At 34.3% G+C, this 60,948-nt stretch overlaps 4 protein-coding genes and 1 long non-coding RNA gene across 8 annotated transcripts; 4 read left to right on the top strand and 1 right to left on the bottom strand.

Annotated features, from left to right (window-relative positions):
- Nucleotides 1–5,650: 5,650 nt before the first annotated feature.
- LOC131010502 (uncharacterized) lies at nt 5,651–8,162 on the top strand. Of its 2 annotated transcripts, XR_009096576.1 has the most exons (4): nt 5,651–6,070; nt 6,988–7,146; nt 7,646–7,781; nt 7,891–8,162. It is a non-coding gene; the product is annotated as an uncharacterized LOC131010502 (long non-coding RNA). The 2 variants fall into 2 exon arrangements; XR_009096575.1 differs by having other exon boundaries at nt 5,662–6,070; nt 7,646–8,160.
- Nucleotides 8,163–15,744: 7,582 nt separating this feature from the next.
- LOC131010503 (auxilin-like protein 1) lies at nt 15,745–22,906 on the top strand. 2 transcript variants are annotated; one of them, XM_057938036.1, is made up of 7 exons: nt 15,745–16,297; nt 17,990–21,545; nt 21,627–21,710; nt 21,792–21,857; nt 21,965–22,054; nt 22,360–22,536; nt 22,657–22,906. In XM_057938036.1, the coding sequence occupies exons 1-7, from the start codon at nt 15,957–15,959 to the stop codon at nt 22,690–22,692; spliced, it is 4,350 nt and encodes a 1,449-aa protein (XP_057794019.1). In that variant the 5' UTR covers nt 15,745–15,956; the 3' UTR covers nt 22,693–22,906. The 2 variants fall into 2 exon arrangements, with proteins under 2 accessions (XP_057794019.1, XP_057794020.1); XM_057938037.1 differs by lacking the exons at nt 22,360–22,536; nt 22,657–22,906 and adding an exon at nt 22,147–22,342 and having other exon boundaries at nt 15,828–16,297.
- Nucleotides 22,907–25,672: 2,766 nt separating this feature from the next.
- On the top strand, nt 25,673–27,655 carry LOC131010505 (mannan endo-1,4-beta-mannosidase 7-like). Its single transcript, XM_057938040.1, has 5 exons — nt 25,673–26,159; nt 26,228–26,422; nt 26,496–26,618; nt 26,749–26,942; nt 27,030–27,655. Exons 1-5 carry the CDS (start codon nt 25,854–25,856, stop codon nt 27,418–27,420), a joined length of 1,209 nt encoding a protein of 402 aa, XP_057794023.1. The 5' UTR covers nt 25,673–25,853; the 3' UTR covers nt 27,421–27,655.
- Nucleotides 27,656–28,555: 900 nt separating this feature from the next.
- On the bottom strand, nt 28,556–32,388 carry LOC131010504 (glucose-1-phosphate adenylyltransferase large subunit 1-like). 2 transcript variants are annotated; one of them, XM_057938039.1, is made up of 15 exons: nt 31,989–32,388; nt 31,618–31,876; nt 31,399–31,527; nt 30,960–31,133; nt 30,785–30,877; nt 30,623–30,706; nt 30,482–30,537; nt 30,194–30,287; nt 29,853–30,038; nt 29,696–29,776; nt 29,388–29,474; nt 29,211–29,315; nt 29,030–29,136; nt 28,902–28,962; nt 28,556–28,823 (listed from the first exon to the last, which is right to left on the bottom strand). In XM_057938039.1, exons 2-15 carry the CDS (start codon nt 31,822–31,824, stop codon nt 28,722–28,724), a joined length of 1,566 nt encoding a protein of 521 aa, XP_057794022.1. In that variant the 5' UTR covers nt 31,825–31,876; nt 31,989–32,388; the 3' UTR covers nt 28,556–28,721. The 2 variants fall into 2 exon arrangements, with proteins under 2 accessions (XP_057794022.1, XP_057794021.1); XM_057938038.1 differs by having other exon boundaries at nt 31,618–31,863; nt 31,989–32,198.
- A 3,886-nt stretch (nt 32,389–36,274) lies between these two features.
- On the top strand, nt 36,275–36,970 carry LOC131010506 (50S ribosomal protein L31, chloroplastic-like). The gene is made up of 2 exons (XM_057938041.1): nt 36,275–36,451; nt 36,527–36,970. Exons 1-2 carry the CDS (start codon nt 36,380–36,382, stop codon nt 36,851–36,853), a joined length of 399 nt encoding a protein of 132 aa, XP_057794024.1. The 5' UTR covers nt 36,275–36,379; the 3' UTR covers nt 36,854–36,970.
- The last annotated feature ends 23,978 nt before the right edge of the window (nt 36,971–60,948 follow it).

The following is a 60,948-nucleotide window of genomic DNA, read 5'->3' on the forward strand; positions in this document are numbered from 1 at the left end:
GCAATAACTTTCGTATTCATGCTATGAGACTGCAAAATAATTAATTAGAATTAGCAAATCAATTAGATTACACGTTTTCGATCAAATCTAACGTCGATTAAACTATGGTCCAACAATAAATTCATCTCTTGATCTCATTCATTGTTTACAAAGATTAATCAATGGCCAATTGATAATCATAACAAGAACAATTTAATCAACTAGCACAAATCAATCACAAATAATTAAAACTCATCAATTTGAATATCCCAAACCCTAGAAAAGGAAATTACTTCATTATTGATGTAGAAATCAAAGTAGGAGAAAAACTAAACCATGGAATTAAAGAAAAGAAGAAAGATAAAGAAATAATTGTGAAATTGAAAGTGCAAATTTGTTCCAATGCGTAAAGAAAGTGAAATTAAATGATAATCTAATGTTTTCCTATTGTTCTTGCTTCGAAAGAGAGAAAAGATGGAAGTTCAAAGTGAAAGAGTTATGTTTGAATATCTAAAAACTGCCTTTCATATGAAAAATCCCGTCAGAAAACTGTCAGGGTCAGCCCGGTTGATTAGTGCGTCGCGGCTCACTTCATATTCTGCCTATTTTTCTTCAAGCAGTCAACCCGGTTGATAGTGCGCCGCGGCTCACTGCCTTCTCTTCCCAATCTTCTTCTAATCACCCCCGATTCATTGTGAGCCATGGTTAGCAAGGCTTAAACACTCTCTTTTGCATCGTTGTGAGCTTACTTCACAATCTTCAAATGCTTTAACATCGACATTCTTCATTTAACACCTAAAGCATCACAATTAACCATTAAGCTCAAATTAACACAAAATCACCACTACTCGACACAACTTTTGCAATCAAATATGACTAAACTAATAATAAACAACGACACATACATGACTAAACACCTACTACGCCCGAGCCGCATCCCTAATATGATATACGATTGATGTGTCGCATCTATTGTTAATCGTATATCGATAATATTTACTCTCTCTGTCTCTCAAACATTTTTCTTTTTCTTTTTTTTCTATTTTGGTTCGTCCCCAAAACATCTTACTAACCTATTTTTGGAAACAATTTCATTAATTATTATTCTTACAATTTCACTTTTTGTGGGACTCGTTCTCCACTTTCACTAACTATCACTCTTATAATTTCATTTTTTGTGGGACCCATTCTCAACTTATCATATACATAACTAACTTTTATTAAAACCCGTATGTTTGGGGGACGGAGGGAGTATTAAGTTTGTTCAAATTCTTTAAATTTGACGGATAAGAAATAATTTAACTAAACATATGTCATCTGAGTATCATCTCATATGGACCTAATAAGACCAGATAATCATATGAAGCTCTAGAGACCACATATGACATTTCAACGTCAAAATTTTGAAAACCATATTCTTTGGAGTTTGAAATACCACATCTAAATTTTGAGCATCATCTTGTGAGTATCATTTTATCTAGAATTTGTGAAACTATAATTAAGTAATGAGAATAATATCGTCTCAAACATTAAACAACATCGTCAAATTTGAAATCATATTCAATCATATATATATATAGGGGAGTGCTACAGTGAAAACACTTCTTAAAATATAAATATAAATATAAACGTTTTTTAATGTACAAATTTTATCCAACAGGGTTACGAATTCATCCAACATGGTTACGAATTGTGAAAAATAAATTTTTACTACCTTTGGGATTCGAACCTAGGACCACGAATTCATCCAACAAGGTTACGAATCAACCGTAGATCTTGATGATCTAAGGGCTGAAAATTGTTTATATTTTACTATATTTTAAGAAGTGTTTTTATTTTAGCCCTCCCCTATATATATATATATATATATATATATATAGTTAATTATTTAAGTAAATACATCTATATATAAACGTATTATATATATATATATATACATATTAATTTGTGAGTATGATGTGATAAACTTAAACTAATATTATATAATAAAATAAAATACAAATATAAATCTTTTTTAGATATGGAAATTGATTAAAAATCTGGAAAAAAAATAAGAATGAATGAAAATTGAAGAAAATTAAAATAGAGTGATTATACGGCCCCACGTAGGATATGATTTATTTTGCTATTATATATATAGAGAGAGAGAGATTGGGCATAGACATGTATTTTATTTATTTATAACATTTAGTTGAAGAATATATTTTCTAAAAAATGAATTGACATTTGAATTGATTGATTTTCGTGGATTAATTTATTAGTATACTTTATTTAAGTTTTAGTCACACTTGGAACAATCTCAATTAAGTGGGTATAATGATTCCTACTCTGGATGCCATCATTTTATTAAGTTAAATTTTTCGGGTGAAAAAAATGTGGATTGTGAGGCATGATGAGTTCTTGTTGGTCATTGAGTTTATATATATAAGAAAAGTTGGTATGAGGTTGGGAGGGATTTCAGGCGTTTGAAAACAGACGAATGGACCCTCGAAGTGCTAATTTGTTTTAATTTGGCCGGGTTCCGACAATCAAATGGATATGTATGATTTATAATTAAATGGATATGTTGGATTTATCTAATAGTTTTATATAATTATTTAATAGTACAGACTTTATCTAAGAGTTTTATACGATTATTTAATAGTATGGAATTTATTTATAAGTTTATATGATTATTTAATACTCCCTCCGTCCACGAAAGAACTTCCTATCTTTCCTTTTTGGGATGTCCACAAAAGAACTTCCTACCTATTTTTGGACTATACTCCACCACTTAAAATCTTCTTACTTTTCACTTTTCACAACTCTCAATATTAATTATAACACCTTTTCACCACTCCCAATACACTAAACTATCTTTTATCCACTCTTAATACACTCAATAATATTTTTTCTTAAAACACGTGTTACTCCCTCCTAGGAAGTTCTTTCATGGACGGAGGGAGTAGTTTTTAAATATAAAAATTGATTAGAAATGTATAAATAAATAAGAATGAACGAGAATCGAAGAAAATTAGAATAAAGTGATTATACGATAACACGTAGGATATGATTTATTTTGCTATAATGTAAAAATTGATTATATAACTACCAATCTCTCAAAAAAATTCTAGGGTTTGTCTATCTAGGTAGAGTCTAGCAACATGTTAGATTTCAGTTCTAGATCATCTTTTAAGAAGTTGGTTGTGAATAGGGATGGCAGTGGATCTTGGACCCGGTCCAGATTCGTGGATCCAGATCCGTTTTTACGGATTTGGATCTCAATTTTTTGGACCCGACGGATCTGGATCTGGATTTGGATCTCAGTTTTGAAAACGGATCTGGATCTGAAAATTTTAGATCCGGATCCGGCCCAGATCCGACCCGTGGATCCGTTTTATTTTATATATATTTTTTATATTTTATATTTAGTTTAATAATAATATTAACTAAATTAAAAATAATAAATAAATTATATTCAAAAGAATAAAAACTAAAAGTAATTAGATAAAAGTATTTTGTGTTATATTTTTCATGATGGAAATTAGATGTTGTTGATTTTGTGATTTTTTTTAATTTAATTTAAAAATAGTAGATCCATGGATCTGGACCCGTGGACCCGCGGATCTGACGGATCTGGATCTAGATCCAAAATTTTCAGATCCACGGATCTGGATCTGGATCTGGTATATGAAAACGGATCTGGATCTGGTATTGGCCATACCCGGTCCAGATCCGGCCCGTTGCCATCCCTAGTTGTGAACCTTAAAATATTAAGGTATCATTTGAAGTTTTAAAGGCTTTTTTTAAGTTATAAATCTATGAAGAAGCTTATGCCTCATTTCTACACTTTTATTTATTCAACATTGTTTTTTTGTTTTTAAGAAAATGATGTATTTTTTTTTAAACTATAACAACCGCACGCAGGCGACACTATTCACACAAATGTGGAAACACTATCCATACAAAAGTGAGAAAACTATAACAATTGAGAACACTACCCAAAAAACTACCCGCACGCATGTGTGAATTGAACTCAAGACCTCTCACAAATAAAAGTCTTTGGATGCCTCAGTCTTGCCACTTAAACTAGGTCTCATCAGCTTAAGAAAATGGTGTATATTAGAACAATTTTCTTTTTATTTACAATGATAAATGGTGAATACTACCCAATTGAACGATGATTGAAAATTTTAAAAATTAAAATACTACCCCCACATCCCAGTTATATAGGTTAATTGAGTTTTGCACAAGAATTAAGAAAAGTCATTGAAAAAGAAATGTATACAAGTAATTAAATTTCTAATATAATCATATTTCTTATTTGACAATTTATTAATGCTAGAAATAATCAAAAAATTAAATAGGGGTGATGATGAAAATGAAATTAAGGGTCTCCTTTTTATAAGGAAAACTTAAGTAAGATATGTGAAACCTATCTATGGCCCAAGTATGCAAGTTTATATACAATTATAAATAATATGTTATATTTGTATTATTTTAATATTTTTACAAGTTTAAAACCACGCTTATCGGATATGAAGCAACCGTAAATCCCAACTCAACATAGTTGAGTAATACAATTCTTTTAATAACGTCGACCAATATATTCTCGTTCTTGTAAAATCATATGATTTCATAAATTAGATTCTTATATTTTGTATAATGGAGGAATCAGGAAGTGAATATACCAAGAGTAAAAGAATTTGTTGAGAAAGATCTTTGTGAAGAAGTGAGATCTTGGTTCAAATTGATGAGCATCTTCTGTTAAAGATATGAAAAGAGAAAAAAGAGGATATAGTAAAAGATAGTTATATTTCAGGGGACTTTTTCTTGAAACTAGGCTGCTAGCCTGCTATAATGATTGATGTTTGAAGTTCTTTGTCTCGTTCTCTATGAAAATTTTGGCTAATTTTTTGAATGAATTCACTCATGCTGCGTTTACTTTGATGGATAAATTTATTCATAGAAAATGATGAATAATACCAATTTATGCTTTTAAATGTTTCCTTCCTTTTCTAATATTTGATACAAAAAGAGATGCTCACCATTTTTTCTTCCTTATTTCCACTTCAAGAATGGATAATATTATCACACCAAAATGGAGGGATAATATTATCCATCCTTAAAGTAAAAATAAGGAAGGAAGTTTGCAAACCAAAGATCGAAGATGGGTTGGAAATTCAAGACATTTCAGAGTGAAACAAAGCTTTAATTCGGAACATGCATGCCAAGGCCGACTCGTTATGGATTTAGTAGATTCATGAAGAGTTTATCAAAGGAAAAGATCTAGGGCAAAATCTCCGAGCAAAGTAGCTAGCAATTGTAAATTAATCAAAAATACGTTCAACATTTGGGATTTTATCATCCAAAAGTGAGAAGAAATTTGTTGAAAGTCAAAGACATACTTGAGGAATGGGACAACAATAACATAGTATCAATATATAATACGATTAAGGATTCCTGCGCTCTCCTTAATCCGGGGTCCTACGTGGCATGCCTATGAATTCAAGGTTTAAAATCCCTGCAATTCTAGAGCTTCTAGCTTTAAAATATACTCCTACGTGGCAAAATAATTCTACATAATTATTTTATTTTATTTCAATTTTTAAAAACATCACAAGAATATTTTCTCTATGCTGATTCTCAAATCTCATCCCACCCCATCCCCTTCTCTCCCGTCTCTACTCCCCCACCGCGCCCCGCCCCTCCCACCGCTGCGATCTGCTTCGCCGGACCACTACGTCCCCTTCCCCCGCCGCGATCTGCCCCCCCATTTCCACACCGGTTCTTTCTCCCCCAAAATTCCCAAATCCTAATTTCACAGACTCTCCCTCCCCCGTGTCGATTCGCCGTCCCAAGTCAGCGCCGCCGCCCCTTCTCCTTTCCCCGTTTCAACACCAGAGTCTCCCTCCCTCGCTTCAATTCACCGCAGTCCGGCCCCAAGTCAGTGTCGCCGCCCCTTCCTCCCGTTTCAACACCTAGCTCTCTCTTCCCGAAACAGCCCTACCCCCAAGTCGACGCTGCCGCCAATGGCTGCCTTGCGTTTGGCACCACCGCCGTCAATCCGTCGGACATTACTTGGCTCCGAAACAGTTCTTGATTAGCCATGGTAAGTATTCTATTAGGAAAGATTATATTTGATTATTATGAATATGGAATGATTAGTGTGAATTTTAGAAAGAACAAATTTTGGAAAGAATCATTATGCAATACGATTATATGATTTACCTATCAATCAATAAGCAGCCAATTTTAGATACAAATTAACAATGGAAACTTAATAATCTAGGTTTTAGCTATAAATTCATTAGTTCAAATGATGAGAGTTTTACAGCCAATCAATGGTGATTTGTGGCTTCCACTCTTCGTTCTGGTTCAAAGTAAGCTTAATTTCATTATTTATTTTTTAAAAATATTATTATTTTCCCAAATGTGTTTTGAGATGGCCGCAATTTACCTTTATCTCCGTGTTGCAGATTGGATTTAGTTGTTGTTTCTTTCTTTTTGATTTATTTTCTTGATTGGTTATATAGATTTATTAAGCTTTATTGAATTGTCAGTGGTGTAAATCAATGATAACTTTTGATTATATTTGTTTATGTTATAGTTGGCTTTGTTTATGTTATAGCTGGCTTTTACCATCATTTTTGCCTTGATTTTTGTTGGTGCCGCGTTCTCTTTAGTGCCAACAGGATTGATACTTTCCCCTTTGCATAGAGTGTAGATAATATATAAAGATCAATTTTTTTTTTTGTTTCTTCATGGCCTACATAAGCATCAGAAGACTGATTCAAGTTTCGTGTTTCTCTGCTTTAGCTCATATCCTTATGTTCTAAAACCTGGACATTTTCATACTACAGCTTGTGAATCCGTTGAAAGTCTACAATTGAATTTTGATATGTGTGCAAATGATTGGTGAAATTTATTGGGTAGTATATTTGATGTTAAAGATAGCATCTACATGGATTCTTCTTGCACTAACAACTTCTTTTTTATTTGCATTTTTTTTACTAATACAATTGGTAGGGGCGCTGCTGCTGTACCGAGTCAGGAAAAGGGGGGATTCCTTGGTGTAGTGTGTGTGTTGTTGGCTGAGTAGTCGAATCAGGGGCAGAGGGCGGAGATGGTGGCAGCGTATGGCTGCTGCTATCGGCCAGAGTGAGCAGAGGATAGAGGGAGAAGAAGGTAAGAGGAAGAAAGAGATGTGTGGTTCCAGCATTTTAGGTTTAAGGATTTCAAAGGATTTTGTATATTTTACTTTAGAATAATACTGGAATAATATGGCCTTATATATGGTGCATATTTGTTCTATATTTCAGGTGAGGATTTGATTCCTCCTTATTTCACTTTTTATTTTCTCCAAGTAGGCATCGTCCTGTTAAGTGTTAATGAATGAGATTAAGAGCCCCTGTAAGTCAATTTTGTAATATTGTTTGTGAGAGGAGAGAGATGCAATATGAATCTCCAACTGGATGTCCAACACTTTGATTAGTTAGTTATCTGTGTTGTGCATATCTTAACCTCTGTTAAATTTGGTTGTTGGATACATTTTGCAAATCTTAACCTTTGTTGAATTTTGTTATTGGATACATATAACATTTTGGCATGTTGAATTTGCAGATCAAGTCTCATGGTGATTTATTTGTTGGGTGATTTATTGCATTTGTTGGGTGGTTAATTGCAGGATGCCAACGCCGAGAAGCAGCAATGCCCCTCCCTCTCAAGCCTTGACGGGTATTCGATGGGTAGCGGATGGCGGGTATCCGACGAATAGGAGATTGGTGGATACTCTACGGGTGACGGGTATCCGCGGGTCATGGGTATGGGTGACAAATAGTAGTGCACAAGAATTTGAAATTTTCTTTAAAATTTGCTACAGTTTCGTGGTGATTTATTTGTTGGGTGATTGATTGCAAGATGTCAATGCAGAGAAGCAGCAGTGCCCCTACCTTTCAAATCTCGGCGAGTATCCGACGAGTAGTGGGTGACGGGTATCCGACGGGTAGCGGGTGGTGGATACCCAACGGGTGGCGGGTATCCGCGGGTCACGGGTATGGGTGGCAAATAATAGTGGGTGATAAATAATTTTTTCGAATATACGTTTCCCTGAGCCATGTTAGGGACAAAAGTCTTATTTAATTTATTTTTTTTATTTTAGTTTGATATGTAACGTAGACGTATGTCATGTTAACACTTATTTTATTCAATAATATTTATTATTTATAAATATATTATGAAAAGGGATGTAGACTTTTTAATTTATAATTTATAATATCAAATAATTCCCGTCGAATTTCGACGGGTTACACACTAGTTTATATATATAATACGTTTGCCTAAGATATATATTATTTTCCAGACTATAATTATTTGTTAGATTTAGTCAAATTATTATTTTTGTCTTTATAAAATTAAATTAATTAGTTACTATACTACACATTTGGAAATGAAAAGTTACTTAATTATAAAATGCAATAAATTAAGATATTTTCATGGGTAAGTTCATTTTTTATGTATTTAATCAAAATGGTATTATGTATTTTCGTATTGAACAAAATATTAAGCAATATATCTGATATATCATTTATGTGAATAGAATACTTTGAATGTATCTAAAATTTAAATTGACCAAAGAATTTGATTGCTTCTTTTTACACCATTAATTATCAATGATAAAATATTTGTTTTTTTTATATATATATATTATTAGTTGTTACTTGTTAGGACATTTTTCGCCATGATCCCTATTAGGGTTTAGTAAAACTAATTATTTGATAATATAATATTTAGTAAAATTATTATTCATTTTTCTTTTGATATTAGTTTTATTAGTAATTATTTTATAAATTATTTTGTTATACACGAATTTTTTAAAAAGATATCCACAATTGTATTTGTATGTACTTTCTCTTTGTCTTTATATACAATTGTATTTGTATGTATTTTTATAATTTAATAGCCAATGAGGCCTAGTTCAGGTGGCTGAGGCACCCAAAGACTCTTCTTTGTGAGAGGTATTGGGTTCAATTTCGCTAGCGCACGGGTAATTTTCTTACTTTTGTGTGGATAGTAGTCCCGCCTGCGTGCGGGTAATTTTCACACATTTGTGTGGTGTAGAGGTCTCGCTTGTGTGTGTGTTGCTTATTTGATTATATAATATATACTTTTTCTATTGTAAAAAAAATAATTTTATAATTTAATAACATTGTCTATATACGTAAATTATATATATAAAAAAGAATAAAAAAATAACATCGTCTATATATACAATTGCATTTGTATGTATTCTTATAATTTAATAACATTGGATTAATTAAAAGGAAATTGTATCACAAAATTAAGGATTCTTACATAATACGAATGAAAGTACTACTATTTTCTGTTTTCTCATCCAAATTCCTTAATCCACCTATTATCATTAGAGGCACTCTCCCGTGCAACTGATTTTTGAATGACACTATTTAAATATATAAATGACACTTGAAGTGGTATCATTTTTCGAATGAAGTGGTATCATTTTGAAAATCAATTGCACGGTGCAATCAGTACAGGAGTATTTGTGTTATCATTATGACTTTGAATATGCTTTTTCGTTACTCAAAAAAAAGAAAAAGAAAAAGAAAAACAAAGGGGGGCCGGGGGGCATGTGCTTTTCGTTTCGATGACAAATTATGTAATTAAAAGTTAAAACAAACAAAATTATAGTATGAATCACCAAATTTCATGCATGATTGAATGTTGAGTCTAATTAATGATGACAACACTGGCACTACTTGAATTGGATAACAATAAATGTGCAAATGAAAGAAAATCCATGGCGATGAGTCGGTGGTGTTAGATCTACCTCATAAACTTTTTTAAATAATTTATAAATTAATTAAAAGTTTACATTTTTTGAAAATACTTGATAAATTAAACTCATAAAAATCTTATAAATTATAAAATAAGTTTCCATAACTTATAAGTTCTCAAAAAAAAAAAAAAATCAAGCTCAACTTATTTTTTTATAATCTCATATGTAGTTTTATTATATAAAAATAATTTTACTATAATTTACCCATCGTATTTTCTTCTAATTTCATTTCTCTCAGATGTTCTCTCTCTAATTCACAATTCTTTCATTAGCTTACAAAATGAATTATTCAAATATTTTGATAATTTATTTATAAGCTCTCGAGCCTTGAGATATTCTTTTTTTATAAGCTACAAAAACATTTTATAAATTATTACTGTTAAAATATAAAACTCTTTAAAATAAGTTTAGTCAATTAATTTTTTAGGTCAAAATTTTTAAATTAGTTAACGAAGATCTTTTTATAAGAACCTGTATCAATATCATGTATAGGGATGACAATCGGGTACTACGGGTACGGATAGTGACTATCCATACACATACTCATGCACGAACTAAATGGATAGTGGTTTTTAACCACGAAACTATCCATGGATATCAAATGGTATCCCCCACCACCCGTGGATACCCACTACTCGTCGGGTATCCGCGAACCCGTTACCCGTCGGGTATCCGTCACCCGCTATCCGTCGGATACCCGCCACCCACTATTCATTGGATACTCACGAAATAAAATTTAATCATAAATTTATAACAAATTTAACGGGTATTTCACGGGTAATTGACGGGTATTTTCGCGGGTAAACGAGTTTCGCAGGTATGGATAGTAAGTATCCAAACTCATACCCACAAACTAAATGGATAGTAAATTCCAACCACGAAACTATTCGTGTATATTAAATGCCTCTCAAACTCACCCTAATAGGTTCGAATTTTCACGGATATTCATTACCCGCGAATAAATTGTCATCCATCCATAATCACGTACGTTTACTTAGTGCAGCTAAAATAACGGCTACGGGGGTGGCTGATAGCATGGTCAGCGATACCATTCATTCAATCATTCTACTCCTTTTCAAGCATTGATACGCCAATAATGTCCAAAAATAAAAGGACACTTTCTTTTGGTTTCAACTATTATTCTTAAAAAAAAAAAAAAAAAAGAATTGGCTTTCCACCTTTGCTTTATTTTGTTTTTGTGTGTTTAACATCGGTTGTCTATGTCTAGGATATTGTTTACTAGTTATATAAGACAGTATTATTTATAGAGTTAATTGACCGTAAATATTTAAATCATATACCTAAAATTTGATTTTTAATCAGATTATTTTTTTTGGTAAAAAAATACATAGATTTTTATCTTTTTGGAATTTGACCTGATTCCAAAAGTTCGTTGAACAATTACTTAATTGTTTGAATTTTGATGGCAATCCGAAAGTATTGTTGAAAAGTTCTTGACATTATCTTTCTAATTATACTTATATTGTTGAGCTTGGTTATCAAAAGTTGTCGGAAAAAAAAATACAAATTTCGTGACATCAATTTTCATACTATTTTTTTTTTAGACTTTCGATAATCAAAACCCAACAATATATATAAGTATCATTAGAAAAAATAACGTTAAAATCGGTACGTTTAGATTGCCCATTGGAAATTAGACAAAGTTATTAGTCGGCGAACTTTCGACTAAGGTCAAATTAAAAAAAAAAATATGTATTTTTTGACAAAACAATAGATTGGATTAAAAATCAAAATTTTGATATAACTTGTGTATTTATAGGTAGTTATACTTTATTTTAAATCCAAAAATCAAAAATTTGATATAACTTGTGTATTTATAGGTAGTTATACTTTATTTTAATTATATAAGTTAATGCGTATTGCTATTATTTCGTTGGTGAAATAAACAATTGATATAAATAATGCAATATCCACCTTGGATCGTATATTTTTTTAAAAAAATAAATAAGAAACTTTTAATGTATTTGTTTATTTCATTTGAGCATCAAATTTTACTTGTCCAATACAACATTATCATATGGTAAGCAAATGATCATTTTTAGACTTAGAATTTATATTGAGAATTGGAATAAGAACTAGTATAACGTATACTTATAAGTGTAACTATAAACTTACAAATTAAACATGGTCTTCTGTAATGATCTAATTATAGGAGTCGAAAGAAAATTCTAATTCTAGTATGATAAAGCTCTTCATTAACAGGTATGTCATAGATTTTCATTCTAAAAAAACATGTATGTCATAAACTTATATATGTACATCGTTTGCACACACATTATGTGTGATGCAAGTATTCTAAGAAGGTGTTTGGCTAAGCTTATTTTAAAGAGTTTATAAGATGTTTCAAAAGTTTATAAGATGTAGTTTTTAAGATCTTATAAGTTGTCAAAGTGTTTGGATAATTTTTAGTTAGAGAGAGATTTTTTTTGTTAGAGATAGAAAATCGAAAAGAGATGAAATTAGAATGACATATTTATGAAAATAAAAAATTATAATTGAGTTATTTTTATAAAATGAGTGTTGCTTATAAGAAAATGAGAAAATATCTTATAAACAACACTAATTTTATAAAAATAACTCAATTATATATAATGAGTGTTATTTATAAACTCTTTAGGAGCTTATTTTACTAAACACTTTGAAGAAGCTTATAAGCTCGGTCAAACAATCTCTAAGCTGACTCGATGATGTTCAAGAAGGAAAGGTGAGCCCAAACGTTCGAAGAAGCCACCTGCACTGCTGCACAGCTTAAAGATTTTCACATGCCAAGTAAATAGGAGTAGTTGATTGGTTGGTTGTTATATTATTATTATTTGGATAATTAGTTAATTTTTTTCTTATGAATAAACAAGTAAATTTGAAGATTGTGTAACAATAAATTTGAATTTAAGATATTTGATGTTTTTTCTTTTGGTAAATGAAAATTTTATTCACGCATGAGGAGTGCAACCCAAAAGCGAGAATCAGAGTTACATACAGATAAAAAGAGTCAAATTACAACAACTTAAGACAATAAGATGGATTACAAATCCAATCACTCAAACCATAACAAACAACACTAGGAGATAGATTTGATACCCAAAACTAAAACTTCACTCTAACCATCTCAATAAGGTCCTCTCGACGAGTTATTGAAAACTATCGCATTTCGATGAATCCATAAGTTTCATATAACACAAATCTAAAGAGCTTTCCACAATTTCACCGAACTTTTATTCCTTGCAATTCCCAAATGTTGCAAAAAGTGACAAGACAGAGAGTATCATGCCTGACATAATAAATATTAAATCAACTATAACACTTGACCCAAACTCTACATGCAAACGAGCAGGAGATAAATAAGTATTCAACAGATTCACCCTGTGTCGAGCAGAAAGGGCACCTGCCATCATCAAGCTCGCATATCACACCCCTTTTCAATAGATTTTGCCTTGTTGGAATTCTATTTTGAAGAAGTTTCTAACAAAATGAGCTTGCCTTGATTGGAGCAAACTTGCACCAGATTTTTCAGATTTTCATCTGTCCATCTTCCTTGACTTGCTCTCTTTTCGATCTCCAAATAAGCCGACTTCGAGGGGTAAATTCCATTACTTTCTGCAGCCCACGTCCAGCCATTCTCTTTATTTTTGGTTGGCTTGAACCTGTTAATATGAGAAATTAAACAAGCAAATAATTCTTTTTCCCACTCAAATAAATTCCTCCTCCATTTCCATTCCCACTCCCACATATTATCAATTCATTTTCCTTTATCTTTGAGGCAAATTCCTTATCTACTGCTACTGTGAATAGCCTATTAATATTAATCATGTTATTACTAGACCAATACACGCCTATTTCTTATTTTAATTTGTCATTAAAGTGTTTTTTTATGATGTTAACAAAGTGTGATAATGAAATTATCCGCTTCTTAGAAAAATATAGAATTACATATTTCAATAAAGATTAGACTATTTTTGCAACCAGTGCCATGTAATTTGTCCATTCAAAATTTATAAATTTATTTTTTGAATTTAAAATTCATATTTTCTTCTTTTTTAAAACGAAAATTCATAAAAAAAAGTTAAGAACGTTATTTCTTAACTTCAATTTTATTGTTGGAGAGTATATTCATGTAGCCTTCCATTGGTAGACGACTTGAACCATAAGTCACTTTGAAGAAATCAATTTTATTTGTCTCCGAAGGACATCTAACTAGTATGCAAGCTTTGTTCGTAATCAACCAAGTTTAGAGTTAAAATTTCATCATTCTTGTTATGTTAAGTAAAATAAAATATAAATTAATTTTATTTCTAAATTTTGATTGAATTTTTTGGAATTCCCGTTTAAAAGTAGTATCTACCTTAACAAAACAAAATAAAATCTAACCTTCCATTTAGTCAATTTTTTGTTTGTAAACTAAGTTCATTTAAATGTTCCATGATAAAGATTAGACTATAACTCATTTTCAATTCAAAATTCCGTTAAAATGACTGGCAAACTAGAAATAGGAGACTAGAGAGGACAAAACATATTAATTCCAAAAAAAAAAAAAAATCATATATTTTTGTTAATTTTAAAAATTATTATCTTTGTCTCACGAAAATATGAACAATTTGTCATTTTGGAGCGTCGCACAAAAATATGAACACTTCCATTTATATACACTATAAATTTATTTTTTATCCCTCATTTTCTTACTTATTCACAAAAAACCATTATAATCCATCACTATTTTTTCTCAAATTAACTCGTTATTCTCACGACACTTTATAAAATAAAACATATTTTTCACTCACATTGACTCTCAATTAATATCTCTTAAAATCCGTATATCTCTCAATTATTTATAATTTTACGAGACAAAAGAAGTATTTGCCTAAAAAAATAATAAAAGGGTTGTAAATAAAATTAGCCACCCTTTACCATTCTCCTTTCATGTATTCGATGTAGTCATATGTAAATAATAATAAAAAAATTAATAAAAGTGTGTTCTTTTTTATGAACAAATTCATCATGAGAAAATAAAAGATAATAAAAATTTATATTTTTTAAATATATTTTTTTTTTATAAAAGAGAAATTTATTAGTATTTTTCATTACTTCTTTTCATTTTAAGGAAGAGTAATATTACTCCCTTCGTCCCACGAAACATGACCCAGTTTTCTTTTTAGTTTGTCCCACGAAGTTTGATCTGTTTCTAAAAATGTCAAAAAATTTATCCTTTATTCACCTTTTCACTTTTTCACATATCACACTTAACACACAAAATACCAATTTTTTAATTATCGTGCCAAAAAGAAATGGGTCATGGTTCATGGGACGGATGGAGTATTATTTTAAAAATTGAGTGATAAAACTAGGGGTGAGTAAAATATCCAAAATCCGAATATCCGATCCGAACCAAACCGAAATTTAAAATTTGGTTCGGATTTTTCGAATTTTCGGATCGGATCGGATTGGCACTTTAAAAATCCAAAATATATTTATAATATAATTAATATTATAAATAAATATATATAATTATTAGTTTTTAAATAGTTAAATATTTCTAAATTCTAATCGTATGCTCTTATTTTGGTTGATTATAATTAATAGTTTGTTAATTAGGGCCTTAATTTGATTGTAATTATCTAATAGGTTAGATTGACATCTATTTCGGATTTATCGGATTTTTGTTTTTTAACATTTCGGATTGAATCGAATCGGATAAAAATTAGATCCGAAATCTGAATGCTCACCCCCTAGATAAAACTATTAGAAAGAAAAAAAGGTATTTAAAGACATAAATTTACAAAGAGAGGGTTGTACAGTGTACTAGACTACTCACTAGTCACTACTGTGTAGTGAAGTGGGAGCGCCGCGGCAAAATAATCCCCTGGTGGATCCCACTCTAACGCATAATAAAAACATTTCTCAAATAATAATATTTTCTCTCACATCAATCGTTTTCTCTCTCCTCCCCTTTCTCCTTCGTTTTGTCTGACTCTGCAGAACTTTTTTCCCTCTTCAGACAACTAAAGCCTGTCTCACCGAACAGGAAGAAGCAAACCCCCCCCCCCCCCCCCAAAATTCCAGAAAAAATCGAGTCAAAAACCCTAGGCGAACACAACCTGCTACAAAGTCCCTATCTCTCTCCATTTTCATGGAATCTCTCTCCAAATCTTCGCACAGGAGAAAGCACTCAACTACGACGGCGAATGTCTTCTCCTCATCTTTCTCCTTCAAGAACCCCTACGGAGACGTTTTGCTGCCGAATGGAGCTGAGAGGAAGTCGCTACAAGTTCACGAGTACTCCGAGATTTTCTCCGGCTCCTCTTCCATTCCAGTGCTTGATCTTTCGGCCATGGACGAGCGGGTCGCGTTGGGCGATCTCCGGAGCTCCAAGCTCGATTACACCAACATCTTCTCCGGCTTGACGCATGACGACGTTTTCGTGCCGTACGAGGAGTTGCTTAATGGTTCTGCTAAGAGAGCTAAACCGCGGTGAGTTTCTATTCTTTCATTTCGCAAGGAAATTTTGAATTTTACAGTAAATGTGTGAATGTTGCACTTGCTTGCGCGTGAATGTTATGCTATCGGGTTCTGGAATTAGTAAATGTGTTTTTTCTGTCACATTTTTGAAGAATCTTTGTCAAAATTCTCGCTTAGGAAAGAAATCATTTTTGTTTTGCTTGATTTTATTAAAGAAAAAATTGAAATTAAAATAAAAACCTGCTCGACTGAACTGTGGTACTCTTGTAATGCTAGTAACAGGATGAACTAATTTACAGTGTCAAAGTTGTAGGCGGTGATGCTCATTGTCAATTAAAACTTAACAGTGTCCGAAAATCCATTTGATGCGCAGTTCTAGATATGAATTTCCATTAAATCTCTTCCATTGGCGTGTGTTATATGTCGTAGTCAATACTTGTTCAACTCTACTATAGAAAAATATATGTTGTTAATTGCTTCTGGCAGTGGTAACCCGTATACTCTATGGCAGCGTCTAATGTCATCTTTGGTATAATATGAATATTTTGGATAGTATGTTATTTTGAAGTTGATATTCACATTTAATTTGAAGATATCAACTGTTCCACTGTAGAGCTGTCTTTTTTAAAAGTGCAAAAGCGTATTGGTTTGCATTTTCCCCACGTGGCGTGTGCTCGATTTCTTGTAGTCGGATTGTGGTTAGTGAGTTAGTCTCTGTTTAAAATGACGTAACCATTTGTTTTCTATTTCATTCTTTCAAATGGAAAGCTGATAATAGTTACAATAATAGTCATAGTTGCCAATTCCTATGACTCCTTGCAGCCAGTGTTCCCGGATTTTCTGAGCATTAATTTGTTTGCCCAATTCCCTTCCCAGCTGTAAAGTATCATCTCAAAATAGGAGGAGGTGTCTAGTTACCTGACTTGATGTCAGTAGGAATCCATGTATATATTATTTAATATATTACACTCAAGCTCTAATTTTATGACAAACAATTTAGCATCTGATCTTCTCTGCGTAGCAAACCAAAATATCAAAGGAAAAGAATGCATTCTCTCCTGGCCTTTGAAGAGGAGAAGGCAGAGAAAGAGTTCAAAGAATCTGAGGCTTGTAAATCAATATTGGAAAAACTAAACTGAAATAGTCTTTTATTTTCTATATAGGCAAAACAAGGCTGACCTTAATTTAATCTTGATGTGATAACTCAGAAGGCATATATAAGAACGAATGACATCCATGCATGAAAAAGTAATTTCTTACGCTAGAAATTGGTGAATTATGAAATGAAAATAATTTGTACAGGACATAAAAATTAACTTATCAGATAAATTGAAAAAAGTTGGATATTCTTTCCATTGAGAGGATTAGTCATATTTCCTCTCTAGCTCCTATTTATGCTTTTGTTTATATGTTGAGATAAGTATTAAAGGCTTTTCTCGTACCCCTTTTCTTTTGATTGGAGGGGTTGGTACGAAGGTGTTAGGATGGACAGGTGAGAAATGAGATGTGGGAGATAATTACATATTCTTTAAGTTTTTTGTAATATTTGGCATTTAAATGTGCATGTTGACCTCATTATATCTTGAAATTTGAAACAAAAATGATTTAATGCCTAGTTATATTTTGTGCTTCTATGGTGCATCTCATTTGTCTGAAAATAAATTGATGGAAAGAGTTGTATGCTTGATCCAAATTATTTTGTAGGATTCCAATGGAGGGGCGGCCTCATAGACAAGAATCAGGTTCTCGACATTCTTCAAGAAAGACACAAAGGTCCCCTGGTGTGGCATCTGATCAGTCTATTGATAGAGTTAAGCTGCAAGAATCAGGTTCTCCACCTTCTATAGTAAAGATGGAAAGGCCCTCTGGTGTGGCATCTGATCCATCTTTTGATGAAGGGAAGCTGCAAGAATCTGGTTCTCTACATCCTTCAATAAAAACAGAAAGGCCCTCTGGTGTGGTATCTGAACAGTCTACCGATGGAAGTGAGCAGCAATTTAACTTGTCTTTCAATAGGACCAATCAAATAAATGTTGATGCATCAGATGCGAAGACGCACATAGCAGAGCTCCATGCTGTTCCTGGATTTACTCATTTTGTTGATGGAGGTCGGCCACATAAGGGAAAGAATGACAGGCCACCTTTACTCAAACATGAAGTTAGTCGCACCTGGAGTTTCAGTGCTGAAGTTGAACCTGTCAATGCTGATGGTGGATCAAGCTTGGAGAAATCACGGGTACTGGATGAGTCTCACCATGTGAATGAACTTAATTTCAATTCACCACTGTCAAATGCACCCATGTCGTCAAGTCATCCAACAAATTTAAGTGATAACAAGGAAGTCAGACAGTCAAGGACATCTGGGTTTGCTTCTAAAGAAGATGTTTCGCAGAAGATTGCTGGTGAATCTCCTGAGGATTTTGATGATAACTCTGTTGATGGTGTATCTGCTGCTGCCTTGAAGAAGGCCATAGAACAGGCACAAGAAAGTATAAGAATAGCGAAAATAATAATGGAAAAGAAGAAGGATGGCTATCAAGAGGGATCAAAGCTTAGGCCTATAAGTTGCTTGAAAGTTGCAGATAGGGAAACTAAAATTGACCATGAGGCCTTTGGATCAAAAAACAACAGTACCCGGAAAAAGTACGAAGAAATAGATCCTATATTCTCTGCACCTGCCGGGTTTGATGGAAAATTAACTCCATGTTTTTCTGCTGAACGTTCTGAGGGCAAAAGGGTGTTGGAGAATGTTGAAACAGATAATGAACCAGGAGAGACATTTGCAGGCCGAAATAAGTTATTTGCTTCAAATGACACTCAGAGTGAGACAACACAGGTTGATGAAACTGTTCAAGTAGAAAAGCTTGAAAAAAATGTGGAAGCAGATGAAGTGCTAAGAGAGGGAAAAAGTTCTTCTGGATGTGAAGCTGTTGATTTGGAGCCTGCAAAGGCAGGCAACTTTAATAGCTTAGTACCCCCCATGAGTGAACTTGCATCTGACCTTGGAAGGTTGGAAACAGGCACAGAAACCTTTAAACGGAGAAATGTTACCGCTGCTCTTATAAAAAGATCTGAAGTTGTTCCTGAACTAGTGGAAGGGGCACAGCATACATCCCAAAGGACACAAGGGATAGAGAAGAGTTGGGAAGAAGGTGAAGTATGTCAGACCACTTCTGTTCATGCAGAAGGACCTCAAAATGATGGTGGAAAGGTACTCAGTAGTTCTCAAAGAATTGCTGAGCATGACAAGGCAGTGGATGAAGATTGTGAAAATTTAAGGACCTGCCCAGAGGATGGAGTGAATGATGAGAGAGAAAATGATAGGGATGATAAGAAACAGCATGAGAAGAAACTTGAAGAGTGTGACAAAATGGCTAATGCAAGATCAGAGTCTAATGACATGCTCGATGAATCACATAATCTGGCTAGGAATGAAAGTCTGGACCCACAAGAGATAGACAGAAAAACTGAAAGTGTCTCTGGATTCGAAGTGGATGGCCAGAGACATGCAAAAAATTATGATGAAGAAATTAGGAGGACCGGGCAGACAGAGGGCTGCCTCTGGTTTGACGATAAAGAGCAGCTGAAGGAAGTCTTGCTGGAGGAGGTAATCAATGATGGGAAATCTGATGTGTTCCCAGAAGTAGGGGAGCCAAAAATTAAAGTTGACAAGGCTCATCAACCGCAAATTAATGATAACAAGCAGTATTTTGCTGATACTGGTGAAGAGCCAAAATCAACTGAAGAACTTCTACAGAATCAAGTTGAAGAGGAACATGTTAATACTACTATTAAGTATGAAACTGTGGGGACCAATGTGATGGAGGCAAACCATTGCACCAATGTTCAGAAGAGGGAAACTGAGGAAACAGACAACAGTAAGAGGGGCGCTGGCAAAGGTGAAGGTCAAGAGGCTGCTTGTCAAGAGGATGTCAATGAAGCTGTTAATTTGGGTAGTGGAGAGGCTAGCATCATCTTTTCTGCTCCTCATACTAATGGAACTAGCAATATCGTTGCTGAAACTGAAGAATCCTGTTGTGTTGAGTCAAACAGCAAAGCGGAAGAACATCATAAATCAGTCAAAAATTCTGAAGAGGATGTGCCCAAATCAAAGGGAGCAGTTTCTGCACTTGGTGAGGACCGGATGGAAGAAGGATCGTTCAGTCTTCTGGGTGATGAAATGCTCAGAACTAACTATTTGCATCGGAGTGCCTCTGAAGAGATTTTCGTGAAAAACAAACTGCTTGATACTTTTGAAGGTCTTCCTTCTGATAGCAGAACAGAAGCTGTTGATCTCATGGATGCGGATGCCGAAGAAAACCTGTCACAAGATGAGGATGTATCTAAAACAACTAGTGATATTCATACTGCTGCGCAAGAATATGTTGCTGAAATTAATAGACAAGATATACCTCAGGACCTTGAATCTCATTTTACAGGAGTAGAACTGAACTTCCCAGATGTAGAACAGGTGTTGGAGCAAACTAAGGAGAGTGATGAAGGACCTATATCAGCCTCAAGCTTTGAGAAGAAAGATGAGCTGTCTGCTCAAAAATCTGAAGAATGTCCAGAAAATGTGAAGGCCACGACCTCAAACAAGGAAGAACTAAGTAATGACATGGTTTCTGATGAAAGAAAATGCGCTGAGGAACAAATTGAAGGATTATACTCTCAATTACATGATGAACCCAAAGAAACGGATGGACCCTTGGAAACTGAGGAAGCGGTAGATACAGATGTGAACGTGGAAAAGGATAAGGAAAATCTTGTTGGAACTTCATCTATGGAAGAGATAGATGCCAAAGAATGTGTGCAGAACTTTGAGAGCAATGATCAACAGCAACGAATAGAAGCCATAAAAAGGGGAAGAGAGCGGGAAAAGGATAGGATAGCTGTGGAAAGGGCAATTCGTGAAGCTCGTGAGAGAGCATTTGCTGAAGTTCGAGAAAGGGCAGAAAGAGCTGCTGTGGAGAGAGCAGCTACTGAAGTTCGGCAAAGGGTTATGGCAGAGGCTCGGGAGAAGGTTGAGAAGCCTTCTGTGGTTAAGCAACCACTTGATAAGGCGTCCACAGAAGCCAAACTTAAAGCTGAACGAGCTGCAGTAGAAAGAGCCACAGCAGAGGCTCGTGAGCGTGCTCTAGAGAAAGCAAAGTCTCTAAAAACTTCCGAAGAGTTGAAAACACCAGTTGACAGACACTCCACTGAAAGGTTTTCTAGTTCTTCCAGAAATAATGTACTGAAGCACAGCTTTTCTTCCTCAGTAAGTGTTCGTTGTCTTTTATTGCTTGCCTGAAGGTAATATAAATTGTGTTCCTGAATTTGATGTCAAACTCTCCTACAGGATCTGGAGACTGGAATCAACAGTGAATCAGCACAAAGGCGCAAAGCAAGACTAGAGAGGCATCAGAGGATAATGGAGCGAGCAGTATGCCCTTCTCCATTTTATCTTTGTAGCTATAGTTAGAGAGATTTTGGAACCGTTTACCCATCCAACTGGTCTTTTCAGGCAAAAGCACTCGCAGAGAAGAATATGCGGGATCATCTTGCGCAGAAAGAGCAGGCTGAGAGAAATGTAATATCTATTACCACGCGTTTGAATTAATAATTATTGCCTTAGTAAACTTAAATGGTTTTGAAAAATTAATTTGTGTTGTTGATGAGGATCTTGTCATATTGCAGAGACTTGCTGAATCTCTGGATGCTGATATTAAAAGATGGGCCACAGGAAAGGAGGGAAACTTGCGTGCACTTCTCTCAACTTTGCAATATGTATGTATTGGCTCCCAGTTAACTACTGATTTACTATCTCAATCATTGCTTAGGGTAGGGTTTATTATATTTATTTGTATATTAATTTCCAGATCAAGATTTGGGAACTTGCATGGGTAGAAAACCTTGTAATACAGCGAAGACCTGGAATAACCCCCTACTAGAAGAAAAGGGAAAAACAAGTCCAAATTCTGAAGGGGGAGAGAGTCTCTCTCTCTCGTGAAGCCAAATATGACATGAGACCTGTGTCTGATCAAATGAGCCAACCACTGTTTGTTTTATATTTAATCGATTGTCTTGTGCAGATCCTTGGTCCAGAAAGTGGTTGGCATTCTATTTCCTTGACGGAGATCATTACAACTGCAGCTGTGAAGAAGGCCTACCGAAAGGCAACTCTTTGTGTACACCCTGACAAGTTGCAACAAAGAGGAGCTAGTGTTCAACAAAAATACATATGCGAAAAGGTTTTTGATCTTCTTAAGGTATGTTGTTAATATCCCTTTAGAACGCCTCTTGCCGTGTGTTTTGGTTTTGAGTTCTTCCACGAGTCTTGGTCATTACATCTACATCTAACCTATGTTGTTGCACAATCCCCCTCTCAGGCAGCATGGAACAGGTTCAACTCGGACGAGAGATGATCAAGTAAGTAGTGACAGTAGCCTTTGCCCTCCTGTTTATTCATTTATTTTATTTTACTGTTTTTCCTTTGGAGGGGTGTAATTTCATGCTCTCACTAGATAGAGTTGGCCTGGTGGTATATGGTGACCCTATTTTAGATAGCTAGATGTAATTTCATTACTCTGAACAAGCAGTATGCAAGAAAAAAAAATGAAGCTATTAAGGTCCAAATAAGTTCGTCATGTTATATTTAATCCATTTAAAAGTCAGTGTTAAAAACAATGTGTGAAATTCATGATTTCACGTGTTACTTTGTTACGACTTCATTTCAAGTCTCTGGCAACCATATCAGCTTTAATGCCCAACTTCCACCAGTGTTGTAAATGTACGAATTATATGGATAAATGTTTTTTATATCAAGATTTAGGAGTCACGTTGAAAATAAAAAATATTTACAGAAGTGACACTATTATTATTCTTTTAATTTCTCCCTCTTTATCCAAATATTTATAATTAGTACTTAGATTTTTTTAAGTGTCCTCGATCATTAAATCACACATAAAAAAAGTAGGGAAATTTATATTTGTAATTTTATTAATTATTTTCTTGTTGTGAAGAGCTTTATGATTAATCTAATAAAACTAGATGAAGTAGTAAGAGTATCACAATTTAAAAATGAGATATGGAGTATTTATTTAAAAAATAAAGAAAAATCAAAATGGGACATTTGAAACGAACCGGAGGGAGTAGTTGAGTTGAAACAATAAATTTTGTGAATCATGAGTTGGAGAAAATAGTGAGCTACGAAAGTAAATGATGGCATGACTAACGCCTTATTGTTATTGGAGCCAACTGCCAACACTTCGGAAATGCCATAATTGCATCGGTACTTCAATCATGTTCTTTTAAAAAAGCAAATACCTACAAATTCTCTTCTTCAAAAAATGGTGTGAATTGGTGAAAATATTCATTTTCTTTAAATTTTTATGTAAAATATTTATTTTTATAAAAATAAGTAGTCAAAATAATTAATTTATTAAGGTCTCAATCATTATTGTATTTAAAGGATAATTTATTATATTTTTTTATATGTCCAGTACTTTTTCAACATAATATTTGAGAAAGACAATGACGTGGACTGAGTAAAATAAAAGATTGTTTTTTTATTTTTATTATTTTATTTTTTTATAACATCTACTCCCCTAGTTCCGTTGAAGTTGATGTGCATTCCTTTGCGGGTCGTCCAAACGAAGTTGATGCATTTCTATATTGGGTAAAAATTAGAGAAATTAAGGGTGTAATTAAACTTAACTAAAAGTGCACTTATTTTACTTAAATTTTGGATTAACAAAAATAGGCTCATTTTTTTGTGGTCCAAATCTAAAATCTTCACATTCATCTTTCATTCTTCGTTTCTTTTGCCGCTACACCATTTCTCTCTCGATCTATCTTTTGTATTCCGATCTACTTTGCCTGAGCTACCTCCTCCTTCATCTCCTCCCTCTGAGCTACAGTCGCCCCCTACTCTGTTTGAACATATCCTCGTCGCTACGCACGCGGCGGTAGCCTACTCGCACGCCACCCCTCCGCTGCCATGATGTATTTTGAGCAATGGGGGAGGCAGCGACGGGAAAAGGTCGATGATGATAACATCTTTGAGATCACCCCTGAAATCCTCGATGCCATGATGTATTAAGAGGATTTTTTTTAAGTTTTTTTGGAATTGGAGGTTTTGGATGGAGAAAGACCGGCTCGACGGTCGCCGGGAATTGAAAAGAGAACTTAAGGAGAAGACCAAAATTAGGTACTTAGGGTTTCTAGGTAGCGACTAGGGCTGAGCAGGGCAGGACTGGCGACGCTCTTCGCCACTGAGAAGAGATGGAGTCTTTGCAGTGTGTGTCCCAAGAGGTGTACGGAGAAAGGGAAAACGAAGGACTACTGAGGACTATGATTTTCGACATCTGCTGAGCGACAAGGTGATTTTCCGACAACTGCTATTTTACGGGCGGGCGGGCGAGGGGGGAGCGAGGTAGGAGGAAGATGGGTTGGGGCTTTTTTTAATTATTAAAAATAAAATTTGAAATTAAGTAATTTAGAATTTGGATTCAAAATTACTAATTATATAGATAATTACTTAATTATAAATTTACAAACAAACATAAATAATTAAACAATAACTTCTTAAATTTTGTATCCAAAAAAATACATCTACTTCGACGGGATGGAGGGAGTATCTAAAATGACAAATGGCAAGTGCGGTTAACTAAATAAGCCCGATATGTCACGAAAAAGTGCATTGCATGTCTCTTTTAGTATATAGGGGGTATATTTTTCACAATACTGACCATCCCCATATTTAAGCATATCTTTTCTTTTTGATATGTTCCTAAATTTATGCACATTTTATTTTTGGATACTATCCTCATTCTCCCTCCGTTCATGAAAAAACTTCCTAATTTTCTTTTTTAGACGTCTACAAAAGAACTTATTACCTATTTTTGGATTATACCTTACCACTTACTTTTTACATTTTCATCACTCTCAATACTAATTAAAACATCTCTTCACAACTCCCAATACACTCAACAATATTTTCCTACTCTTAATACATTCAACAACTTTTTCTCAAAAAAACTTATGTCACTCCCTTCAATGAAGTTTTTTCACGGAGGGGGTATAATTTTTTATAATGTTACCTTTTGTAACTTATATTATTTATCCACAATCTATTTAACGATATTTTAAACAACTTTTTATTAAAATTTATGTCGTAATTAACTATGCATATTTATGGGGAACGATCCAACGAAGAGAATATTAATTATAATATTAATGATAATTTAGTGAATTTGAGCCTGAAATGCATATCTTTATAAAATAAGCATTTTTCCACTTTCATATAGACAATAATGTAATTATTTTAAATTTTCACTCTATGTTTTGCTTATGTGCATTTTCACTCTATGTTAAGTTTATATGCCCAAAATTTTGTACCACTTTCAATGGGCCTTTCTTGAAGCAAGAGAAACCACAAACCGGGTGATATGCCTTTTGACTGTCGCACAGTTCACAAATCACGGATACAAAATAAAAGGGATGAAATGCTAAAAAACAACAACATGAAACGCCGTATACCATAAAAGCCAGAAAACAGTTTTGTGAGAAACACAAAGTGAAAAAGATGAAGAATATGTGTAGGATATTGGTGATAGTTTTGGCGATGAGTGAGGCGAGAGGCGAAGATGGATTCATGAGAGTTGATGGAGAGCATTTGATGCTAAACGGGAGCCCATTTTACGGAAACGGATTCAATGCATACTGGTTGATGTATGTGGCCTCCGATCCCTCTCAGCGAAGCAAAATCTCATCTGCATTTGAACAAGCCACCAATCACAGCCTCCTCATTGCAAGAACTTGGGCTTTCAGAGATGCTGGAGACTCTCCTCTTCAGTCTTCTCCTGGCACTTACAATCAGAACATGTTTCAGGTCACCACACTTTAATTGCTCCAAAATATTTCAATTAATTTAATTTAGTGTATATTATTTTTATATAGGGGTTGGATTATGTGATATCTGAAGCTGGAAAGCACAATATTAAGCTGATTTTGAGCTTAGTGGACAACTACAATTACACAGGAGGAAAGCAGCAGTACGTGAAGTGGGCAAGAAATGAGGGCCAAAACATTTCCTCTGATGATGATTTCTTCACTAACTCACTTGTAAAAGCCTACTACAAAAACCACATCAAAGTAAGATTTCTTTTTTCTTTTTACAAACCAATATTATTAGTGTATAAATAAATAAATGTTGATTATATACTAGGCTGTTCTAACAAGACAAAACACCATAAGTGGCATTGCTTACAAGGATGACCCAACTATAATGGCATGGGAGCTCATGAATGAGCCAAGATGCCCAACTGATCCATCTGGGAATACTATTCAGGTTATAAACTATATCTTTCTCACTCTTATTCTTTTGGGGTGTGTTCTATTTCCTTGAAAATTTACCCTGAGAAAATAAAAGACAAGAAAATTTGTGGTAATTGATAGTAGTGGTGGTATTGTTAAGATAGGCATGGATAGAAGAGATGGCTTCGTATGTGAAATCCATAGACAAGAAGCACTTGCTTGAAGTAGGACTAGAAGGCTTCTACGGTCACAAGCATCATAAAAAGAATCCACATTTCCAAGTGGGGACAGATTTCTTGAGAAACAATCAGATTGCAGAGATAGACTTTGCCACCGTGCACTCCTATCCAGACCAATGGTTGGTATATATATATGATCAAATGTGTTAGTTTTTATTTTATTTGAGGTAGAATAGTGATGTAGGAGATGGTGGTGGGATGGACAGGTTAACGGGGGAGAGCGACGAGGAGCAGCTTCTCTTCTTGGATGAGTGGCTGAGCAGCCACATCAAGGATGCAGAGACGAAAATCCAGAAGCCGGTGTTGTTTGCAGAGTTTGGGAAGTCGTCAAAGGATCCCGGGTACAGGACTAGCGTGAGGGACGAGGTGATGGGCGCAGTTTATGCGGCCATCTACTCGTCTGCGAGGAGAGGAGGAGCGGCTGCAGGTGGGTTGTTCTGGCAACTGCTGAGTGAAGGGACGGAGAGTCTTGGAGACGGGTATGGGATCGTGTTGAGCCGGAGCCCCTCCTCCACGGCCACCCTCATTCAGGACCAGTCCAACAAGCTCAACCAGGTTAGACTCATGTACAAGGATCACCATTTCACCAATGGATGATGCCTCACTTGAATCCATTCATCTACGAATTTGCCAACAACAATGCTAATCACCTATTTGTTGTTTAGTTTTTACAAAGCATTCTTCAATCCGAAGATATCTTTTTCCAACACGAGTTTGGAATTTTATGTATGCTTACGAAGATCTAAAGGGGGAAGCTTGCATGTTTGTTTGCGATCGCAATATCCCCTCCAAATTTGATCACAAAATTTTACATGATGGTTTTTCACAAAAACTTGTGTGTGCCTTGCGGATTGATGATTCACAAAGGTTTTATAAATAAAAATAACAATTATTATGAACGAAAGTGACAATTGTTTCGAAGAAAAGTATACAACTGCTTTGAATTAAAGTGTAAGTTGTTCTAGAAAAAATTTAACAAATATATATACGATTCTAGGAAAAAAATGATATTTTCCTAGTATATAAGTTTTTCTATAGTGCTTTCTCAAAAAAAAAGTATTTTTTTTTTCTTTAAAAAGTTTTTGGGTAATGTTAATCGCAGGAATGATTAATGTAAATGTTATTTATGCTAACTTCACAATTGGTGTCGAGAGCGGATTATAATATAGTTGCCACCAAATGATGGTGACTTGATATTTGTGGAAATTTCAATGATTTACCGAAAATCATTAGTTTTCACAACAAATTGCAACAGAGAAATCAATTTCTATGATTCTATCTTACAACAAATTGCAGCAGATAAAAACTAGATGACAGAGTGATATGATGCGTGTAGTTGAGATGATACAATGTACTCCAATAATTTAATTTGACTGCAATAATATACTACTTGAAGATACACTAAAGAGCGAAACAATTTACAAAAAATGAAAATATATTTTACTGGAAAAAATGAAAATATGCTATTTGAATGTAGCAATTTGAAAATTTTATACACTTCTTAACCTCCCCTCAAATAAAAGAGAAAAACAAAAAACAAAAAACATTAATGTTATTACTGTATCTGGAATATTTTCTTGAAACCATTTTCTTTCACCAAAGTTATATGCACAAAATATTAGACTGATTGCCTATAAATACACAAAGTATACTCAAATTTTAATTTTTACCCAACAATATTCTTTTAGTAAAATAATACATGAATTTTGAACTTTTTAGAATTTGACACAAATTAAAATGTTGAAACTTATTAGTGGTATTAAACCTAGATAAGCCAAAAGATGATGTTTTGTATAGTTAGAAAGAAGGTAGAATTGCAATTTACAGCAGCAAAGATGTAGAAGTGGGAAAAGGAAGATTATTAGATTCCTGGGAAACAAGATATTGAAGTTGAAGATTCATATGAGAGTTCCATCTTTAATGGTGGCATTCTTCAATACTACTGTGATTCCAGATCTTATGTAAAATCCTTCCTCCGCCCTGTCTGCTTCTTCCACACCCTGACAATATCAAAATCACTCATCACTCCTGCTACCCTTATATCACATCACTTCAACAACAACCACAACCAAACTTACATCTTTGTTTGCGATCATCACATTCCTTCCGATCTTTGCATTCTTGTCGATTATACACTTACTACAATCAAGAAAAAGATTAGTCCAAGGATAACTTGTTACAAAATAACACTTGAATTCAATCCTACCTGATCTTGGTATTTTCTCCAACACCGATTGGAACCTTTCCTTCCGCCACAGCAGATGCTATTTCAGATTCTGTCTGATAATAGTCTGCTCCCATCATCATCGTATCCTGAAACACAAGCCTTCATTCACAAAATTCAATACAATATGTATCTCAAAACAAGATCAAGAAATACACTTCACCTTGAGTTCAACACCGTTGTCTAGCCGTGATCTCACACCAACTATAGAGTGTTGAACACTACATTCCCCCAAAAAGCAACCATGGGAAATTATTGCATCCACTATCTGAAACAACCATATTCATGAGATGTGCCAACCACAAAATTTAAGCACCCTGATACAAGATTACCACCATACCCTGCATTTTTCGACTTTCGAAGGTGGCAAGAATCTTGGAGATGTGTAGAAAGGGGTCTTTGGGTCATTAAAATCAAACTTTGGAGGCTGAAAATAGAACATGAAATCATTTCAAAATCACATTTTCAAAGCTTGAAATAGTATATAGGAACTATGTATGCAGTCTTTCCAAGAAGAACCACTTCTCATGTCCTCTGAGCATCTTCGCCACGATTACATTCTTGGCCAATCAATAACAAGAATGAAAATTTCCTGTCTCGTAAATCCCAAATTGAAAACGAGTAATGCATGCACACTAGAGAATTGACCTGCTCTGTGAGGGCCAAGTTGGCGTCAAATAGCGACCTGATGGTTCCAATGTCCTCCCAGTAGTCACTGAACAAATATGCCTGCAACGAGAATGCAATCGAGACAGTCAGAATAGTGGACATATATCAAAATCTCGAAACCTAATCCAAATCTCACCAGCACTTTGTGACTCCTCACGGCTCCAGGAATGATCTCGGAGCCAAAATCATTGCACGATGGGTATGTATATTTCAGAAGCTGTAGTAGGACGTCAGTCTTGAAGACGTAAACACCCATTGATGCAATGTAGGGAAATTTTGCTGCCTCTTGACGAGAAAGTCCGAGAACAGAGGTGTCAACTTGCTGCAGGACATCATCAGATAACCCAAAAGATCAAAGGGAAGATAATATTAAATTAAAATATGTCGAATTACCATCAAGGAAAGGTAAACATGAACACTGAATCTTCATATTGTGCAAAACGAATAGTATTAGCCTAGCTAGAGGAGACTGGTTACCATTGCTTGTAGATCAGAGCCCTTTGGTTTCTCTGCAAACTGAATGACCTGGCCCGTTTTATCAATTTTCATCAATCCAAAATCTGAGGCTCGGCTGAGTTACATGGGAAAGAACCGAACAAGCTCATTAATCGATCATGAACATTAAACGAAACTTTATGCTGCAAAAGTTCTATATGCCTGAGCTCATTAGTTGAATCTCACAATTATGTTAGCTAGAGCATAACATTGGAGATGTCGTCATGCAAAAGCTATGAGTTTAATATATGTCATAAATCAAATACATACCTATCATCCATGGGTACACACGAAACTGTAATGTCTGCATTTGTATCTATATGTTTCTGCAAGCATGTTGTCCGTCAATACACAAGTATTAACAACGATAAGGCAACAGTTCAACATACGGACAATTAGCAGCCAGATTACCTGAACAAAATCCATATAGTCCATTCTGTAAAGATGGTCACCCGACAAGATTACTATGTGCTCGATATTTTTATTTTTGGCAGCCTATAAACACAGAAAGAATCCACCAAATTACTCCTTTTACAAAAATGAATGACCCAAAGGAATATCTCAACCACTCACATCGAAAACCCAAATGAATTGTCGAACTGCATCTGCAGTTCCTTGGAACCATCTCTTTCCTGTTTCTCCCGATGTTTGGGTGGCAGCAAGAACCTATATCCATTATATCTAAGAAATTTAAAACATCATATTATATCAAATCAAGCACTATAGATTATAGCCAACACAATCTCACCTCCACAAAACCATCTCCAAAATTCATTCCATTTCCAAAGTTGTAGGTCCGAGCAAGGTGCCTATTGAGGGAGAATGAGTTGAACTGCGTCATAATGAATATCTTTCTTATCCCACTATTGATGCAGTTGCTCATTGGGACGTCAATGAGCCTATAACAACCACCAATCGGAACCTGCACACGTGTATAAATATCAAACTCCACACTTACCATATCTTCCACGCACGAAATTCTCTGTCTAAACTTTTTGTTCTACTAACATTGGAATATGAAATGTAACACATTTACAACAGAGAAATGTGACTGTATATATGCATCTTCTAGTTTCTTGAAACAAGACTTAAAACAGCTTAAGCAAAAACCATTTCCTCTGATCTCATACAGCAAGAATGTCACATTAACATTTAACAAGTTAAATCTAACACAAATATTTTCTTACGGCGGGTTTAGCTCTTCTGCTAGTGAGAGGAAAGAGGCGAGTGCCGGCGCCTCCGCCCAAGATTATTGACGCAACGGTTGCTGGATTTGCATTCGGAGTCTCCTCAGGAAATGGTGTGGATTGAAGTGCCTGAAATTCCATTACTCATTTTCAATTCAGGGCCAAAAACAAATTACTCCTAATTCCTAAAGATTCAATTTTTTTTTTTATCAAACTCACAGCCATTTCTTTGTTGATATCACGTGTTTGAACAGAGTATACAACTCCCGGCTTCAAATTTCTCGTCCCATTCTCACCCTTTTTCTTCCAAACTCGTGATCCAAAAACAATTTCTTTCGAACTCCTAAGTTTCTTTCCAAAAAACCCATTTTCCCGCCGGCTCGGTGGCGGCACATTAGCTCTAATGGCGACACAACATGAATCCATTTTTGTGGTAATGACGCAGAAAATGATTCACCAAATGATCTACAAAAGAGAACTGGAGAAACGTTATGATTATAGGTTCTTAAAAAGTACTAAAAATTCAAAACTTTTTGCTAAAAGATCACATGCTAGAAAACCTTGAGAGTAAAAACTAAAAAGGTTATTACCTTTCGCCACCCTAAAGATTCAATCCGGAAACATTAATTACAGCCAAAACCCAGTTGGGACAACAAAATTGACAACACAAATGGAAAACAAGAAAGAAGATCACAATCAACAAATCCTAGGGAAGCCAAAAAAATGAAAATTTATGAGGCAAATATTGAACAATCAAGGCTTGTACGAAGTAGGAAAGTACTGTAGTTAACGCACGTGACTAAGAAAAGGAGAGGTTCTGAACAATTAATTTTGATGGTAGCTTTTCCTCCCAAAAAAAAAAATAAATAAATAAAACAGATTTTTTTTTTTCTTCATTTTTTTTGGGTGAGTACAGGCATCAATGTGGAGTAAACTTAGTTGGATTGGTCTAAACTTTGCCGAAATTAGTGTTCAGACCGCGAATACTACGACGCTGATATAGAACATGTGGAATTCATACATTTTTAACAACTAAATTAATGTCTTTGATGATTTATAAATACTCCATCCATGGGTCCATCATATTTATTCATACATTTTCTTTTTGGTTAATCTTTGCACACTTTATTTTTTTAAATATTAATTTTTCATAGTTTTATTCTTATAATTTATATTATTTATCCATAATTTTCTTAATAATATTATCAAGGTGGAATTATTTTTTCATTATTAATACTTTAAATATTTTTTTATTAAAGTTTATATTGTGGTCAACTATACATATTTATCGTGGCGGATATAGCCGTAAATATCTTGTTATTTTAATTGTGTAACTAACTGAGCTGGGACTCAGATTTCAGACTCCCATATCTGCTTGGGAATTTAAATATTTGGAGATCCACGCTCCCTCTTAAATTACTTTACTAGTCGCGAGATTTTATCTCAAGTTATTGTAGAATACGATCACATCACATATTGAGACCTAACTTTGAGGTGATATAATTTGCAAATGTAGATTACACGAGAGCTTTATTTTAATAATTAATGCTTCGATGAAAAAATATATCCAAAATAAAATCTTAACCATGTGACTGAGGGAATGGGTGATATTAGTATAATTTTTCTTGGTAAAAATAAAAAATTAGGCATCAATATATCGAAAAATACTCACTCCTCTCAAATGTCTTTCGGAATTCGTGTACTTTAATTTTTAAAAAAAATTATTCGCATTAAGGGTGAGTTCACTCATTAACGTTAAAAATGCAATGCGTATTTTTTTATATTTATTTTATTGGCGTTGGTGTCATTAATTTACTTTTTTTTTTTGAAAAAAAAAATCAGATAATAACATTTAGACGAAGTACAAAAAATATCCTGATGTCTCAAATGTTCCAACAAAAAATAATCGAAATGAAGCCGCACATTCTTTTCAAGATTTTATATAATATACTACGGCCCACCATGGCTTTGAAATTTCCAACTCAAAAGGAATTTCGGCCTAACTGTTTTTATGTACAGTAACAGTATTTAATTTTGGCCCAATAGAACAACATCATTGCCACCTCCAGTTTTTATTTTCTTTTGTTTTTTTCAAGATTTTTGCCACCTCTATTATTATTATTATTATTATTATTATTATTAGAGTTAATATATAAAACTATCCACTTTCATATTGTAAAGATAAAAATTGTCCACTAAGATAAAAATAATAAAAACTGTCCACTTTTTGATTGAAAAGACAGAAATACCCCTTACTTTAAAATTTGAAAAAATGGCCACTCATTTCTCTCTCTCTCATCTCTCTCTTCACATTCACGTCACACACTCTCTCTCTCTCTCTCCCTCTTCCTTTCCTTCTCGTCCTCGCCGCCGCTCCACAGTTGCCGCCCACCACCACCGCTACGCTGTTGTTCTGAGACGGAGGGAGCCGCGCACGCGGCAGCGTTGCTCCGCCAGTGCTGACTCGCCGGGGAAGAAGGCGCGCTTCTGGCGCGGCACCTTTGACTCCACCGCGCCGCCTCCCCCGGTCCGACGCTCCACCTTCCCTGGTCCGACGCGCCGCTTCCCTGGTTCGACGCTCCTTCGGAAGCCTCCCCCTCCGTTCGACCTTGGCGGTGGCTGCTGCTGCAATTTCCTGTGCTTCAGATCCGAGAATTGGGAGCGGATTCCGCCGTCGTCCGGAGAGGGCGAGGCGATTGGCTGGGAGGCAGCGGCGGCGGCGATGGCGATGGCGCGACGCCGACGATGGTGTGGCAGCTACGGCAAGGATACGAGATAGAGAGATTTAGGGGAAGGCCTGTTGCACTACAAGAATTCAGAATTTTGGGGAAATCAATTGTATTCATCTTGATTCAGAATTTTACTTTCTCTTGTACTCAAAATTGGGATGGTTTGTTTATCTAAACCTCAATTCAATTTTACTTTCTTCAAGTTAGTTTAATTGCAAGGACTGGAAATTGGGGAAAAGAGCAGGAAATTGGAGAATTTGTGGAAGAAGATGATGTGTGAATTAGTTTAGCTTGATGAATGAGAAATATATGTGAAAAAACAGAGGAAATTTATATCACTGATGTATAGTCAATTGATGGTAGATTGAGTTGTTGTATTTTGGTGTTGTACACCAATTTGATTGAGTTGTATAATTATTTTTTTAATGTTCTTAAATTCACAATTTAATGTTCTTGAATTCATGACCACATTTATGAATTCACAACCAGGACGATGAATTCACAACTTAATGTTCTTGAATTCACAACTAACTCGATAAATTCACAACTTAATATTCTTGAATTTACAACCAAATCTATAAATTCACAATCAAAATAAATTACAGTTTTAATTGTGAATTCAAACTTTAAAAACTCAAACTCACAACTACTTGAATTCACAACCAAAATAAATTCTAGTTGTGAATTAAATTCAGGTTGTGAATTCGACTGATTGTGAATTCACAACCAACATAAATCTGGTTGTGAATTAAATTTTGGTTGTTAATTCGTTTGTTGTGAATTCACAACCAAAAAATTCTAGTTGTGAATTAAATTTTGGTTGTGAATTCGACTGGTTGTGAATTAAATTTTGGCTATGAATTCGACTAGTTGTGAATTCACAAACAAAAAATTCTGGTTGTGAATTCGACTGGTTGTGAATTCACAACCAAAATTTTTTGGTTGTAAATTCACACTTGTTGTGAATTGCGGGATTTTTTAAAGGGGTGATGTAAAGTGGACATTTTTTTAATTTTTAATGTGAAGGGTATTTTGGTAACAGTGGACATTTTTTATGTTTTTTATTTTAGTGGACATTTTTTATCTTTACAATATGAAAGTGGCCATTTTAAAAATCCACTCTTATTATTATTATTATTATTATTATTATTATTATTATTATTATTATTATTATTATTATTATTATTATTATTATTTATTTTTTATTTTTTTGGCAGAAAAATTTGCCACCTCTAGAATATTGATTACCACTTATAGTAACAGATAACGAGGGGTATTTTTATGGATAGTTTATTGATGAAGTAAGTTCTTTAGATTTTAATCAATCTTATAAATCAAAATCGCATATATCACATGTAAAAGTAAAATTAGAATGAGTCGGTGAATGATTTTGCAAATGAAGTATTTAGATTTACGAAATTTCACTTTAATATTATAGCATTCATTCCGTACCATTACAAATGTTCCACTTTTTATAATGAGATGTTCCATTATAAATGTCTTATTCTTTTTTTACAATATATTCTCATTTTATATCTAATATTTAAATAATTTTCACCAATCCACTTTATCTACTTTCTACATAATTCTTAATTTCAAAAGTAATGAGATATTTGTAGATTTTAATAATTTTGATTTATATTTGATGGATTAAAAATGAAATACAATGATTTGGATTCATATTAGATGGATTACAGATGAAACTACAAGGACCTCTGAAATTCCCCTCGAATCATTATACAATACAATGATTTGGATTCATATTGGATGGGTGGTTAGTGATAATGCCACTTTTCTTTCTATCTTATTTCCAATTTTCTTATTTTACATTTATTTAATAAGATAATCGGTGGTGTATATCAGCTGTTTGATATACAACAATTACTTCCTTTTAGTCACTTGCAAAATAATACTTCTTCCGTCCCGCGAAATTTGAACAATTTCTTTTTTGTACGAATTTCGAGGAATTAATATTTAATGTATTAAGTATAATAAATTAAAAAGTGAAAAAGTAAAAAAAAATTATCATATAAAGAAAATGCTCAAACTTCTCGAACAATTCGAAAAAGAATACTGTTCAAGCGAACGCGGGGGGTAATAGTAATAGTAATAATTTTATTATTTTGAGGAAAGAATAGTCTTAGAATTGGGAGAAGGATGGTTTGGTAATTTGAGAAGTAGTAAAATGCATATCCATAAAATCATCTTGATTTGAGAATACCCCCCAATCTCTCAATCTTCCAACGACACCAATGGCGCTCTCCCTCTCCAACCCATTCCTCCACAAAAACCTCTCTCCTTCTCCACTCTCTCTCAACGCCAAGGTAACAACAAACCAATGTTTCCCACCACCACTCCAACCATCTCCACATATTGTTTTATTTTTTTGAAATTTTCAGGTGAATGTAGCCGTGGGCAGCAATCAGATGAGATGGAGCTGCAGGAAAAGCGACATACACCCCCAATTCCACGACGACGCCAAGGTTTACTGCAACGGTGAGCTGGTGATGACCACCGGCGGAACGAAGAAAGAGTATGTGGTGGATGTGTGGTCGGGCAACCACCCCTTCTACCTCGGCAGCCGCTCCCAGAACCTCGTCGATGCCGATCAGGTTGAGAAATTCCGTAAGAAATATAGCGGCCTCGATTCGATTATGGAGATTCCTACCCTCAAGGGAGAGATTGTGCTTCCTCCCAAGAGGAAGAGCAAACCCAAAAAGAAGTAGTTTTAAAGATTCTGTTTTGTGTATTGAGCTGTAATTGCTGATTTTTGTTGCTGCTGGTGAAATTGATACCATGGCTTGTTGTTTCATTGTAATGATAAGTGATTGCTTGGTTCTTCATTTTGTGGGTTTTCGGTTTAATTTGGAGAATTTGCTTTTGGCTGTGTGTTTTGCTATCTGATGTAGCCGGAGGAGTTCTTCAAGATGATGGATGGTTGAATTCAGGTTTGGTGATATGATTATTTGCAGATTGCTTTTGTGCTTTTTTTTGGTAATTATAAGATGTATGTTTTGATCAGTTTCTTTGAGTACTAGGTACTGTTTTAAGTTTAAGTCTTTGATCATGTGAAGCCGTTTCGCAGGTCTTTTGCTAGTTCTTGAAAGATAAGTAAGCATTACTCTTCTCTCTGTATTTCATCCTGTAGTGATATGCATGTGTATCCACTTTTAGATTACAATGGGTTTAGTATGGATGAAGTAACTTGGTTTAAGAATGTTCTATGTTCTAACAGATAAATTTGGTGTTGTTTCTTTGAACTAGAGATTCTTGAACATTAATTGGTTAGTGGAAAATTGTAAGAAGTTTTTTGTGAAGGTTCTTTGTTATCCTAGAGTTTGATCTTAGATAGAGTCACCATATCCATCTATGATCCCATATTAGACATTTATGATCTTGTGAACCTTGCACATATCAGCTAGTTGAGATTCTAGTAATCAGTATGTTATGCTTCATTGCTTCTGTAACTTAGTGAGTTACTGCAGAGGTTTAGAAAATCTTCCTCAATGAGGATACAACTAAAGGTCCCTTTCGCGTTTTCTTATCCTTTAGACCGCAGGCAGTTGGAGAGGACTCGATCAGTGCACGCTAAGTTCTCTTCTCTAGTGAGTTAAGGAATGTCCCATGATATATAAAGATGTACAACTACTTATGAAATTGATGTAATGATTCTGTAATGAGATAGGAGAAATCATAAAATGATGGAATCTGTACTTATCAAGTCAAACATTATGGACTTATAGTTATACCTTTCTGTTGATAATATTTGGAAGATGTAATATTTGTTAATTATCACAACAGAGAGGTAAACTGAATAGCTGAATTTTCTTTAAAACAAGCATTATATGTATGAACTATCCGAGTGTCGCTCTGCTTTCTAGTGTTCTATGTTATCAACAAGAATACTTTCGTTGCAGTAGGAAATAGTTGAGTTGGTAGTTTATATTGTACTATTATGACTAGATTCTATATTATGAAAATTAATCTAACAGTTAACTTCGCTGCTGCTTCCACGGTTTGAAGAAAAGTATACATTTCCATAGCACTGCCTCCTTTCTGTGTGTTTCTTGATATTTTCTGGTTTGTACATATTTTTTACTTGAACTTTATAAATGTTCTTGGTAGCCGTGATGTTTTGCTAATGAGATTTTCTGATTTCTATCCTCTTTGGGGTCATTGCTTTGAGTGAGAGGTTTTATTGACAAATGACAATACTACATAGATATTTGAAGGATTACATGTTGGTTGTATAAATTTTATTAATAACCTATAATTCCCATCGAGCCAGAAACTTTATTAAAAAAATGGGTTAATTGCATATAATATCACAAACTTTGTCCGAAATCTATTTTCCCCACGATTTTTAAAAATTCTATTTTTTATCAAATACTTTGATATTTGTTCAATTTCCCCACGATTTTTTTTTTTCCCACAAATCGGAATCGACGTGGCGTTAATGTGGCTTGTTGACACACGCCATTCCGATAAATGAAACGCTGCGTTCAGTGTAAACATTATAACCCTAGTTCCTAAATTTAAAGCAGCGTCCATATCAAAAAAAGAAAAAGAAAAAAAAAAGCAGTGTCCCTCTTCTTCCACTTTTCCTCTTCTTCTTCTTTCTCGTTTTGCCCGGCGAAGCACCGGCCAACAATCAAGGCCACCAATGAGCGAAGCACCAGCGCCAACAATCGGCGCACTAGTTTGGAAGACTGGAAACACGAAGATTAATTATGAGGTATATGAGCGAGTAATCAGCGCCACTGGTTTGGAAGACTTCGACACTGGTCTGGAGGGGAACCCTTCGACAGAGGTGGTGGAAAGAAAAACAAATGTTTTTTTCTAACGCAAAAATAATCTTTAATTTTCTTTTGCCTAAAAAAAAGAGAAATTAAAAGAAATTAGGATTTTTTATTATTATTTAATATTATATGTGTAATTTAAAATTCATATATATTCAATGTCAGTGTTTCGTATAAAATTAAATCCACATCATTGCTATATCATTTTTTCGGTCATCGAAAAAAAATTGTGGGAAAATTGAACAAATGTTAAAGTATTTGATAAAAAATAAAATTTTTAAGATCATAGGGAAAATGAATTTCGAACAAAGTTCGTGATATTATATGTAATTAACCCTAAAAAAATCTAACATGTATAATTTTTTCTTGATAACCATATTTTTGTTACAATTTCAATCAAAACACTTGGTCTTGATCTAGCTACAAAATGAATGTCATTTCAACATCAATTTAGATAATTATTAGTAAATGAATTGGATGATTTACATCACCCCACCGTCAAAGTATCCACTGCTCCAATATCTGCAACTGAAAACAAGAATTTGCATGGGGAGAAAGCTAGTGGGAAATGCCACAATATGTCGTTTATATCTTAGAATAGCTTTTAGTGAGTTTCAACTTTATTATTATTATTTTTAATAATATTTTATTTTTATTGTTTTTGAAAATCTTAGATGTTTGATCTTTTTATTACTTTAAAATAAAAAAATAAAAAATATAAACAAACCGCAAATCAAATCGCTCCAAACTGCATTAATATTATTTGGTTTGATTTGATTTTAATACTAATACAATTTGATTTGGTTTCAAAAAATTATCAAATAGTATTTTACAGTCTGGCTTGGTTTTGGTGCCAAACTGCACCAAACCAAACCGCGAACACCCCTACATTTAGGGGGTCTTTACTTGAGGTATAGCGTAAAATGAGTGTTTATTTTGAGAATATGTTTAGATAAATGAAAATTACAAGGCTAATTCCTTATTTATTTAGATGAATTGTAATTTTGGGAATATCCTTCGACCCTTGATAATTTCTATAATTTGAGCTAGGTTTGTTTAATTATATTTCATTGAAAATATGGGATTGATGATATTCTAATAATGAAGATAAAAATACCCAATCATGTATTTTGTCAATCATGAAGAGTAAAAGCCTTCTAAATAGTCTAATTTATTATTCATCAAAATAGATAGGAACATTGGGATGTCTCAAGACCCTTGATAATTTATATAATTTGAATTACTTTTGTTTGATTCATATTACATTAAGAGGATAAGATTTAAAAATAAAAAAAATACTCCCATTGTCCCAATAAAATTCAATAGGCTACTTCCTATAATGAAAAGTCAATACATAATAAATATTCTTATATAACTCATTATTTACATCAAATATTATTGTACCTCACACATAATTATTTTTTTTCTTATTTCTTTCTCCTACTTTTTGGACAAATATATCCTCAACAAAAGTTGAGGATATAAATTATCCGTTTATGAATATCTGTGCTCAAGCCTTGTGACATATTGAATAAGGACGGAGGGAGTATAATAATGAGGATAAAAATATTACTCCCTCCGTCCCACGAATCTTGACACGTTTTTCTTTTTGGGCCGTTCCACGAATCTTGACACATTTCCAAATAAGGTAATAATTATTACCTTATCTCTTCTACTTTATCACTTTTATATTTTATTAACTACGCACTTAAAACACTAATCTACAACTCCTTAATTTTTATGCTGAAACCAAACGTGTCAAGATTTGTGGGAGGGAGGGAGTAGATCATAGTACTACTTACTATTTTGGAGTGTCCACCACTTATCCTTTTATTTTTGTTGAACAGTGTACATTTGGGCCGAAGTTGTAGGTGACATGAACGTGCTTTTTGGGCTACACAAATTACGACTTCAAAAGTATGGGCCCAGACCACCCGGACCCGGAAAATTTCGACTTTATCCACTCAAATGAATCACTAACATTGGTGGAATCTTTTTTTTTTTAAGGCTAAATAGTCAAATACAATCTAAATTATCACATTTTTTTCCGATTATATTTGATGTTATTGACTTTGACTAATTATAATTAAATTATCGAAAATATTGCTCAATGATAATTTGCATAATTTTCGGTAATTTGGGTATTAATTGATTAACTCGATAATTTATGACACAATTGAGAAAATGATGATAATTTGAGATATAATTAATTATCTAGACAAAATTTTATAATCGCGAGTGTTGAGTGTAAACGATGGAGACTGTCGAATCTTAGACATCAAATCACAAGACGAATAACAGGGAATTTAAAAAAGGTTACTCAATTGCCGAAGAAATGAAAAAAGAGGAATATATTTTTTTTTGCCTTTAAACAAAAAGAACTCCACAATCAAAGGGAAAAAGAAAAACGACCCGATATTTCAGTTTCTTATTGACAAAGGTTTCTTCTAGTTTGATATTCTTTTGCCAAGTGTTCTCCCTCACATCGCAATCACTACTATCTAATCTTTAATGATTTTGCACTTGTCATTTATTTTATGAAATTTCAACCTGCAAGAGTCTATCCTTATTATTGTAAAATGCACAAATATCTTGTGATTATATATCTTTAAAAGGTTTTCAAGTCAAAAAAGGAGTGATACAAATTCTTACTACATGATCTAAGGTTTGCATGTTTGCTTTTAAATGTTTGGGTGAATTAAGAATGCATTTGAAAGTGTCACGGAGAATGAATTGCTGACATTATTTGTATTTTGATTAAACCATTATATATGTTCAAACTACAGTACGAGTTCGTAAAGGAATTTTCGTCTCGTAAAAATGTTATGATACTAAATTCAAAATAATTAAACAAAGGGAAAAAAGTATATATATCATGAGTATTTTTTTTTCTTTTCTTTTCTTTTCTTTTTCGATCAGGCAAAGTCATGTTAGATGTTAGTAATTAGTTCCCCCATCCATTCCAAGAATCACCTTATCTCTCCATTCACCAAAATCCACCTTATATCTCCAATCTCCAATTCGCTCCCAAAAGGGATCGAACCCGGGTCACTTCACTTAAGTGAGGACTCGGTGGCCAGTGGGCTAAGTCCCCTGGTTATATCATGAGTAATTAAGACAGCAAAATAATATACGCGACTAATAAAAATATCAAATATTCATGATTTACTCACACTTGAAGTCATCATCATACGTAAAACCCTCAAATATATACGGAAGATATAATATTTGAAATAAAATTTTTATTAGAGAATTAAATTATTTGGATAAGAAAAATAAATTGTGAGAGTTAACCATGTTGGATGAGCCCATATTCATGATTCAACTTTTTCAATAAATTTGTGTTACTTTCAGCTGAGGAGTGTAGAAAAAGGATACGCTTTGTGGTTTTTAAATTAATACATATACATCGCATGTGAATGTTGTAAGGACATGTTTGTCATGGTTGAAACAGCGTCCGAAGTTTATGCACCTTTTGATAATATATATTTTTCGATGTATACAACTTTCCCAAGTGAAGAAGTTGGTGTTTATTTGTTTCATTCACATTTACTAGATAAATACTATAAATTTTAAACGTTGCATCATAATTGACTCAAATTCAAAAAATTTAGGAGTAATTGCCTGTAAATTCATAACGTTTCTCCCGAATTGATTTCTGTTCATAATTTAAAAACTCTATTTTTAAATACATAATCTTTTATTTTTGTCTCAAATTGTCACGGTGGCAGCCGAAATTGACACCTAAACATATTTATGACATGTGAAATAATTTTTAAAAAAAAAAACCCTCCTACCCCATCGTCTTCTTCCCCTTCCCCCTTCCCCCAACCCGCGGCCGCCACCACACGCTGGCACCGCCCCCTGCCTTTACCACCGCCGGAGATCCTCTCTGCTATATGGGCCTTGCACGGAACCCCCACACCAAAAAGAGCCCTAAAAGTTTCCGCATTTTCAAATCTGTCGCAAAGCCTCCGACTTCCGGCGAGGACTTGCCCGACCGAGGGCGCCGCCCCTCTCGTCCGTTCTCCTCTCTCTCAATTTTTGTGTGAAGGTATTTCCATGGATGGCTTTGGACCTGCGATTCTTGGAGAGCTTTGGACCTGCATTTCCATGGTATTTTGGCGAAGGGTGAGATTTGTTGTGAATAGCAGGCGAGCTCCGTTGGCGAAAGGTATTTTAGAGTAGCATAGCAGACGAGCTTAGTTGTGAATCCGAAATCTGGCGATTTTGAGGTCCCAGAAGACATCCTCGGCTTGACGGAGGAGAGGGGATAGGAAGGGCAGACAGGGGTCGACGGTGGCGGGGGAAGGCACGTCTGGTCCTTGAACTTGTGGAGCGGATAGTCGGGGAAGAAGATCTCAGAGAGGCGGTGGCAGAACTTCTGCGCGATGGTTCTGAGCGGCGGTAGACAGACTTTGTGGACCTCCAACGCTGGCATTTTCATTGCGAGGAGGCCCGACGGCGGCGGGGATTCGTGTTCTGAAAAGTTGTCGACACTGTTCGAGTTTATGCCCATTTTCGCACTGGTCTTGGAGACAGGAGAGGTTGAGGGGTGAGAGAGCAGCAGCGGCCGACGGCAATGGCGGCGGCAGGTTGGGAACGATGGGAAAATTAGGGTTTGTGAGTGGGGGAGGTTGGGGAAGATGATGAGGTGTGTTTTTTTTTTTTCTGTTTAAAATTTTTTTTCACCTGTCATAAATATGCCATCGTGTCATTTCCGGTGCCGACGTAAGAAAAAATCGGGCACCGAACAAATTCGAGACAAAAACAATGGTTATTTATTTAAAAGTAGAATTTTTAAATTAGGACCAAACCAATTCTAGATAAACATTATGGATTTACAGGCAATTACCACAAAATTTTAACTACCATTAACCACTCTATACCACTAGGTCATGCACATTACAAGAATACATTTTTACGTATGATATAATGATAATGCTATCTTTTAAAACTATAATTTATATATAGTATTTGTAATTATGCATATTATATAATTTTTAGTTTTCATACCAACGGTAAATTAATCAAAGATCAATGATCTAGAGTGGGTTCTATATACTAGTACGATGGAAGGTTACATATGATCCTCTAGGGTTGAGATTAAGTGAGAATGGTATCTTTCATGAAAAATGAGAATGACGAATAAGTCAATATAAATCTGCGAATAAGCTGTTTGTAATGCACGAATAACTATACGTAATTCAATTAATTTGGTGAAATTTTCGCCACCTCTAGTATTGAAAACCATGTTTGAATGCTTATTTGTGCATTTACAAGAAGCTTATTCGTAGATTTTATTGACTTATTCGTAATCAATTCTCAATTTCACGAAAGATAACATTCTCGTTGGATCCTTTATATATATAAGGTTGGGCGGGCTCCAATGAGAATGTCATTTTTCGTAAGAAATTAGATAACGAATAAGTCAAATATAAATCTACAAGTAAGCTGCTTGTAATGCATGAATAGTCGTAATTCAATTAATTGGTGAAAATTTTGCCCCCTCCAGAATTCAAACTTAGGTTTGAATAATTATTCGTGCATTACAAGAAGTTTATTCGTAAATTTTATTGATTTATTCATATCAATTCTCATTATCACGAAAGATAACATTTTCATTGGATCATTTATCTCTCTCTCTCTCTCTCTCTCTGTATATATATATAGGAGAAAGTTCAATGGAGAACCATATATATTCAAAGAACAGAGATCAAATCTCATGCGTTGATCTTATCTAATCTAACGGTCAACGTTCGTTCGTTAACGTTCAACGGTAATTTGTTTTGAACGTATCCAGGGTTCGAACCCCAAAAACCTCAAACGTTCAATAAAATTATTGGTATGTTCAACCCGCATTACTGACATGTTCAATGGTTCTCCATTATCTACTTATTTGCAGTTCTCTATGGAACTTAACTACACACACACACACACACACACACACACACACACACACACATATATATATATATATATATATATATATAGGGGTGGGCTACCGTGAGAGCACATCTTAAAATAAGAAATAAGAACAATTTTTGATGTATGAATTTTATGTAGAACATATATGAATTCGCTGTATAAAGGTATGAATTGTGAAAAATAAATTTTTGCTACCTTTGGGATTCGAACTCGAGACCATAAATCCATCAACAGGATTATGAATCAACCGTAGATCTTGATGATCTAAGGGCTGAAAATGATTCTTATTTTATATCTTAAGAAATACTCTTATTTTAGCATTTCCCTATATATATATATATATATATATATATATATATATATATATATATATATATATATATATATATATGGTTTGATACAAAGAGAATATTGCATATTAAGAAGTGAGATGACTTATAGACCATAGGATCATTAATTATACCTACAATCTAAATCCGATTTCGTCCAGGTCTACGACAAACATGGTTTCCGTACCTCAATTTCACATGAATTGTTGTCATTTTTCTTCGTATTTTTCATGTGATTTTTCCTACCCTAGTGTTGAGATTTACGATGATCTAATGCTTGGTTGTAGTTTTAGTGTGATTTCAAGGAAAATCAAAGAATTTTTTTTAGAAAAATACATAAATGCATGGGGTTGAAGTAAAATTCGATAGAAATGCGAATCAAAGCTCGAACGAGGGAAAGCGAAGTCGAGTGAGTCGGCTGCGCAAGGAGCAGCAGTGCCCGTGGTCCCGGTAGCGGCTCGATGCCCAATTTGTCTTGGGCCGGTCCGACCATGGGCCCCTCCTCTAGCTTACCCACGGTCCTATATCGCAGTCACAACCATGACCTTCGAAAAAAGACAAAAATTTGATATTTATGGGGCCCAGACGTGATTTTCAGTACCTACACCATTCTCAACCTTCAATTTGGGGGGGGGGGGGAATAGACATTCAACACTCACCCAATTGCATTCCAAACCCTAGACTTTGAAGAGCATTGAAAAAGACAGAAGAAGAAAAGAAGATTGAAGGCTTGCAACATTAAATAAGATTTGTCATTTCTACTCTCTCATTTGATTATGTATTTTTCTGATTTAGATTTTTTTATTTGTGACCATGTGTGGTTAAATCCTCCATTGATTTGGGGATTATACTAGGTGGATTTTGTATTGGATTGATATCTTTATCTATATATGTCTTTGATTGTGTTCTATAATCTCTTTGACCCCCTAGATTTTTTATTTTTTATTTTGATAAATTTACATTAAAGAAATTAAAAAGTCGCAACCTTTGGCCTTAGGCATCAACCCTTTACCGCTTGGCCAACACACGCACACTACCCCCTAGATTTTTTACTTGTATGAATGGTTGACCACCTTTTATGCATCTCTACATGGTTTGAATTGGGAAAGAAGAATCAACATCAGATTAGGAGCTTGAAGCACTTCATCTCAATAAACCGGGTGAGAGTTTGAGCGAGGGCAATGTTGATCTTTTGTACTTTTTGGAGTTACATGTTATAAATTAACCAAAGACGACAATTATGACCCGTAATATACCATTTTAGTTGTTCGGGAGTGGGTTAAAGTTAGGTGCGAGATCACTGACTCAACCTAGAACACCTCTAGTTTGACTTGCAATAGAACAAGGACATCCTAGTGATGGTAAGTTGACCCAGTGTCATCTCTCAAGGAAGATCTTTAAGGGCTTTTAATTATGTCACAAGAAAGCTGTAAACTAAGGATTATTAAACTAAAACATGGAAAGTAAATTAACGCGAATTAAACTTAACTAGGCAAAAAAGAATTATTAACTAATGCTTGTAATTTAAACTTAACTAAAAACTTAATCTTAAAATTATCTAGGCGAATTAAACTATTAAACCCTAGGCAAGAATTAAATGAACTTAAAGTAAAGCATTAACTAGGCAAATCAAATTTAAATAACTTTAATTAAAACTTCTAATCTAATCTAACTAGGCAGAAACTAAATTGCATAATTTAAAGAAAGCATCATAAAAACGCGTAAGTAAATTTGCAGAATTTAAAGAAAGCATAAGTAAAAGCAAATAAATAAACTTAATTAAAGAAATACCGTAAATCGTCTCGAGAAGTAATCTGTCACGTAATTACAACTCTAAACGGAAACTAATCTAAAATATGAATTAAAAGAACTATACTAAACTAACTAAGAACAATAATCGAAACTAACACTAGAAAAGCAATAAGCCTAAGCTTTAGCTAACTTGGCGGAAACTAAAGATTAGGGCAAAGAGAATTATCTAACTAAGTGCCGGAGGCAAGAGGATTGATTTCTAACTAAGTGCCGGAGGCAAGAGGATTGATTTTACAATGAAAACTAAGCCCTATTTATAGACCTCAAATCCCTATGGATCACCATGGAAGTTGCCATGCAAAGCTGGACTCTTAAAGGAAATAGAATCGTGCAAGATAAGGCAACTCTTCAGCTGTGTCGCGCGCTGCAAGTCATCTCCATTCTGGCCGAATTCGCGGCTCTCGCCAGAGAAACGGCTTCCTCTCTGGCGCACTTGTCTGCTCTGACTCTCGGTTCCTCTGGCGATTCACTTCGCTGCTCTGGCATTCGGTTCCTCTGGCTTCTTGATTTCTCTGCTCTGGGCTTTGATTCCTCTGGCTTTGATTTCTCTGCTCTGGGCTTTGATTCCTCTGGCTTTGATTTCTCTGCTCTGTGATTTCGCTGCGATGACTTCGCTGCCCTCTGACTTGTGATTTCGCTGCTCTGGCGAATGACTTCTCTGGATCTGGAGCGCTTCTCTGCTCTGGAGAGCTTGGTTCCGCTGCTCTGGCTTCCGCGCGGGGTTTTAGCTCTGGCGCGGGCCTTCTCGGCTCTGGCACGGGGTTTCGCTTCTCTGAAGTGCCAGAGTATGTACATAAACACAATTCTTAGCCCAAACTCTCCAAAATTTGCACTCTTCATCCTGAAATCCTAAATCTCCTGCAAAGCTTAAAATACGCCATAAAACGCACCAATTTCCAGAAGATTTAACTTAAAATATGCACATGCAAGCCCCTAAAATTAGAACAATTAGGCATAAATCAATCACCCTAGATAAGTAGACCGTATCAAGATTAGTACTCCCTCCATCCCATTAGTAAGTCCCGCTACTTTTGGGCACATTGATTAAGAAAAATATAGTTAAGTGAATTGATGGAAGATATTTAAGGATTATTTTAAGTGAGTTGTTGTATAAAGTCAGTTGGTCCCACTGTTAATAACATTTTAAATTATTAATTTTTTACTAAAAAGAGAATGAGACATTACTAGTAGGACGTCCCAATAATTTAGTGTTTTAGTGTTTCACAAAAAATTCATCACGTGTTTACAATTTATAATTTATATTATAATTGAGGCTTGTGGCCTTAAATATAAAGTAATTTTCTATCGAAACTTGATGACATATAACTTTTAAGTATCGCTCTAAGAGCATCTCCAATGCATGATGTCTTAGGGGGTGTCTTAGATGGTGGTCCCCACCTAAGACACACTCATCTCCAATGCATTGGTGCTTAGAGGGTGTCTTAAATCTCCATTTCCACAAAATTCATATTTCATATTTCCACAAAAATTACAATAATTTCCTAGGGCTCATTTCCACAAAATCCTCAATTTTACATTTCTATTTTAAAATTTCGAATTTTCATTAAAATTAAAATTCAAACATTGCAATAAAAATAAAAATTACATATTACTATATTAGAAGTAGGGAAAGAAAGAAAAAAAAATTAAAAAAATTCTACACTTCTTTTTTAAAATTATAAATATTACAATAATTAAAAATTTGGTAAAAACCCATAATTTTAAATGTTAAAAAAAAACAAATAAAAAACCCAAACCCTGGCCCAGACACCCTCTGCCTTTATTTGACTTCCCCCCGCCTGCTTCTTCCCCAAATTTCCTTCGCCATTTCTGCAACTTTTAATCCCCTTTCATTTTTTTTTTCTATTGCTCGGCGCGTGTAGCGCACGAATTCAACAAATTCAGCCATCGACCCGTATCGCCGCGAAGACGCGGCCTCGACCTCGCCCAGGTCTCCAGCGCGCAGCCTCCTCCCTCGCACCGCGTCGACCCGGGTCTCCACAGCTGCGCTGTGGATGCTCTAACACTATTTGGTTTAAGGACGTAGCTTAAGATTAAAAAAATTGGTATTATAATATATTAATATTCAAAATTGGTAGCCTTAAACCATATGCTAAACAAAGACCACCCAAGAAAAATATATATACTGTTTCTTAAGAAAAAGATTAAATATATAATATTCAAAATCAGAAATTCCTAATTGATTATATACGTAATATAATTATGTGGCGAACATTGTATTGTGTCTGTGTATTACATATAAGTGGTGCCTAATTTAGAGGGGATTGTGTTCCAAACGGCTGAAAAGAAAGAGAAAAAAGAAAAAGAGGATTAATATAGTGGGCAGCAAAATGATTTGAAGAAAGCACTATTAGAACCAAACATACCATTTTGTACTGGTTGAAATGGATACTTAATTGATCTGAATTTTGTGGTGGATTCTCCAAAATAAAGCCCAGAGATTTACAACCAACTTTTCCTTTATTTACAGAGACAAAGTCATATATAAATCATCTTTACACAATCTTTCCATCATTAAGGCCGAAAGAATGGACTTTTTTCCACTAAGTGTCCCTCAATACATTTTACTTCTTTTTTTTTTTTTTTTTTCATTTTACATCTCCTGTTTCTAGTTTTAAACTATACTGAATAGTGTGCAATATTCATCGTTCATTTTTACACAATCACATCATGCGAATCTGCGGTTATAGTTTTTTTGTAGGTAAAAAGAGAATTTATTGATTCAAAACAGAGTGTACAATATCGAGAAATTAAACCGAAAAATTCGACTTTCAAATTATTACATTATGTAAAATGATAGCTAAACAAGCTAATTCATGCGCGAAGACGGTTATAATTATAATTGTACTATATAGAGACATTTCCTATGTACATTATTGATATAAAGGTGTGCTCTATCATCATTTACTAATGATTAATATTTTCCCATAAGTAATTCAGCCCTTTAAACTATATTAAGATGGAATTTAACTCAGTACTTTGGACAAGCAATTCACCATTAGAAGTATGTTCCATCATTTTTTTGTGTGACCAAGTATGCTCATCTAACAACTAAATTAAATTTGGGATTATCCATAAATATTATAATTGGTAAACTACATGATATTAGTAACTTTTTTTGGATAGTAATTATCCTCTATAAGATTATTCCTAGAGCTATAATATTATGTTTGTAGGTTTTGATGTAATACTGTACTTAATTTTCACGAAGGACCATTGGATAATGTTTCAATTGAATTGTAGCTCTAGATTTAAGCAGTATTTTTCAAATTTTATAATTTCTTTTGCTAGTTTTAAGTGCAAATTAAATTTTTTTCTGGTGGGATGCACAAATATTATATCTTCAAATTCTATAATTTGAAGATAATTTGATATACAAAATAATCTTACACTAAGACAAATAAATGTAATGCAAAATTAATTAATGAACTCTTTTTTATGTGCAACATGAATCATCAGTTAAATTTATAATGAGGTGGTCTTTTATGAGGATGTCCTCATGTGACGAGTGAGGACACATGTGGACCACATCTAGTTAAAATTAATAAATTCTAATCGATTTTGTGGTCTCCACGTGTCCTTAACTTAATTAGGACGTCCTCACCATAGACTTTATCTTTTATAATTATACAGTCATTTATATAAATAGTTTATAGTGAAGTCAACAAAAAGTAATGCAATCTCTCTAATTCATATTCTTCAAATAGTACAACATTTTTTTTTCTTCTTCTGATGACCCTTTGAAATGGAATACCATATAGTACAAGGATATGATGAAATTTTAAAATTTAGTATAGGGATATTTTGAGATGAAATATAATAGTATAAGGATCTAATAAAATTAACTAAAAATATTATAAAGATCTAGGTAATTACTATTTACTAGTATCCATGTCCATACCCATTAAAAGAGCATCATCGATATCACAATCTTTGCGAAAATACAAATCAAGTCCATTATCCATTTTCATGGCCAGTCTAATACAGTTGAGGCCTATTATTGAGAAATTCTTTCTCCAACTTCAATGATTTAAAAGATAATATTAGAAATAATAAAGCCTTTACATTTTCTATCATTATGAATCTATGATGTAGATCTTTATGTTGACTTGAGAGTTGTAACAAGTTATATATGGAAACTGCTCTAATTTCGTGCAACTTCCAAACAATTTGGGCTAAATTTTGTCCTTTCATTAATTCCAACAGTTGGCCGTAAACAATAAACATCGATCAACTCCAGCTGTTCTTACCAACCCTAATTACCCAATTTCGGCCTTTTATTTTCTACATATATAGATCATACGTATTAGTACTATAAAAAAGGGGGGATAGGGGTAAATTAGAAGTTAATTTTATTAAATTTTAAATTGGGATAAAATAGTATTTGTATTAATTTTTTTATTAATTTTTTAAATTAAGATGCTACAGCTAAAAGAGAGCCATGGTTAGAATCATCCATAAAAAAGTTAGAAATATTATTAAGGACAAATATCAATTAGAGGTTTAAATTATATGTCTAATTTCAAAAATGTCCTAAACTATTAATAATATAAATCAAAGACTCAAACTAGTAAAGTTGCAATGTCCTAAACTATTGACGGTGTCAATTTTTTTTTTGGTCAGAATATTGACGGTGTCAATTAAATGCACAAGCTATTGAGATTGTAACAAAAGTATCCTCGGTAATGATTTCTACCAATGAAATACTGACGTGTATTTTCAGTATTTTATACGTTATCATATTAGATTTTAAAAGACGACGCAATTCCATACTTTTACAAACTTTTTTACTAATTTATTTTATTTTACAAAACTTTGTTGTCGATTTCATTTGACAAGTTGTTGTTGATTCGTCTGAGATAAAGAACATCTATAAGTTATTATAGATTAACGGTGATTTTGTTGTATTTTATACAAGTTCTCCGTCAATTAGATTTCAGTTGTCATTTATTAGTTCTTTTTTATATGTGTTGTTTATTAATCGAGTGAAGAAAGAGACCCACAAATGAAACAAAGTGGAAAAAGTCATTTAAGTTAGTGAATGGAGAATGAGACCTACATGTTAGTGGTTGGAGAAAGAAACCCACAAATTATTACTTTCCCCGTCCACGAAAAATGGGGCACAATTACTATATTTAGTGTCCACAAAAAATGGGACACTTTCCCTTTAAGTACGTGGGCCCACCACTTTTTCTTATATTTTATTCTTGCAGACACTCTTTAATTCAATCTCAACCACTCATTTCAAATAATGGTGGGACCCTTTTTCCACTAACCACCAATTTTATTAAATCTTGTGTCCAAACAATGTGCCTCATTTTTGGTGAACGAAGGGAGTACTAAAAATAGATTATGACAATTTTTATGGACGGATCAAAATGACAAATTAGGACAATATTTTGTGGACGGAGGAAGTAATTCTTATTATTTAAGATACGACATTAATTAGCATTCTATCAACATAAAAATCGTTATTCTGACCGGCTACTTATATTAATCAGATGCAAATTATAAAATACGTTGTTCTATACAGGTGAGTCTGCCGACCAATGATACTTAAGAGCGAGAAAATCAACTAGCTACTTATATTTTTTGATATAAAATTAAACTTCTTTGCTAAAAATTAATTTTTAAATTTTTTTTTTCAATTACTCGATTACTTCAACAGTTTAATACTCCCTCCGTCCACGAAAGAACTTCCTATCTTTCCTTTTTGGGACGTCCACAAAAGAACTTCCTACCTATTTTTGGATTATACCCCACCACTTATAATCCTCTTACTTTTCACTTTTCACAACTCTCAATATTAATTATAACACCTTTTCACCACTCCCAATACACTCAACTACCTTTTATCCACTCTCAATACACTCAAGAATATTTTTTTCTTAAAACCCGTGCCACTCCCTCCTATGAAGTTCTTTCATGGACAGAGGGAGTATAAGACTGCATTTACTTTGATGAATAAATTTATTCATGGAAAATTATGAATAATAAAAATTTATGCCTTTAAATGTTTCTTTTCCAACATTTGACACAAAAACATTTTTCCTTCCTTATTTTCACATCAAGGATGAATAATATTATCCATCCAAAAAATATTATCCATCCTTGAAGTGAAAATAAGGAAGGAAAAATGGTGAACTTCTCTTTTGTGTAAAATGTGGGGAAAAGAAACATTTAAAGACATAAATTTTTGTTATCCATTATTTTCCATTGATAAATTTATCCATCAAAGTAAACGTAGCCTAAACAAAATACATTATTTTATAATTAAAATGAATCTCACAAAGGGATTTGTTTATGTCTTCTACGAATTGGGATTTGTTTTCAATTTGTTTATGTTTCTTACATAATTTGGAATTTCTATCTTTTTATATACTCCCTCCGTCCCGCAAGTCTTGACACGTTTGGGTTCGACACGAGAATTAAGGAGTTGTAGATTAGTGTGTTAAGTGTGTAGGTAATAAAGTAGAAAAGTGATTAGGTAATTAGACTTGTTTTTTTAATTCTTTTTTAATTTCTTTTTCAAAATTATTTTTAATTAGTTGAATATAATTTAAATTAAATTTATGTTTTTTATTTATTTACTGGATTTTTTTTATTTTTTTTACGATTTCAGCAAATATAATTAAAAAAAGAAAAAAACAGCCAAAATGATGATTCATTCGACACAAGTGGAAACACTAAAAACTTCATTTCATTAAAGTGAATGTGTGCCGACATACATAATTAAGGCTCCAAAGCTAAAAAAATTTGAACTTCCCACCAAAATTGATAATCCTATTCTATAAATAAGAATCGGACAGGCTGCATTCCCTTCAAAGTGGAGCTCCAACAATTTCAGTTTCAAGAAGGCAAAAATGGTGGTGATCAAGGATCTATCCACCCCAAAAAGAAATGAAATTGTGCAATATCTTCTTGAAGGAAGTGTGAATGGGAAGCCCCTTCGTGGGAAGAAGCAGCAAGCCATCGAGAAATTCTCCATCTCCCGTTCAACTGTTCACCGACTATGGGAAGCTGCAAAAAAACAAAGACAAAATGGTGGAGTGATTCATCTTCAAAGTGGAAAGCTAAGTTTTAAAAAGAAAAAGGTGTTGATTCTTGACACTAATCTACTTACCAGTATACAGTTATCAAAGAGAGGCAGTATACGAACTTTAGCAAAGGGTTTAGGACAAAGCAAGAGTACAGTGGGCAGATGGGTGCGCACTGGAGCAATTCGAACTCACACATCAGCCATAAAACCTAACTTAACAGCCCCCAAGCTATTAAGGTTGAGGTTTGCCCTTGGAGCTTTAGAGCTTGATAGAATCCTTAATGTATCCAGATTTCGCAATATGCACAACACCGTGCATATTGACGAAAAATGGTTCTACATCACACAAGGCAGCAAACGATTTTACTTGGCTCCAGAAGAAGTAGACCCACACAGAACATGTAGGAGCAAGAATTTCATTAAAAAAATTATGTTCATGTGTGCCGTATCAAGACCACTAATTTCAGCAACTGGATTGGTGCTGTTTAATGAAAAAATTGATATTTTTCCATATATAGAGCACGTATCAACAAAAAGAAAAAGCAAAAACAGAGAAGCGGGAACTTTAGAGACCAAACCCATCGATTCAATCACAAAAGGAGTCATGAGGAGATGTTTCATCGACAAGGTAGCTTCATGTTATTGATAACATGAATTTATTGTTTTTAGAGGTCTCAGAATGAGTATTCCTCATCATCATAGACTAAGTACCCCTCGTACCAAGTGTTGGTCTGTTCTTAATCAGTTTTTAATGCATATTGAAGTGTGTATCTGTTCTAGATTCTGTTTTGTGCACTAAAGGCAGAGTGTATCTGTTCTTAATCAATTCTCTGCATTTATTACACATAAATGCAACACATAAGTAAATACAACCACCAGAAATTACACATAAATGTAGCACACCATTGTGGATGAATAAATGCAGCACACCATTTAGGCCACATAAATGCATCACATAATGATTATATATGTTCACATAATTGCCTTAATTTCATATTGTGCCAGCCATCATGGATATATGGCCAGCGGGAGCAAGTAAAGACATATACATCCAACAAGACAATGCTAGACCGCACATCAATGACAATGATGAAGAATTCAGGGCCGCTGCAACAAAAAATGGGTTCAATATCAGAATAGTACAACAGCCACCAAATTCCCCTGACTGTAATGTTAATGATTTAGGGTGGTTTAGGGCCATCCAATTATTACAAGTGGAGACATCAGCCAACACAGTGGATGAACTTATTCATGCAGTTATTAACTCTTTCAACAAGCTTGAAGCTAACACATTGAATAATATTTTTCTAAGTTTACAGGGATGCATGATTGAAATCATGAAGATAAGAGGGCAAAACTCCTATAAAATCCCACATATGGGAAAATGAGCATTGATTAGAGCAGATCAACTACCCAAGAATTTGGAGGTACCTATAGAATTGGTGATTCAATGCCTTGATTACCTTAAAGAAGCTGGATGCAACGAAGAGATGGTTGAAATAATGACCATTCTAGGTTTGTAAACAAGTTTTAGGGAGAAAATGATAGTCTTTTTGTAAAGTCCAGTGACTCACTTCAGTTTTTTGTGGAAAATGAGTCTTTTTTGTAAAGTCCAGTGAATCAGTTCAATTTTAGGGATGAAATTAGTCTTTTTGTAAAGTCCAATGACTCATTTCAAATTTAGGGGTGAAATGAGTCTTTTTGTAAAGTACAGTGATCATATCAATTCACAAGCACAAGCTGTATGTAAATTAGATTATGCTTTCAATTATGCATTCATGTTTACCCAAACACAAGCAAACAATACCAACAGAGCAGATATGGAAGAAAATATTATCATCATCAATCAGCAATACCAACACAAGCAATACGAACACCACAGCCACCAACAATCGATATTAGAGGCAGATATTGAAAGATCTCACCAAAATTGACCATAAGAAATTACCCATCAATCAGCAATACCAACACAATACAAACCCTCCTCCTTCATCTGCCGCTCAGCCTCTTCGACGGCCGCATCCCAGGTCTCACCTTCCTTCGGGAAAGGAAAGTAAGGATCCACCAAGTCTTCCTCATTTTCCATCGAAGACATATCATCGTCGGATTCCCAATCGAAATCGGCGCTCCAGCTATAAGATCCACCACGAATCCAGTAAGGATAGGTGGAAGATTTACTGAGAGATCCACCGGCAGATTTACAGAGAGCTCTGCCATCGACGAGCCGTTCGTCGCCGGCGAGCCCTCCGCTCTCGTCGGTCATCGCGGTGGGGGGGGGGGCGGTGGAGACGGCCATATCTCGGGTGATTAGTGGAGATCGAAGAGGGATACGGCGAAAACATACAAATCAGAGTTTCTTCGGTCTTGGAGGTGGAGATCGGAGTTTCTTTCGACTTCGAGGTGGAGATCGGAGAGGGATTACGAGGTGGAGGTCGAAGATTCTTAAGGATTATATCAACGAGAGGGCAATTTAAGGGCCGACGAGGATTCACCCAACCATTCTCATCCGAAGGCAGCATGGATTCCATGGGCGGCCGTCGTCGACGGTGGCGGCTGAAGTTAGTCGGAGGTTTGAGGCAATTGAAGGCGGCGATTTTCTTAGAGAGAGAGAGAGAGGCGGAATACTAGGGTGGAAAGCAAGGATCTCAAAATGAGGACAGAGGAGAAATGAGGCGAAATGTTTTGCTTCCAACTGTTGCCTTTTTTCTTTTAAATGCGTTTATTAGATTAACTTAAGCACAATTAAGACCCCTTATTTTTTCCTAATTATTACCCAAAAATGAAACGTGTCAAGATTCATGGGACGGCCCAAAAAGGAAAACGTGTCAAGACTCGTGGGACGGAGAGAGTATTTGTTTATGTCTTTTTATGACTTGAGATCTGTTTTATGAATATGCTCGACTTTAATTCTCTATCTTAGGTATTAGATTAGATGGATTTGTATTGAATTGATGTTTACTTTAATTTAACTCTTGTTTGAATGTCTCTATCTCTTTGAACCCTAGGTTTGTTTTCTTGTTTGAATGATTGATCACCATTTGAGCATTTCTATTGTGTTGATTTGAATTGGGAGAGGATAATTAACATAGATTAGGAGCTTAAGACACATCATCTCAATAAATCTGGAGGTTGAGAGTTTGAGTGAGAGCATTATTGATCTTTGGTGTTTTTTGGAGTTATAGGTTAGAAATTGACCGCGAAACAACAATTATGATCTGTAATCTACCGTTTTAGTCATCAGGGAGGAGACTAAAACTAGGTGTGAGATCGCCCTAGATAGTTAGGTTTATCCAAGAGTTAGTTAACATAGATTGAAGTTCATTATTATCCATCAAAATCTAGACCCTAGGATAACTTTCCTTCAAACCATTCCCCAATTTAGTAATTAACTATGATTATGTTATTGTTATCTTGTTAGCTCACTTTATTTAGCTTTATTTTAGTTATCAACATCTTTTGAACTTTGATTATCTAAATACGTTGAAAACAACTTAGTAATACTATATCCGTCCACGAAAAATGAGACACATTTTTTAGGCACGAGTTTTAATTAAAAAAAAAAGATGATTAGTGGATAAAAGGGTCCCACTATTGTATAAAATGAATGGATGAGATTGAATTAGATGATTATTTTTTTTTTTTGTAAATAAGGGGTATTTATAAAGATAAAATATAAGAAAAACAAGTGGGTCCATGTACTAAAAGAGAAAGTGCCCCATTTTTCATGAACGCCAAAAATAGTAAATGTGCACCATTTTTCGTGGATAGATGAAATAGTATTTAGAAGTTTGAATTCACCAATCCTTGTGGTTGTGGGATACAATCTTACGGCCCTTGCTTTCACTTATTGCATCTATACTGTGCATTTGGAGCGTAATTAAAATAATAGCAAAAAACGGTTGCAGTGAGAGTTTTGCTCGTGTCTTGCCCATAAAGTTTAGGAACTCGCGGACAACATCGAGGCTTGAGATCATTTGCCCTTGGCCGCAGCTTTCACCGCCCTTGCTCCCTTGTTAGCTATTGGTTGGCTAGAAGAAATTTCTTCGCTCGACGCCAATATTGTGAAATCGCCGTTCTTTGACATTTTTGTCCTCTTGGAGAAATGAACGTCGCTCTCGAGATACAATGATTTGAACTTTCGGTTATATCGAAGAATTCTCCACGCATTCCACCATTTGAATGGAACGCCCTTGTTTCTGAATGTGTACAAGGTTTACGCATTGTCCCGAGTCATATCATTGCTATGACCATTGATCACTAAAATTCTAGCAATATATTACCACAACTAACACGGTGCAATTATAGCATAAATAGCAAATCGAGTATTGTATCCACATGCATTGATATGAAAAATACTACAAGTAATCATAATAAATACTAAGTCAATATCTAGGTAAGCAAACAAAAATATAATGATGTACTGAAACTAGACTCAAGCAAAGAAAATAAATAAAATCAGATAAAAGAATCAAGATATAAAAAAAATGGCTAGTGCCAGTTTTTTTTTTTTCGTCGGTTGAAACCTATTTTTCATTTTTTTTTTCTTTCTAATACATGTGCATGTAATATAAGTGCTTGATCTTTTGTCCATTACGCCCTACTCATCCAATCGCATCGGCGCTCGAGTCAGAGTACCTTGCATCGATTGATTTATCCCTAAGATCAATTTAAATAAGACCGATGAGTCAATTGATTCAGGTGCTCTAAGACCCAATTGATATTACGAGGTAATTTGGTATAAACAATGAAAATATATAAAATTGAGTTGGAAATTTACTCATTTATTAAATTTTTGAAATAGTAATAATCATAATTCCTACTCATGGACAGGCGAAGGAGGTGGGCAACACATGTCGGATTATCCGCAAATATTATAAGTGAATTAATATTGACATAAAATTTGGATCCGCGGATTAGAAATAAATTAAAGGTAAAGGTACACATATAATATAATATAATATACTTTATTATATAATTCCTTATTTTCACTCTCACTAAGATAAACGTACGGTCATAAATTTCCACTCATACATATCTTTTTTTTCACACATATACATATTAACAAAATGCATGAAATGTAATTCAAATTGTAAACATTAGGTCATCCTTTCGAATTAATCCTTAAATAGAAAAAAGGAAAAACATAGATTCATGTTCTTTAGGAAATTTATTTAGACATTTTAAAATGTTATTTAGCAAACTATATGGTATGACGTGATATTCATTTATTTTTATTGTGTTTAGATTTACAATAATATGGTTTAAGACTTTTTTATTTTCTTTGTAAATGAAAATTTTATTCACGCACGAGGAGTGCAACCTAAAAACTAGATTCAAAGTTACATACGGATAAAAAGAGCCAAATTACAACAACTTAAGGCAATAAGATGGATTACAAATCCAATCACTCAAACTATAACAAGTAACACTAGGAGATAGATTTGATACCCAAAACCAAAACTTCACTTTAATCATTTCGATGAATCCATAAGTTCCATATAACACAAATCCAAAGAGCCTTCCACCAATCCACCGAACTTTTCTCCCTTGCAATCCCCAAATGTTGCAAAAAGTGGCAAGACGAAGTATCATGCCCGACATAATAAATACCAAACCAACTAAACACTTGACCCAAACTCTATATGCAAACGAGCATGAGAAAAATAAGTGTTCAACAGATTCACCTTGTGTCGAGCAGAAAGGGCACCTGCCATCATCAAGCTCGCATATCACACCCTTTTTCAATAGATTTTGTCGTGTTGGAATTTGATTTTGAAGAAGTTTCCAACAAAATGAGATTGCCATGCTTGGAGCGAACTTGCACCAGATATTTTTCAGATTTTCATCTGCCCATCTTCTTTGACTTGCTCTGTTTTCGATCTCCAAATAAGACGACTTTGAAGAGTAAATTCCATTACTTTTGCAGCCCACGTCCAACCATCCTCTTTGTTTTTAGTTGGCTTGAACCTGTCAATAAGAGAAATTAAACGAGCAAATAATTCTATCTCTCACTCAAATAAATCCCTCCTCGATTTTCACTCCCACTCCCACAGATTATCAATCAATTTTCCTTTATCTTTATCTACTGCTACTCTGAATAGCCTATTAAATCCACTAAGGAGGCTGGTATCACCTACCCAAACGTCACGCCAAAAGCTTGTATTATCTCCATCCTCAATTCTCTTTTTGATATTTTCCTCAAACCAAGTAGCAGAGGGAATATGTTCGCACAAATCTCTCCACCAAACTGATCCTCTTCCCATCTCCCAATGTCTCATATCCCCTACATTTCTCCCATTCACTCCTCTCACCCTATATTTTGAAAATAAGACCTTGCACCATAAAGAATCACTTTCCACTCTGAATCCCCAACCCCATTTTCCCATCAAACTCTTATTAAACCATTCTATATGTTTAATTCCTAACCCCCCAACCTCTTTTCTTTTACAAATATCTTCCCATGCAACCCACACTATCTTCTTATTCCCCCCCTCCTTACCCGACAAGGAAAGTCTATTTGAAGTGTGATAATTTTTTTGATCACCTTAGACGGAGCACGAAAAAGCGATAGATAGTAAATAGGTATGTTAGACAACACCGACTTTATCATAACAATTCTTCCACCAAGAGAAAGATGTTTGTTTTCCCATCTATTCAACCTTCTTCGTATGGTGTCAAACACGGGTTGCCACATTGCTTCTTTTCTTGGATTGGCTCCAATCGGGACTCCAAGATATTTGAAGGGCAAAGAGCCTACTTTATAGTTGAGCTCCACAGATAATTCCTCCAATTCTTTCTCTGAAATATTAATTCTTGCCAAGATGCTTTTTCGAAAGTTCACTTTCAATCCAGAAATCAGTTCGAAGCTCTGAATAATACCTTTGACACTTTGG

This window comes from Salvia miltiorrhiza, chromosome 2 (genome assembly GCF_028751815.1).
Source record: "Salvia miltiorrhiza cultivar Shanhuang (shh) chromosome 2, IMPLAD_Smil_shh, whole genome shotgun sequence".
Classification (NCBI taxonomy): Eukaryota; Viridiplantae; Streptophyta; class Magnoliopsida; order Lamiales; family Lamiaceae; genus Salvia; species Salvia miltiorrhiza.

Bases quoted from the DNA above. Each gene is read 5' to 3' on its own strand.
- LOC131010504 (XM_057938039.1), bottom strand. From the start codon at position 31,824: ATGGATTCATGTTGTGTCGCCATTAGAGCTAATGTGCCGCCACCGAGC. The intron at 30,039-30,193 runs GTAACCAGTCTC...GATGTCCTGCAG, and splicing joins GCTCTGATCTACAAGCAATG to CAAGTTGACACCTCTGTTCT. The intron at 28,824-28,901 runs GTAAGTTTGGTT...TGATATTGTCAG, and splicing joins TGATGATCGCAAACAAAGAT to GGTGTGGAAGAAGCAGACAG.
- LOC131010506 (XM_057938041.1), top strand. From the start codon at position 36,380: ATGGCGCTCTCCCTCTCCAACCCATTCCTCCACAAAAACCTCTCTCCT. The intron at 36,452-36,526 runs GTAACAACAAAC...TGAAATTTTCAG, and splicing joins CACTCTCTCTCAACGCCAAG to GTGAATGTAGCCGTGGGCAG.
- LOC131010505 (XM_057938040.1), top strand. From the start codon at position 25,854: ATGAAGAATATGTGTAGGATATTGGTGATAGTTTTGGCGATGAGTGAG. The intron at 26,160-26,227 runs GTCACCACACTT...ATTTTTATATAG, and splicing joins ACAATCAGAACATGTTTCAG to GGGTTGGATTATGTGATATC. The intron at 26,943-27,029 runs GTTGGTATATAT...TGGGATGGACAG, and splicing joins CACTCCTATCCAGACCAATG to GTTAACGGGGGAGAGCGACG.
- LOC131010503 (XM_057938036.1), top strand. From the start codon at position 15,957: ATGGAATCTCTCTCCAAATCTTCGCACAGGAGAAAGCACTCAACTACG. The intron at 21,858-21,964 runs GTAATATCTATT...GTCATATTGCAG, and splicing joins AAGAGCAGGCTGAGAGAAAT to AGACTTGCTGAATCTCTGGA. The intron at 22,055-22,359 runs GTATGTATTGGC...TGTCTTGTGCAG, and splicing joins TTCTCTCAACTTTGCAATAT to ATCCTTGGTCCAGAAAGTGG.